Source organism: Fundulus heteroclitus, unplaced genomic scaffold, assembly GCF_011125445.2.
Source record: "Fundulus heteroclitus isolate FHET01 unplaced genomic scaffold, MU-UCD_Fhet_4.1 scaffold_62, whole genome shotgun sequence".
NCBI classification, from domain to species: domain Eukaryota; kingdom Metazoa; phylum Chordata; class Actinopteri; order Cyprinodontiformes; family Fundulidae; genus Fundulus; species Fundulus heteroclitus.
Window position 1 is genome coordinate 1,210,917 of NW_023397055.1, and position 72,089 is coordinate 1,283,005.

The following is a 72,089-nucleotide window of genomic DNA, read 5'->3' on the forward strand; positions in this document are numbered from 1 at the left end:
TTTATACATCTATCTCTTTCTCTATAAATCTCTATCTAAACATTTCTATCTACCTATACATCTCTATCTAGCTATATTACTATCTATATCTGTCTCTCTATGTATACATATCTATCTATACAAATATCTATCTATACCTCTATTTACAGTAAACATCTCTATTTTTCAACTTCTATGTCTATCTATCTATACATCTCTCTATATATTTGCATCCCTGTCTATCTAAATATCTTTCTATCTCTTTCTATCTCTATCGAGACATATATTTCTAAATATCTGTCTTTATCTCTATCTATAAACAGTGGAGACGTGAGATCGCTGGACAACTTTGGAGACGTGAGATCGCTGGACAACTTTGGAGACGTGAGATCGCTGGACAACTTTGGAGACGTGAGATCGCTGCACAACTCTGGAGACGTGAGATCGCTGCACAACTCTGGAGACGTGAGATCGCTGCACAACTCTGGAGACTCGAGATCGCTGCACAACTCTGGAGACTCGAGATCGCTGCACAACTCTGGAGACTCGAGATCGCTGCACAACTCTGGAGACTCGAGATCGCTGCACAACTCTGGAGACTCGAGATCGCTGCACAACTCTGGAGACTCGAGATCGCTGCACAACTCTGGAGACTCGAGATCGCTGGACAACTCTGGAGACTCGAGATCGCTGGACAACAGTGGAGACGCGAGATCGCTGGAAAACTGTGGAGACGCGAGATCGCTGGACAACAGTGGAGACGCGAGATCGCTGGACAACAGTGGAGACGCGAGATCGCTGGACAACAGTGGAGACGCGAGATCGCTGGACAACAGTGGAGACGCGAGATCGCTGGACAACTCTGGAGACTCGAGATCGCTGCACAACTCTGGAGACTCGAGATCGCTGCACAACTCTGGAGACTCGAGATCGCTGCACAACTCTGGAGACTCGAGATCGCTGCACAACTCTGGAGACTCGAGATCGCTGCACAACTCTGGAGACTCGAGATCGCTGCACAACTCTGGAGACTCGAGATCGCTGCACAACTCTGGAGACTCGAGATCGCTGCACAACTCTGGAGACTCGAGATCGCCTCACAACTCTGGAGACTCGAGATCGCTGCACAACTCTGGAGACTCGAGATCGCTGCACAACTCTGGAGACTCGAGATCGCTGCACAACTCTGGAGACTCGAGATCGCTGCACAACTCTGGAGACTCGAGATCGCTGCACAACTCTGGAGACTCGAGATCGCTGCACAACTCTGGAGACTCGAGATCGCTGCACAACTCTGGAGACTCGAGATCGCTGCACAACTCTGGAGACTCGAGATCGCTGCACAACTCTGGAGACGTCAGATCGCTGCACAACTCCGGAGACGTCAGATCGCTGCACAACTCCGGAGACGTCAGATCGCTGCACAACTCCGGAGACGTCAGATCGCTGCACAACTCCGGAGACGTGAGATCGCTGCACAACTCCGGAGATGTCAGATCGCTGGACAACTCCGGAGACTCGAGATCGCTGGACAACTCTGGAGACTCGAGATCGCTGGACAACTCTGGAAACTCGAGATCCATGGAGAACTCTGGAAACTCGCGATCGATGGAGAACTCTGGAAACTCACGATCGCTGGAAAACTCTGCAGATGTGAGATCGCTGGAGAACTCTGCAGACGTCAGATCGCTGGAGAACTTTTTCTATCTATACATCTATATCTACCTTTACATCCCTAACCATCTATCTATACATCTCTATTTATACATCTATCTCTTTCTCTATAAATCTCTATCTAAACATTTCTATCTACCTATACATCTCTATCTAGCTATATTACTATCTATCTGTCTCTCTATGTATACATATCTATCTATACAAATATCTATCTATACCTCTATTTACAGTAAACATCTCTATTTTTCAACTTCTATGTCTATCTATCTATACATCTCTCTATATATTTGCATCCCTGTCTATCTAAATATCTTTCTATCTCTTTCTATCTCTATCGAGACATATATTTCTAAATATCTGTCTTTATCTCTATCTATAAACAGTGGAGACGTGAGATCGCTGGACAACTTTGGAGACGTGAGATCGCTGGACAACTTTGGAGACGTGAGATCGCTGCACAACTCTGGAGACGTGAGATCGCTGCACAACTCTGGAGACGTGAGATCGCTGCACAACTCTGGAGACGTGAGATCGCTGCACAACTCTGGAGACTCGAGATCGCTGCACAACTCTGGAGACTCGAGATCGCTGCACAACTCTGGAGACTCGAGATCGCTGGACAACTCTGGAGACTTGAGATCGCTGGACAACTCTGGAGACTCGAGATCGCTGGACAACAGTGGAGACGCGAGATCGCTGGACAACTTTGGAGACGCGAGATCGCTGGACAACAGTGGAGACGTGAGATCGCTGCACAACTCTGGAGACGTGAGATCGCTGCACAACTCTGGAGACTCGAGATCGCTGCACAACTCTGGAGACTCGAGATCGCTGCACAACTCTGGAGACTCGAGATCGCTGCACAACTCTGGAGACTCGAGATCGCTGCACAACTCTGGAGACTCGAGATCGCTGCACAACTCTGGAGACTCGAGATCGCTGCACAACTCTGGAGACTCGAGATCGCTGCACAACTCTGGAGACTCGAGATCGCTGCACAACTCTGGAGACTCGAGATCGCTGCACAACTCTGGAGACTCGAGATCGCTGCACAACTCTGGAGACTCGAGATCGCTGCACAACTCTGGAGACGTCAGATCGCTGCACAACTCTGGAGACGTCAGATCGCTGCACAACTCTGGAGACGTCAGATCGCTGCACAACTCTGGAGACGTCAGATCGCTGCACAACTCTGGAGACTCGAGATCGCTGGACAACTCTGGAGACTCGAGATCGCTGGACAACTCTGGAGACTCGAGATCGCTGGACAACTCTGGAGACTCGAGATCGCTGGACAACTCTGGAGACTCGAGATCGCTGGACAACTCTGGAGACTCGAGATCGCTGGACAACTCTGGAGACTCGAGATCGCTGGACAACTCTGGAAACTCGAGATCGATGGAGAACTCTGGAAACTCACGATCGATGGAGAACTCTGGAAACTCACGATCGCTGGAAAACTCTGCAGATCTGAGATCGCTGGAGAACTCTGCAGACGTCAGATCGCTGGAGAACTTTTTCTATCTATACATCTCTATCTACCTTTACATCCCTAACATCTATCTATACATCTCTATTTATACATCTATCTCTTTCTCTATAAATCTCTATCTAAACATTTCTATCTACCTATACATCTCTATCTAGCTATATTACTATCTATATCTGTCTCTCTATGTATACATATCTATCTATACAAATATCTATCTATACCTCTATTTACAGTAAACATCTCTATTTTTCAACTTCTATGTCTATCTATCTATACATCTCTCTATATATTTGCATCCCTGTCTATCTAAATATCTTTCTATCTCTTTCTATCTCTATCGAGACATATATTTCTAAATATCTGTCTTTATCTCTATCTATAAACAGTGGAGACGTGAGATCGCTGGACAACTCTGGAGACGTGAGATCGCTGGACAACAGTGGAGACGTCAGATCGCTGCACAACTCTGGAGACGTCAGATCGCTGCACAACTCTGGCGACGTCAGATCGCTGCACAACTCTGGAGACGTGAGATCGCTGCACAACTCTGGAGACTCGAGATCGCTGGACAACTCTGGAAACTCGAGATCGATGGAGAACTCTGGAAACTCGCGATCGATGGAGAACTCTGGAAACTCACGATCGCTGGAGAACTCTGCAGATGTGAGATCGCTGGAGAACTCTGCAGACGTCAGATCGCAGGAGAACTTTTTCTATCTATACATCTCTATCTACCTTTACATCCCTAACATCTATCTATACATCTCTATTTATACATCTATCTCTTTCTCTATAAATCTCTATCTAAACATTTCTATCTACCTATACATCTCTATCTAGCTATATTACTATCTATATCTGTCTCTCTATGTATACATATCTATCTATACAAATATCTATCTATACCTCTATTTACAGTAAACATCTCTATTTTTCAACCTCTATGTCTATCTATCTATACATCTCTCTATATATTTGCATCCCTGTCTATCTAAATATCTTTCTATCTCTTTCTATCTCTATCGAGACATATATTTCTAAATATCTGTCTTTATCTCTATCTATAAACAGTGGAGACGTTGAGATCGCTGCACAAACTCTGGAGACTCGAGATCGCTGCACAACTCTGGAGACTCGAGATCGCTGCACAACTCTGGAGACTCGAGATCGCTGCACAACTCTGGAGACTCGAGATCGCTGCACAACTCTGGAGACTCGAGATCGCTGCACAACTCTGGAGACTCGAGATCGCTGCACAACTCTGGAGACTCGAGATCGCTGCACAACTCTGGAGACTCGAGATCGCTGCACAACTCTGGAGACTCGAGATCGCTGCACAACTCTGGAGACTCGAGATCGCTGCACAACTCTGGAGACTCGAGATCGCTGCACAACTCTGGAGACTCGAGATCGCTGCACAACTCTGGAGACTCGAGATCGCTGCACAACTCTGGAGACTCGAGATCGCTGCACAACTCTGGAGACTCGAGATCGCTGCACAACTCTGGAGACTCGAGATCGCTGCACAACTCTGGAGACTCGAGATCGCTGCACAACTCTGGAGACTCGAGATCGCTGCACAACTCTGGAGACGTCAGATCGCTGCACAACTCCGGAGACGTCAGATCGCTGCACAACTCCGGAGACGTCAGATCGCTGCACAACTCCGGAGACGTGAGATCGCTGCACAACTCCGGAGATGTCAGATCGCTGGACAACTCCGGAGACTCGAGATCGCTGGACAACTCTGGAGACTCGAGATCGCTGGACAACTCTGGAGACTTGAGATCGCTGGACAACTCTGGAGACTCGAGATCGCTGGACAACTCTGGAAACTCGAGATCGCTGGACAACTCTGGAAACTCGCGATCGATGGAGAACTCTGGAAACTCACGATCGCTGGAAAACTCTGCAGATGTGAGATCGCTGGAGAACTCTGCAGACGTCAGATCGCTGGAGAACTTTTTCTATCTATACATCTATATCTACCTTTACATCCCTAACCATCTATCTATACATCTCTATTTATACATCTATCTCTTTCTCTATAAATCTCTATCTAAACATTTCTATCTACCTATACATCTCTATCTAGCTATATTACTATCTATCTGTCTCTCTATGTATACATATCTATCTATACAAATATCTATCTATACCTCTATTTACAGTAAACATCTCTATTTTTCAACTTCTATGTCTATCTATCTATACATCTCTCTATATATTTGCATCCCTGTCTATCTAAATATCTTTCTATCTCTTTCTATCTCTATCGAGACATATATTTCTAAATATCTGTCTTTATCTCTATCTATAAACAGTGGAGACGTGAGATCGCTGGACAACTCTGGAGACGTGAGATCGCTGGACAACAGTGGAGACGTGAGATCGCTGCACAACTCTGGAGACGTGAGATCGCTGCACAACTCTGGAGACGTGAGATCGCTGCACAACTCTGGAGACTCGAGATCGCTGCACAACTCTGGAGACTCGAGATCGCTGGACAACTCTGGAGACTCGAGATCGCTGGACAACAGTGGAGACGCGAGATCGCTGGACAACTTTGGAGACGCGAGATCGCTGGACAACAGTGGAGACGTGAGATCGCTGCACAACTCTGGAGACGTGAGATCGCTGCACAACTCTGGAGACGTGAGATCGCTGCACAACTCTGGAGACTCGAGATCGCTGGACAACTCTGGAAACTCGAGATCGATGGAGAACTCTGGAAACTCGCGATCGATGGAGAACTCTGGAAACTCGCGATCGCTGGAGAACTCTGGAAACTCACGATCGCTGGAGAACTCTGCAGATGTGAGATCGCTGGAGAACTCTTCAGACGTCAGATCGCTGGAGAACTTTTTCTATCTATACATCTATATCTACCTTTACATCCCTAACCATCTATCTATACATCTCTATTTATACATCTATCTCTTTCTCTATCTAAACATTTCTATCTACCTATACATCTCTATCTAGGTATACTACTATCTATCTGTCTCTCTATGTATACATATCTATCTATACAAATATCTATCTATACCTCTATTTACAGTAAACATCTCTATTTTTCAACCTCTATGTCTATCTATCTATACATCTCTATATATTTGCATCCCTGTCTATCTAAATATCTTTCTATCTCTTTCTATCTCTATCGAGACATATATTTCTAAATATCTGTCTTTATCCCTATCTATAAACAGTGGAGACGTCACATCGCTGCACAACTCTGGAGACGTCACATCGCTGCACAACTCTGGAGACGTCACATCGCTGCACAACTCTGGAGACGTCACATCGCTGCACAACTCTGGAGACGTCACATCGCTGCACAACTCTGGAGACGTCACATCGCTGCACAACTCTGGAGACGTCACATCGCTGCACAACTCTGGAGACGTCACATCGCTGCACAACTCTGGAGACGTCACATCGCTGCACAACTCTGGAGACGTCACATCGCTGCACAACTCTGGAGACGTCACATCGCTGCACAACTCTGGAGACGTCACATCGCTGCACAACTCTGGAGACGTCACATCGCTGCACAACTCTGGAGACGTCACATCGCTGCACAACTCTGGAGACGTCACATCGCTGCACAACTCTGGAGACGTCACATCGCTGCACAACTCTGGAGACGTCACATCGCTGCACAACTCTGGAGACGTCACATCGCTGCACAACTCTGGAGACGTCACATCGCTGCACAACTCTGGAGACGTCACATCGCTGCACAACTCTGGAGACGTCACATCGCTGCACAACTCTGGAGACGTCACATCGCTGCACAACTCTGGAGACGTCACATCGCTGCACAACTCTGGAGACGTCACATCGCTGCACAACTCTGGAGACGTGAGATCGCTGCACAACTCTGGAGACTCGAGATCGCTGGAAAACTCTGGAGACTCGAGATCGCTGGAAAACTCTGGAGACTCGAGATCGCTGGAAAACTCTGGAGACGTGAGATCGCTGGACAACTCTGGAGACGTGAGATCGCTGGACAACTCTGGAGACGTGAGATCGCTGGACAACCCTGGAAACTCGAGATCGATGGAGAACTCTGGAAACTCGCGATCGCTGGAGAACTCTGGAAACTCGCGATCGCTGGAGAACTCTGGAAACTCGCGATCGCTGGAGAACTCTGGAAACTCACGATCGTTGGAGAACTCTACAGATGTGAGATCGCTGGAGAACTCTGCAGATGTGAGATCGCTGGAGAACTCTGCAGACGTCAGATCGCTGGAGAACTTTTTCTATCTATACATCTATATCTACCTTTACATCCCTAACCATCTATCTATACATCTCTATTTATACATCTATCTCTTTCTCTATAAATCTCTATCTAAACATTTCTATCTACCTATACATCTCTATCTAGCTATACTACTATCTATCTGTCTCTCTATGTATACATATCTATCTATACAAATATCTATCTATACCTCTATTTACAGTAAACATCTCTATTTTTCAACCTCTATGTCTATCTATCTATACATCTCTCTATATATTTGCATCCCTGTCTATCTAAATATCTTTCTATCTCTTTCTATCTCTATCGAGACATATATTTCTAAATATCTGTCTTTATCTCTATCTATAAACAGTCGAGACGTGAGATCGCTGGACAACTCTGGAGACGTGAGATCGCTGGACAACAGTGGAGACGTGAGATCGCTGCACAACTCTGGAGACGTGAGATCGCTGCACAACTCTGGAGACGTGAGATCGCTGCACAACTCTGGAGACGTGAGATCGCTGCACAACTCTGGAGACGTGAGATCGCTGCACAACTCTGGAGACGTGAGATCGCTGCACAACTCTGGAGACGTGAGATCGCTGCACAACTCTGGAGACTCGAGATCGCTGCACAACTGTGGAGACTCGAGATCGCTGCACAACTGTGGAGACTCGAGATCGCTGCACAACTCTGGAGACGTCACATCGCTGCACAACTCTGGAGACGTCGCATCGCTGCACAACTCTGGAGACGTCGCATCGCTGCACAACTCTGGAGACGTCACATCGCTGCACAACTCTGGAGACGTCGCATCGCTGCACAACTCTGGAGACGTCGCATCGCTGCACAACTCTGGAGACGTCGCATCGCTGCACAACTCTGGAGACGTCGCATCGCTGCACAACTCTGGAGACGTCGCATCGCTGCACAACTCTGGAGACGTCGCATCGCTGCACAACTCTGGAGACGTCGCATCGCTGCACAACTCTGGAGACGTCGCATCGCTGCGCTGCACCCAACTCTGGAGACGTCGCCATCGCTGCACCAACTCTGGAGACGTCACATCGCTGCACAACTCTGGAGACGTCACATCGCTGCACAACTCTGGAGACGTCACATCGCTGCACAACTCTGGAGACGTCACATCGCTGCACAACTCTGGAGACTCGAGATCGCTGCACAACTCTGGAGACGTCACATCGCTGCACAACTCTGGAGACTCGAGATCGCTGCACAACTCTGGAGACTCGAGATCGCTGCACAACTCTGGAGACTCGAGATCGCTGCACAACTCTGGAGACGTCACATCGCTGCACAACTCTGGAGACTCGAGATCGCTGCACAACTCTGGAGACGTCACATCGCTGCACAACTCTGGAGACTCGAGATCGCTGCACAACTCTGGAGACTCGAGATCGCTGCACAACTCTGGAGACTCGAGATCGCTGGACAACTCTAAAAAACTCGAGATCGCTGGACAACTCTGAAAACTCGAGATCGCTGGACAACTCTGAAAACTCGAGATCGCTGGACAACTCTGAAAACTCGAGATCGCTGGACAACTCTGAAAACTCGAGATCGCTGGACAACTCTGAAAACTCGAGATCGCTGGACAACTCTGAAAACTCGAGATCGCTGGACAACTCTGAAAACTCGAGATCGCTGGACAACTCTGAAAACTCGAGATCGCTGGACAACTCTGAAAACTCGAGATCGCTGGACAACTCTGAAAACTCGAGATCGCTGGACAACTCTGAAAACTCGAGATCGCTGGACAACTCTGAAAACTCGAGATCGCTGGACAACTCTGAAAACTCGAGATCGCTGGACAACTCTGAAAACTCGAGATCGCTGGACAACTCTGAAAACTCGAGATCGCTGGACAACTCTGAAAACTCGAGATCGCTGGACAACTCTGAAAACTCGAGATCGCTGGACAACTCTGAAAACTCGAGATCGCTGGAGAACTCTGAAGACTCGAGATCGATGGAGAACTATGGAGACTCGAGATCGCTGGAGAACTCTGGAGACTCGAGATCGCTGGAGAACTCTGGAGACTCGAGATCGCTGGAGAACTCTGGAGACTCGAGATCGCTGGAGAACTCTGGAGACTCGAGATCGCAGGAGAACTCTGGAGACTCGAGATCGCAGGAGAACTCTGGAGACTCGAGATCGCAGGAGAACTCTGGAGACTCGAGATCGCAGGAGAACTCTGGAGACTCGAGATCGCAGGAGAACTCTGGAGACTCGAGATCGCAGGAGAACTCTGGAGACTCGAGATCGCAGGAGAACTCTGGAGACTCGAGATCGCAGGAGAACTCTGGAGACTCGAGATCGCAGGAGAACTCTGGAGACTCGAGATCGCGAGGAGAACTCTGGAGACCTCGAGATCGCAGGAGAACTCTGGAGACTCGAGATCGCAGGAGAACTCTGGAGACTCGAGATCGCAGGAGAACTCTGGAGACTCGAGATCGCAGGAGAACTCTGGAGACTCGAGATCGCAGGAGAACTCTGGAGACTCGAGATCGCAGGAGAACTCTGGAGACTCGAGATCGCAGGAGAACTCTGGAGACTCGAGATCGCAGGAGAACTCTGGAGACTCGAGATCGCAGGAGAACTCTGGAGACTCGAGATCGCAGGAGAACTCTGGAGACTCGAGATCGCAGGAGAACTCTGGAGACTTGCAATCGATGGAGAGCTCCGGAGGCTCAAGAACGCTGGCGAGCTCCAGAGGGCCGAGAACTCCAGAGGGTAGAGAACGCCAGAGAACTCCAAAGGCCCAAGAATGCCGGAGAACTCAAGAGGCCCAAGAATGCTGAAGAACCCCAGAGGCTCGAGAACTCCAAAGAACCCCAGAGGCTCAAGATCACTGGTGAACTCATGAGGCTCGAGATCACTAGAGAATTTCGGTGGCTTAAGATCACTAGAGAACTCTGGAGGCTTAATAACAATAGAGAACTCCGGAGGCTTGGGAACACTGGAGAGAAGCAGAACTGAGACAGTTCCTTCGTCGGCCGGCAGAACAGGGATGGAGCTTTCGTCGGCCGGCGATGCTGGGATGGAGCGTTCATCGGGCGGCGGGGACTTTACTTTTGTCGGCCGGCAGGAAAGCTGTCTCAGCTCCAGCGGAGACAGCAGCGGAAGGGACAGCAGCAGCAGGAACAGCAGTAGCAGCTGTAGCGGAAGTATCAGCGGGAGCAGTGGATGCGGGTGCAGACATCCTGGTGAGTGGAGGTCTTGGTGGAGGCAGCTTGGGGACGATCTGCGCATAAACTGCCTGCTTTATCCATTCAACCTCCTCCGCAAGGCTGATTATTCCCAGTTGGGATAAGAGTGAGGACTTCTCCCTCCATAAGTCCCATAATCCCTCCACTACTGTCAGTCGAAACCAAGGCGGCTCAAGGGTGGCGCAAGAATCTAGCAGTCTTCTCAGCACCTTGAAAATGTGCTCCAGACTCAGTGTGGGTGTCGGGTTTATGCTGGCTGGATTGTACTGTCAGGATTTGTTCTGATGAACCTGGACACAACCACACACTAAGCTTTAGTTTTAAGAGTTTTATTGAAGGTAAGATGAGTTGTGGACAGAGAATGAACCAGTCTTGACTGTGCAGGCATAGGAGGATATAGATGGCAGGAGCTGGAGGAACCAGGGAGAATCCAGAGAAGTTCTCTTGTCTGGCTTGGTAACTCCAAGGGGGCTCGAGAGGAGATTCAGAGCAGGATCTGAACGGACAGAGTCCAGGGACTTGACTTGAGACGTCAGAACTTGAAGGACAAAAAAAAAAAAAAAAAAAAAAAAAAAAAAAAAAGAACTTGAAGGACCATCTGCAGAGAGATCCAGAGCACAATGCGATCACAATGGTTAAACACTCCAGCTAGTAGGCGTGGGAAGCTCAGACCAGCAGGCATGAAAAGCTCTGTCTGACAGACGTGGGGACATCTCTGATGTAGGTTTGCTTTCTCTAGATCAAGAAAAGGCCTTTGATCGAGTCAATCATAATTATTTGTTTAAAGCACCGAATGCATTTGGGTTTGTAAAACTTTTATTTTCTCCATATATTCAAGTTAATATATTCAAGAGCCACTATACTTTTAAGGGTAGGAGGGGGCACTTTGCAGACCATTATCTTTTCAGAGAGGAATCAGGCAGGGATGTCCCCTACCTGGGATGCTATATGCTTTTGCTGTCTAGCCTCTCTTGCGTAAGCTCAGGCAGAGTCTCTCAGGGTTAAATTTGGCACACAACACAAACAACGCAGTTAGGTTGTGAGCATATGCTATTGACATCAGTTTTTTCTAAGATGTCAAAACGAATGTCAGATTCTGGAACAGAAATTAAAATCATGTGAACAAGTTTCTTCTGCTACACTGCAAAAAGAGAACTAAAAATAAGTTTTCTTGAAATGTGTGTATTTTTCCTTTATTTGAGCAGGTAAATAACAGTATTTGCCAGTGGAATAAGATTTTTGCACTTAAAATAGGAACAATTCATTGCCATCATGTTATTCCAAGAGCAGAAATCCTAATTATCTTATTTTAGGGGTAAAAATACTCATTCCATTGGCAAATAGTCTTATTTAGCTGCTCAAATCAAGGAAATATACACCATTTTTAAGAAAATTTTATTTGCTTTTAGTTCCCTTTTTGCAGTGTAAGGTCAACTGGTCAAAATGTAAGGGACTTCTACTGAGAGAGTGGATCAATAAAAAGCAGCCAACCTTACCAGCTGGGCTGCAGTGGAGCACAGAGGGAATGAAGGAACTGAAATGAGAACTTTTAGTAAAAAAAAAAACTGGAAGGGTCTAGTTGAAAAAATAAGCGCCTGATTGTCTCTAGATAGAAATCTGTCCAGCCCCAGGTGTCCTACAGGGAGAGGACTTTGGTTGCAAACAGTCTGACTGCATCTATGCTCTGGCACCGTACCACAGTTGTAGTTCCTCCAGACAAATCATTAAAAAGAAGCTATCTGCAAAGAGGGAGTTTAGAGACTGTTGCGCTTTCATTGTGACGGAGACATGGCTTACATCATTGATACCGGACAACAATGTTAGCCTGGAGGGGCTCGCTACTTTCTGCACCAACACAAACAAATATATATATATCAGTGGTAAGAACCGGGGGGCAGACTCTGTGTTTACATCAACAACAACTGGTGTAAAAATGCTAGAATAGTCCCAAACTGTCGCTCTCCGGACATAGAGCTCCTGATTGTTAGCTGCAGACCCTTTTACCTGCTCAGGGAGTTTACTGTTGCTAACATCACAGCAGTTTACGTGCCTCACAGCGCTAATACAAAAGAAGCTATGAGTGTCCTCTATCGAACTCTATCTCTGAGCTGCAATCTGCACACACAGAAGGTATTTTCATCATTGCTGGGGATTCAGCGCTGGACTGAAACAGCATCCTTGTTACTGCCTAGAGTGAGGAACCTTGCTTATGATGAACACCTGTTTCTCTTGGAGCTGAACGGTAAATATTTGTCTGGTTGCTTTTTTTGTTTGGTCAGGCAGAGATGAGCATTTGGCTCAGAGGGAGAATTTAAGTGAAGGAGACAGGTTCTCTAGGTGTTGACCTGATGTTCAGAGGTTGAGTGGCTGCACATCTTAGGACAGGGTTTGCCTATTACAGGATGGTGTCAGACTTAAATTAGTTAATTTGTATTTGGGGAGGTATAGTTGTGTAATTGATGAATAGTTTACTTCTTCTGAGATGGATACCATTGGATTAAATCGGCAGCGCTGTTTTTACCTGGTAGAGTTGTGTAATTGATGAATTGCTTACTCTCGATTTTTTGTGGGGGTTTAGGCTGTAGGGATGTTGTGTATGAGTATGTATGCAATTTACTTATGAGTTGGTATTGTAAATGAAACATTGGACCAATGAAGAGAGTTTTCCCCACAATGGTCAACAAACAGAAAGTTAGAAATTGCTTTTTAACAAAGCTTCAACAGAAGGATAAAAAAACCTCTTAAAACAGGCCTGGACAAAAATGATGGTAACCCTTGAAAATACTAAAAAAATAAAAATAGGTTAAATCAAGGCTCTGATTAGGATCACATGTGCCTACAATCTAGTAATCAGTCAGTGGGCCTTGGTATAGGGCTGTGCTGTTTGATGATATACTGTGGACCACACTTGACATGGACCGGAGGAAGTTAAGGAAAGAGTTTCTAAAATACAACAATTAATTATTGTATTTGAAGGAGCAAGAAGCAAAATTAGTTTTTTTATACAAATGAAAGTCAAAAATAGTTTTGTGAAGAATTAAAGGTACATTTTTAGATGGACTCTGGTATAACGTGACACATTATCTTTCTTTGCTGTTCTCTAGTCCTGTTTATAATGCCAGGCCGGCCACGCATGCATGGATGTCCAGGTGAAAAACTGTGATTCAGGGCTTAGCCCTCCCTCCGCTTAAAATCCTACTACCGCTTTCACCTGCAGATGATCAGGATCCATTATTACCCCAAAAAACAACAGTCTTTGGCGAAGAAGTTGTTAGATAATAAAAAAAATTATGATTGACAATGGGCTTGGATTTACATAGTGGAGAGCATTCAGTGAGACTTGACATGATAACTATGAATTTAAGACTTCTTAAGGCCTTAAATATTGATTTTCAAATTTGCCTTTTTAAGACTGCACAGAAACCCTGTATATATTGCTGTCTACATATCCAAGCCATTATTTTGAAAAATTACTGCACATAATTTGTTGAAATCCTGCTTTTATGTCTAAAACTGTCTGTGTAACCCTCCTCAGGTTTAACAAGTGCCTCGCATTGAACTTCGAGTAAGTAATTGCTACTTGCTCAAAAGACATTGTGATGTCACCCATAAAAACGGATGTCTGTATTGAGCTTTGTGATCACTGTATCAATTTTCAGGTTAGTGAATTATTATCTTAACACTCAGTTTATTTGCCATTTATCTAACTTATTCTAGTAATTCAGACCATTGCCAGCCTTCAAACCCCACACGTTCCCAGTGCCGGGCACTGTCACCTCTCTGCACATTTTTCAATAACTGGATGTAGCAAAGTAAAGCTCCGATACGGGTGAGTTACACTTTAAAATGCTGGAGGGAAGCTTCAAAAGACCTGTAACGACTGAGATTTTAAGGTGATGTTTTTTTCTCTAATATGTAAATGTCAGCGTGCGGGTACCCTTTCATTATTGGTGGATCCCCAAGAATGCTGATGGCAGATATTTTACCTGGGGGAAGAGGATGTAACCTCACAAGCTACTGGGGGCTCAAGGAGTTTTTTTCTCTGAACCTGTACTAAAAAAATAACAAAAAATGTATTAAGTTTAAGTTACTTCAGGAACTAAAAAAATCCATCCAAACAGACATGTGTAGAACCCGCAGACAAATTGTTAGACTAATATTTGACAATTGTCGGAAGACAGACAGACTCGGTTTGACGTGTCTTGACCGCCCAGTCAGCTGACGGGCTGTTAGTGTAGTGGTCAAGCATTTTTAAACATTTTAAAAGTGATATGTTAATGAACCAAAGAGATGTTTCAAGATAACATACGGTAGCTAACTACTCCTCTGAAAGCAATAAACCCAACCCATCCTTCAAATCTCGAGAAAAAAGTCTGCTTTGCTGGGTCGCAGTTAAAGGAGCCTTTGTATTTGAACAGAACCCCCCCCCCCAACACTGTCACATAATCAGCCTTCAAATTTGGCCTTTGAAGAACACAGACCCTGAATTTGGACACAGCAAAAATGTGTCTGAATCTATTATTTCCAGACTTGTCTCCTGAAGCTGATAATCAAACCTGGACTAAAACCAACAAACTGAACTTAGACTCACCTTCAACCCTTTAATGGATGGTTTGTGTCATCTCGGTATGTTTTAGGAGCCTTACAGGGGAGGACAACATCTTCCTTGACCTTGAATGTAACTTCTACATAGGAGAACAGAGAAAGAAATTACTTTTCTCATTTAATTGGACAAATTACCAGAGAAAAATCCAGTTTCTTCCTGACTGGCTGCAGAGCGATGTAAACGAGGCATTTTCAAAATACTGTTATTTTGTAGTAAATTCTACAAATGACAACACCGAGCAAGTGGCCCAAACCAAGTCCTCAAAAGAGAGGGAGTAGGGCTGGGCGGTGTGGGAAAAAAAGCATATAGATAAAATAGAAATCATACTGACTGATATCGATCATTATGAACAGATTCAAAAACGTATATTTTAAGTGCAGCCTGTGCCATTTGATGCTGATGCTTAGCAACGTATTTTTTAGATACAAAACATACAAACACTGAATTCCGTTAAGAATGAGAGATTGAGGACCCAGTATTCAGCCAGATGCAAGAGTGAAAATAAGAAGGCTTTAATAAAGTTCAAAATTATAAAACAGGGATAAGCAGGCTCGGTGGTCAAACAGTTCAATTCAATTCAATGAAATTTTATTTATATAGCGTCAATTCATGAACCAAGTCATCTAAAGGCACTTTACAAAGTCAAATTCAATCAGATTATACACATTGGGTCAGATTATACAGATTGGTAAAAAAAAATCCTCTATAAGGGAACCAGTCGTCTGCATTAACCATGGCTTTATAATAATAATAATTGAACTTTATTGATCTCACAATGGAGAAATTCACTTCTGCATCTTAACCCATCCCCTTGGGGAGCAGTGGGCTGCCACTGTGCGGCACCTGTGGAGCAATTGGGGGTCAAAGGTCTTGCTCAGGGACCCAGAGTGGCAGATGGTGGTAGTTTATGAGGTAAGATCACTGTCAAAATAGACTTGTACATAAAAGGACAGTTGTGTGTATATTAGTCAGAAGTTGTGCATAACAAACATTTGTAAACTCATAATAATTGAAGTTGCATTCAAAAGATATAACATACAGTTTCAATAGTTACAACTTCAATAACTAATATATACAAATTTCAAGTTTAAATTTGTGCTTTATTCTTCATGAACAGAAACAGCAGTGGCTGCTTAAGAATACAGATTTTTTTCTTTGAGAATACGAATTCACAACAGTGGTCTGACGTCACGGTTTTTAAGGCCGATTAATGGAGCACAGACTGCAAAAATAGGAGCCGCGCATGCGTACTATACGAGTACGGTCTCAATTCAATTCAATTCAATTTTATTTATATAGCGCCAATTCATGAAACATATTATCTCGAGGCACTTTACAAAGTCAAATTCAATCATATTACACAGATTGTTTAAAAATTTCCTATATAAAGGAACAAGTAGATTGCTTTAAAGTCCCAACAAGCAGCATTCACTCCTGGAAAAGCGTAGAGCCACAGGGAGAGTCGTCTGCATTGTACATGGCTTTGCAGCAATCCTTCATACTGAGCAAGCATGAAGCGACAGTGGAAAGAAAAACTCCCCTTTAACGGGAAGGAAAAACCTCCGGCAGAACCGGGCTCAGTATGAACGGTCATCTGCCTCGACCGACTGGGGTTACAGAAGACAGAGCAGAGACACAACAAGAGAGACAAAAAAGCACAGAAGCACACATTGATCTAGTAATCTGTTCTACATTAGATGGTAGTAGCGGGTGAGCCGTCTTCTCTGGATGATGTCACAGTTAACAGAACACGAGACCAGGTGTACCTACTATGAAGAAAAAAGAGAGAGAGCAAAAAGTTAAAAGCTGAAATGACAACAGTCATTTCAATGCAATGCTAAACTAGAGAACAGTAGAAATCAGCAGAGTGAGAAATACACCCTGATGTCCTCCAACAGCCTAAGCCTATAGCAGCATAACTATAGAGGTAGCTCAGGGTAACATGAGCCACTCTAACTATAAGCTTTGTCAAAAAGGAAAGTTTTAAGATTAGTCTTAAAAGTAGACAGGGTGTCTGCCTCACGGACCAAAACTGGGAGTTGGTTCCACAGGAGAGGAGCCTGATAGCTAAAGGATCTGCCTCCCATTCTACTTTTAGAGACTCTAGGAACCACCAGCAGACCTGCGGTCTGAGAGCGAAGTGCTCTGTTAGGAACATACGGGGTAATCAGAGCTCTGATATATGATGGAGCTTGATTATTAAGGGCTTTATACGTTAGAAGGAGAATTTTAAATTCTATTCTTGATTTAACACGAAGCCAATGAAGGGAAGCTAAAATTGGAGAAATATGATCCCTCTTGTTGATTTTCATCAGAACTCTTGCCGCAGCATTTTGGATCAGCTGAAGACTTTGAACTGCATTTTGTGGACTTCCTGATAGTAAAGAATTACAATAGTCCAGCCTTGAAGTAACAAATGCATGGACCAGTTTTTCAGCATCACGTCACCTGCAGACATCTTCCATATGCACCCTACTTTCCCATCCTCCTTAGGTTCACTATCTGGTGTCTGGCAAGATGGTGTTTATGAGCGCCATATAAACGTATCTCCTGCAGCTACCCTGAGTACAGAGATACTGTTTCCAAAAGAACTTACTCCCCATTTCTCCCCTCACCACATGCATTCTCAAACACAGCAAATTATATGATTCCACAATTGCCCAACAGATTTTACCTTCATAAGTGAAGCATTACTGCTTTCACCATAGTGCTCCAGTTGATTAATATACACTAAACATAAAACTTTATTAGATTTTATGCTGGCACCATTTCATGTTCAATAGACACAAAACGGGAAGGTAGAAGGGTACAAAAAGAAGAGAAAAGGATGAGAGGAAATGCAAAAGGGGAAAAATACAGTGGAAAAGGAGAGAACATATGCAAAGAGACATAAAAAGAACATTAAAACCAACCGATAAATTATTACAGTTACAAACAAAAAACATATTGATACCATCACTGAAGCATATACAGCACTATTTGATACAAGATGTATAAAGCAACCCAAAGGATTTAATGGAACCAGTTTTAGTGCAATTATCACCTTAACTAGCCGGTTGTTGTTGCACTGCCGCAAGCTAACTATGCAGGACAGGTCTGGATGGCTTTAAATGAGTCTATTTCAGTAAGTCTAATTCATTTTTTTTTATATCTGGCGCTCTTTTAAATATCATCAAAGTATATAGTTTTCTATTTTTTGAGATGTCTGAGCTTAAAGTGAATTCCAGTGAGACTGAATGTTTGTGGAGCAGAGGCTCCACCTGACAGAGGCAGATTGATTCTTCTCTTTAATTATAATTCAAGTTACTAAACCAGCTCAATTAATAAAAACGTTCAGCTTTTTGTTCTGTGAGATGTAAATGGTTAATTTAGTTTGATTTATAGATAGATGGCAGCACACACGGGGGTATTAAGAGCACAGAAAACGCATTGGTAAGATTAGTCACTATTTAATATTTTTAATTTAAAGAACATGAGGCTGACTTCAAGGGAACTGCTGAAAGATGTTACACAGGATCACCAAGGTAACAAGATGCCATTTTCTGTCCTCCAAAATAAGAGTTGAACCATGATGTTTGACCACTTTAACACCACAACTTTCACAAGGTTGGTATTTACTGTGTGACAGGAAAGGCATTTTTAATATTATTTTAGCATTTATATAAAGCTGGTTATTTTTTTTTTGCACACCCTGACATGAAAGGGAGCCTGCTTTCTAACATGCTTCCTTCTTGCTCTAGATCAGGCATGTCCAAAGTGCGGCCCGGGGGCCATTTGTGGCCCCTGTGCTGATTTTGGGTGGCCCTCTAACTGCATTTCAAAAAAGATTTGGTCCACCAGCACAGGCTAATGCAGAAGGAAGATTTTAGTTTTTAATTAGGACAAAATTGTTCTAGAAAAGTCAGAATCCTACAATTGAAAATGTTAAAGTTTTCATCTTTTAATAAACACCCTTTTGTCATTCTCTTTAATTTCATAGAAACATCTGTTCAATGACATTTAATGACTCAAATTCAGACTTCGAACTAATTTAGTTCTAATTTAGTTCAAAATGTGCTTTGAACTAAATTATTAAAATTGGCTAATTACAGCAAGTGTTTGCAAAGAACAACCCACCCAAATACTGTTCTGATATTGCTTGACCAAAAAGAGTTCATTATTGTTAAAGAGTCAAAATTAATTATTCTAAATAATTTGCAAACTGGACGACCATCTTTTAATACGACAAATAAGCAAAACTCTTTTTTTTAAACTTTGGATATACAGTGATTTACACATTCATTTCCTACAACGGACTAATTTATGTATTTACAGGGTTCCTACAGCATAAGGCAAGTTAAATTCAAGACTTTTTAAGACTTTTTAATGCCACTTGAAATAAAAAGTTAAGACCAACTTCACGATAAACAAAATAAACCTGGTTGCGACAACTTCACCCAAATGTTTATTTTAACATAAACCATTACATTCTGGCTCAGTAGACATGTTAAAGATTTTGAAAAACATTCCATATAGGAAGAAAGCTAAAAAAACACACAAATTACATATATATTTTTAACAACTACTGAACTGAATTCACAAACTTTGTTTTGTTCCCTACTAAAATAAACTATAAATCAGTGCCAACTCTTTTTCACAGCTATAGTCCAGCTGCAACAGTTTTTATTGGTTCCGCTATCGGGACGGAACCAATAATGGTTACATTGAGCTGTTCAGTAAATTGAAAAAAATATAACTGTGTCAATTATTTTACTGTTTGGTAAGGATTACAAAAATAAAATCCTATTTATGACCTGGTAACAATTTTAAGACCTATGAAAGACTGATTTAAGACATTTTAATGCCAATTAAGGCCTTAGTTTTATATTACAGAATTCAATGCCTTTTAAGACTTTTTAAGGATCCGCAGGAACCCTGATTTAAAATTATCATATTTTGTAGCGCAAGCAAATTAACATATTTTTTGGTTTAAAAATGTTTTATTAATTTTTTGGCCCTTGAGTTCCTTTAACTTGACAATTTCGGCCCACTTACCGAAAAGTTTGGACACCCCTGCTCTAGACGCTTCTTTCTCCGTGCCATTTGAGAGCTTGCTTAAGGATGCAGCAGGCCTTGTTTAGAAAATGTTCTGTTTTTAGGCCTTGGTGGGTGTTGGATATATATTTTGTTGTGGCCCACTCCAAAAACCCACCACCCAGGTAGATTTGGACTGCCCATATTAGTGGTGATGTTTACCACAAAAAGTACTATAGAAGCTGATCTCTCAATTATAATAATTGGCTTGTAAATTTGCCCAATTAATGACTGAAATGATGAGCCATCACTTCAGTCAAAAAAAAAAGATCAAATGAAGGACCGATTACATTTTTTTTCTGTAAGTTTTCTTTCCATACTTTTTAATGTGGTCTTTTTTTCCTTTCTAACTCCTCAGTTTTTCGCCTCAGTTCCCTGCTTTGCATAATGAAATGTTTTGGTGTTGCACAATTGACACATACCTATTTTATGCCTTTATATGATTTAAACCAGAGTTATTTAAATTAGCCTTTTAATGAATTCATATTATACAATGATTGTAATGTTATATGCACAATCACGTACTGCTCCGTTCACATGAAAATTAAAAGATGAAATATACAATTATGTAAGTTATTCCGCAGAAAATAATTCATCCCATGTCATCAGTCAAAACTTTTAAAGCTCTATAATTTCCTCCCAAGTTTTTTCAAACTTAAAAAAATATATGTAATTTTGATCAGCTCTACCATTCAGCTCATTTTTCATCTGATACCAGCCAAACCAAAAGGGCTAAATCACATCTGGTTAACAAGTTTTTGTTTAGCAGATGGAAAATATAGGAGTAAGTCCTGAAAACATTGATATTGAAGCTTTGCTGAAGTAGGTAGAACTAAAGGTGAGCTGGAGGACAAGGTCTGGTATTCCAACCTTAGCATGCGGAGAACAACTGAAAGAGCTTTAAAACAGGTGACATTTCTACTGTTTGGTTTGCTTTATGTGTAAAACTTCCTTATAAACCATCGTAGACATTTTATTTTGACCAGTGTATTACATAAACACCTATTTTTCTCAATTATGATCTGTAGCCCCAATATTCTACAATGTGTGGGGAATAATAATAATAATAATAATAATAATAATAATAACTTTATGCAGTGCTTGCATACAAAGTGCTGAACAATTACAAGGTGATAAAAGACAAATAAAAACAGTACAGATGAAGAATAAAATTTCCATTGTAATATTTAGAAAACAGATAAATGTTCCTCGTGCTCCTAAAACAGTACTTTAAAAAGGAAAAGTCCGGTCAACAAGTAAAAAAAATCCATGGATCATTATCTATACCTAAAACTAATACATTTGTGGTGATTTAATGAATTAAACGTTTATCGGTAAAAAAATATATATGTATATAAATATAAATTGTCATCGCTATCACTGAGACTGGGAACGACCATTATTGCCCAAATATGGTAACACCTCACGCCTAACATCACTTCCTGGCGGTAAACTGAGGACCATTCTCCGCGCTTTACAAGCAAATTCAATAGGAACTATGCTACACAGCTGCGATCAACAATTATTTCGGATTTCGAGAGGACTTCACCGTTGAAATTTGCGAGAGCTGTTTATAAAGTGACAATGCCCACGTGCATAGCAGTTGGGTGTTGCAATACATCTGATAAAAGTGGAAAAAACATTACTTATTTCACCTTTCCGTTATTAGGCGGAGGGATATTTCAGCTGGTGTAGTGCGGCAGCGTCACTTATTTTAGAGCCCAAACAAGCAACGAAACGAGCCCAAAAAAACTGCAACCCGCAAATTAATGAAATTTACAAGCGACTTTAGAAAAAAGAAGCCCAAAGTCGCATAAAATAAGAGGGCTTCACAACAGTGAACACGGGTCTGTTATGCTATTCGCTAGCATTCTTGGAGCAACAGAAGGCGCGGAGGGTTAAAAAAAAAAAAAAAAAGGCGCCGTTATGGTTTGACAAAGTTAACAAGTTAAAACTGACAGCCCTAATTTTAATTGATATTGACACTGAGATATTTCATCGGCAAGAAGAACAAACTCAGAAGAATAACACAAAAATAAGGAGACGGCTGCCGCAGCAGACAGATTCAACTCACGTCGTCCCTTCTTTGGTCTCCTTGGCTCAAACTGGTACGGCTGGATTTCGTCAAAAGTCAGGTTGCTGTCAATAAAGTCTTCTATATATTCCAAATCGCTATCAGATGATGCTGATAAATCCAAAGAACTCTCATCGCTGTCGCTAATTCATCACTCTCGGCTTCGCATAGAGCACCGATTGTCGCCATCTTGGATAATAGCGCGTAGTGACACACAACAGATTATAGCCTTGGGACTTTTTTTTTTATTTTATTTTTTTTTTTTTTTAAATAAGCTTTATTAGAAAATGCTTTACAATACAGAAAGAAGTACAAAAAACAAATAAATAAATAAATAAAAATTAACTGAATAAAGTAAAAGTAGCAATAAATAAGTAATAAGCATGTAAAGGGATTACATAAATACTTTAAATTTAGAGCATAAAGATAAAGTTTTAACAGCCTTTTTGTTATTGGAGGAGGACAATGTAGAAAAATAAGTTGTTGCTTCCTTTAAAAAAGAGATACATGAGGGTTTAGTCATAATAATTTTACATTTGTGAATATAACATTTGGCCGATAGCCTTGGGACTTGCTCAGCAGCGTATCCTGCGGTGTGACGTCACAAACTGGGGGGTGGCAGACAAACATGACAGCCTCCAGTAAAGCACATTAAAATGAAAATTACTCCCAATAAAAAGTATTTTTTTGAACAGTATGTAATAATTTTATACTTAAAGTACGTTCAGAAGTTTGAATTCTGATAATGACCGGACTTTTCCTTTAAAGCAATGCAGTCAGTGAAGTAATCCGGCACATTACTGGTCAGTAATTGTGAGGGGGAAAGAGAAATTAGTTGTTTTTTTGCTGTCTGTCCAGCCAGCAGCCGCTCAGACTGACTGACAGCGCTGAGATGTTTGAAACTATTGAGGCTCCATGAACCACGTGACCGGGAGTCGGCGAGTTCAAAGTCTGTCGAAACTCTGGCGCTGGTTGTGACGCTGTTTCCAGTAATGCATTCAACCAGCAGGGGGCAGCAGAAACACTGCGTCAGTGGGACTAGTTGGAGTTACACAGGGTTGGTTTATGGGCGGCTTTATTTAGAAAAATATGCCAGATTACATGAAATGTTGATAGGATAAAAAGAGTGACCTGAGTGATGCGTTCAGTGAAACCGCCTTGAGAGACAATTGGTGAAGTTAAAAGCTTAATCTCTGACCCTGGACTGAAATAACATCCATTGTCTATACATGTTTATCCTTGCAGGGTCATGGTGTCTATCTCCAACAATCATTGGACGATCTTAGACAACCATATCTGATGGACCTTAGATTTTCCCTTAGATGTCCCATGATTGACAGGAGAAACCAGAAGGACAGGCTTCCACTCCGCAGGTCTTTGGTTCTTTGTTTTTTGCATATTTTAGGCCGGTCAATAAGCTCATTGTTGGTCGCTGAAAACAGTCCCCGTCTTGTTTTTAACCCTGCAGTAAATAATAATGATTTACTGGATGAACGTCAGAGAGAACCTCTGAAACATATTAACGGATCTTTGGCATCGTTGCAAGAACAAATTTTCCATGGAGAAAGAAATCCCTGAACACGGATGAAGGTAAATATCTCTCTGCTGGCTGGTGGCTTTAGAGAGGATGAAACATGTGTCTGATGCAGGAAGTCCTGTTAGAGGAGGACCGTGTTCCTGGTGCCGTTCATACCAGAACCAGCTCTGATTGTGTCTGATGGAGGCCTGCAGAACCTCCAGACACCACAGACCCTCTGTCTGGTTCTGGTAGAATAAAGACCTGACTCAGTCAACCCTGCATGCTGGTTATTAAAGTGTGATTAGAGATGCTGAGGAGATCCGCTCTGTAACGTCTGTGTTATTGAATAAAACACAATCGGTCCACTAGTTTTCTGGACCAATTTGGTTAAATACAGCTAACTGTAGTTAAATACAGTGTTTATCTGTATTTAACTACAGAGAAAGACTCCAATCAGAAACAATTAACTGTTTTTTAAAGTATTTAATTTGTATTATTTGATCTATTTTTAGTGCTTTCAGACTGAATTGGGTTTCTCTGCCTGACTCTGTGACTGATTTACTCATTAACAACATTTTTAGCTTAAAGCAGCAACAGCCGGGGTCAAAGTCTCGTCCTCTTGTTGCTTCAGAAGCGTTTCATCGCTGTAGTCAGAATCTCACCCCACAGTCACCGTGAGCGGCTGCAGCCCAGAAGACGACAGATTTACCGTCAGGGTGGACGTCTGAGGGAAGCTGTGGGGTAGGAATCATGGTGATTCCTCATCACGTCTCACCTGTGCATCTGCAGCAGAGAAACTGGGTCAGGTTTCATCACTTAGAGCTGATCCCTTTATTTTAAGAGATGGGGATGAATGAATGGATTAAAACCTGCTCCGTCATCCCATAAAGAGTGAAACTGGAACTAGAAACCAGCTCCAGTCTGGACCCAACAGGAGGAGCCTTGGTCCTCTCCACAGAGCTCCACCTCCATCTTATCTGATTAAACAGACCCAATCAGACACGTTCAGGCCTCCTCCCAGGGCTGCAGACAGAACCGCTACTGGCCGAGTTCACCAGAACCTTATCAGGTGCAGACGGCTCAGACTGTAGAGCGGGTCCTGATCCGATAATTAAGCTTTACGCGGTTCAGTCAGCAGAGCTTCTCACTGCTGTGGAGTAAAACCGCCTGAATGCTGTGATCCTAAACACTGGACATCAACCGCTGCTGCTGAGACCAGCTAAAGGTCAAAGGTCAAATTAGAACCAAAGAGAAAGTGTGAACACGACTTCGTCAGGGTTATCATATATATATATATATATATATATATATATATATATATATATATATATATATATATATATATATATATATATATATATAAAGACCATTTAGAGTCACCTAAAGATGCTCAATGACCCCAAAACACGCTCAGATGTCTGGAGTTAAATCCAACAACTGGAACTACGGATAAAAGAGATTAAATAAGAACATTTTACTGGATTCTGAGGGAAACTAGCTGTAGCTTGTTATCAGTGAAAACATTAGACTTTAGCTGCAGAAACCTGTTGAGCAGGATGAGTTCATGGAGCGTAAATGTGTGACCACGCCCAGATTAGATCAGATTAGCAGAACATGTTCTCTGAGAGGAAAGATCTCATCTAGTTTCTAGTGCAGTGCCTGTTGAGATACAAATTAAAGGAATTAAGCTCCTTTAATGCACATTGCTGCTAAACCTGCTCTTTATCACTCTGCTGTTTATAAATGAATTATGAAGCATCTTAAACTCATTTTGATGCAGTAGAGTGGTCCTAAAATGAGTCCAGGTGTTAGGAAGGTTTCCCTGAAGTTAACCCAACATAAGACACGACATCATCTCCACACATTCAGACTGTTTAATGGGACGATTATTTACAGGCAGATAACAACAGGAAGAGGCTCAGCATGAAGACATTAAAGCAGCTTCAGCTTCAGCGGCAGGAGGTCACCTTTAACGTCAGAGATGAATGTCCTGAGCAGATCCTGGATGGAGGAGAGGACCTGCAGGTTCTGGCTCCACATGGACCCATGATGCCAACACAGCAGCAGGGAAAGCTGTTACTGAGCAGATTTACCAGGAGCAGGAACTCAGGAGGTCAGTTTACCATTTAAACTGCTTTTAAATGGTGAAAAAAAGATGAACTATTTCATGAAATTATAGTTTTTTTCTGCTTTAGTTAAAGTGGAGCTGAGATTTCCTCTAAACTGACCCTGAGAGGAGAGAAGCAGATGTTTTCATGCTGCATTTCAAGGTTTCAACAGGAGAAGTGGCTTTTTCTAAATTCTTCTGCAAATGTTTCTGCAGCCCTTCAAAGATCTATCAATTAGCATTAATTAGAGACCCAGAGTAAACGGTGCAGGTGATCAATGGAGGGACCTGGTGAGAATAAACTTAGAGACGTATTTTCCTACTTTTCAGACATAGAGAGGTTATTGGGTTACATTTACTAAATGGTTGCTACAGATAAAGACTCCAATCAGAAACAATTAACTGTTTTTGAAAGTATTTAATTTGTATTATTTTATATATTTTAGTGCTTTCAGGCTGAATTGGGTTTCTCTGCCTGACTCTGTGACTGATTTACTCATTAACAACATTTTTAGCTTAAAGCAGCAGCAGCCGGGGTCAAAGTCTTGTCCTCTTGTTGTTTCAGAAGCGTTTTTATCGCTGTGGTCAGAATCTCACCCTACAGTCACTGAGAGCGGCTGAAGCCCAGAAGACGACAGATTTACCGTCAGGGTGGACGTCAGAGGGAAGCTGTGGGGCAGCAGCCTGTCCTGGGTGATCACATGAGGACGCTGCAGTCAGGGGGACACCTGATGCTTATAGAACGTTTCAGGAGAGCATTAACATAATCTAACAGAGACGTTTAGAAACTAAAACTGAGAGACTTCATGCAAACAGCAGCTGATCGGTTTCATTAAAACAATGCTGCTGAGATAAATAATTAAGCTGCTTTCCCTGCAGTAGCTGCACAGACTGCTCACTACCTGCTGTCTACACTTATATACATTAAGGCTTTAGATGTGATAACAGAGCATTAGAGCAGCAGAGCTAAGGAACCAGCATGTTTGGTTCCTGTGTGCAGCTCAAACATCTCTACATCCATAGAAGAAGAGACGGAGCTGCTCCAGTAAATGCTGCACAGCTGAGTCAGCTCTACAGAAAAGCTCAGTCTCTGCTTAAAGGAGAATTAAGGAACAGAACCGGGAGTTATGTCAGAATATTAAACACTTCTAAAAGATCACACTTAGCCATAAACAATAAAAGCACACAGATTTGAGCCCTAGCTGTGATATTATAAGAGGAAGAGTGAAGCATGCAGAATTAAGGTGATGCTGAATAATGTTCAGAGCGTGCTGCCATTCTTTTTTGCACGAACATAGAGAAATCCGCCGATAGCTGCTACAGCAGCAACAACCACCAGGCCCACTGGCAGACCCACCGCCAGCCCAAGGTTTGGAGGCTCTGCAGAGACAAAACGAGACAGAAGAGGGCATAAAAATCACTGGAAGAACCGAACAGGAGAGCTAAAAGGAAAGAAGCCTGAAGGAGAACTACTGATGAGAATAAAGAGTTTATATTTGTCTCTGCATGTCCACCAGGACGCCTGATGGTCTCTGGTCCTGTCAGACAGGAACAATTGTCCTCATGCCAGAAAAAAACAAACATTGATTGCATATTTTAGCTCTTTATTTCTGAAAGTGTAAAAGCCTGTTTTGGCATTTTCAATACACAATTTTGCAATAGATTAGTAAAAAAAACATGCTTGTAAAAAATATTATTATTTTGGACATAAAATGTCAAATGCTAAATCACTAATTATAACTCCCTGATGTTTACACAATGTGTAAACAAATGTGTAGAGAAATACCTGCTTTCATATGAAAATGTTTTTTTTTTTTTTTTTTTTTAGACATGGTATAAACACATTGACATTAACAAATACATTTTATATTGTAATAAAGTCCTACATTTTATTGTTCATTTTTCACTCTCGCATCTAATCCTGAGCTTTCACAACAGCAACCATAATTTCTCCATATATTTTAGCATGCTGTTTATATCCACACTCATACACAGATTGTTTTTAAAGCCTGGATAAAATTATTTTAAATGTCCAGGTCATTCCAGAGTTTTACACTTTGCTTGTTACTGGATCAGGAGCTTAATGGCCTTGATAGGGAAATGTTTAGCATAACTTCATGTGCTGATGCTGTAACTCCAGGTACTTCGTTTGGTGATGTGATTCAGCCTTAGTTTGTCAACTAATTAATAAGCATTAAAGTACGGTTTATCGGTTGGGTTTCTGCGACGTTGTCAGTGTGTAAAAACTCATCTTCAGAACCAATCTGAGCTCTAAATGCTGATCTGTAGATATACGCATAAATGGGCTGAACCCAGTGGCAGGTGCAGGGCAGATCGAGTCCTCTCTGATTGGACCATAAGACTCCAGCTTTTTTTAACTGCTGCAATACCGTGTCTGGCCTGTAGGCGGGGAAATCTAAAAGCTGACCCTAAAGAACTGGAAGACAACCTCAGTAATGAGAGAATGTTAGTGTTAGTGGATGTTAAACTGTCTGCCAGAACTCAGACTCACCTTCAACCCTCAGACGGACGGTTTGTGTCGTCTCTGTATCCGTGGCAACGTGACACGTGTACGTCCCTGCGTCACTGAGCGAGGGGTTGGACAGGACGATGGCCATGTTCCCGTCGGTCATCTGTGGATCCTGCAGCTTCACGCGACCCCGGTACATCACATTCTGAAAGCTTTCTAACGCGCTGTTGTCTCTGAAGTAGAAGACGTAGTCTGAGCCCAGGCCGTCTTTTTTCCACTCCAACACCCGCAGTCCAGATGTTTTAGGAACCTTACAGGGCAGGACAACATCTTCCTTCTCCCTGAATGTAACGTCTACACAGGAGAACACAGACAGAAATGACTTTTCTCACTTAATCGGACAAATTAACAGAGAAAACTCCAGTTTCTTCCTGACTGGCTGCAGAGCGATGTCAACCAGGTATTTTCAAAATGCTCTTATTTTGTAGTAAATTTTACAAATGACGACACAGAGCAAGTGGCTAAAACCAAGTCCTCCAAAGACTGGGAGTAGGACTGGATTATATAGAAAAAAGCATATAGATAAAATAGAAATCATACAGACTGAGATTGATAATTACTAATTGATTCAAAACGTATATTTTAAGTGCAGCCCTGGCCATTTGATGCTGTTGCTTAGCAACCTATTTTTAGAAAAAGAACATACAAACACTGAAATCAAACTCAACCCTTTATTCAACCAACTTTTACCAAAAATGCACGTTTTTTAAAAAGAAAAAAGAACATGTGCTCTCTCGGAGCTTGGTTCCTGAGTCTGTACTGTGATTGGTTGGGAGGATGTAATGACTAATTTTTTATTGGCCCTTTTTTATCTATCTATCGATCGATATATATAGTTATTAAATTAACGTCCCGCCCTAATAGGGAGCTTGTTACTCTTCACAAAATCAAAAAAAATAAGTAACGTGTTATATTTGACATGGCAGGAGAGCTCCACAGTTACACAGGACCTAAAACAACACGGAATCATTGATGAGGGTGAGGAGAGCTCCACAACAGGAAAGTCGTTTACAGTATCGGATGTTTGTTCCTTTTCAAACTGAGGAATCTCCAGCAGAGCTCTGATGGCTCGTCTAACGCCGCTCTTATCTGGTTAATTTCCAGCTGTTTACAGGGGCAATGTTCTCTGATCGGATTGAAATGTGGATTCTGAATAAACCGTTTCTATGAGGTGAAAACCAAATAATCCGATCATGACGTGCTTTTACTTGCACCAAGCTTTATTCAAGGTAGAAACTCTTTGAAATTAGTAGAGTTATTATATTTCCATAAAACAGGTGCAGAATTTTTGTTCTTCTTCATGCAGAAAAACCTCCAACAAACACAGAGCTGTGTTGGTTCTGACCGTTCTGAGCTCACAGAACGGACCTGCAGCAGGTTCTGAGATGGTGGAGAACTCCTGCTGCTGCTGTTTGGAGAACAGGAGGAAATTATGATCCTCACAAAATGTTCTGTGCTGCAGCGCTGCATGAGTTCATCAGAACAAGTGTTCAGATGGACGCTGATCGGATTATGAATCAGAAACCAGCGTTGCACCGATACGATACCAGTGAATCTATTGGCCTGCTCTAGACCAATGAGAGCGGGCCAGTAGCCGCTCTTAACCAATGCCAGGGCAGCTTTTTTCATGCGGTGGGAAAACAAACCAGGAGAAGATAAGTCAGCGGTCTGGAAGTATTTCGTTATAGAAACGCCGTCAATTGGCTAAATGCAAGATCTGCGACCTGAAAGTGTCGACAGGTGGAGTCAAACAGGACAGTTTCAACACCTCAGACCTGATTAAACATTTGAAGAGGAAACATGTGAACTAACACAAAGAGTTTGAGACTGCAGAGAGAAGCCGGGAAGGAGCGCAGCAACAAACCCTGGTCAGTTTGCTTTGTAGGAAAAAGAGCAGCGGGACGAGAAGAGAGAAGCAGCAAGACAGATGTGCGAGAAAATAACCCAGATGTTCTCTGTAACCTGCCCCTCTCCTTCGTTTAAAGCGTGGGCTTCAGGCTTTTTATGGCTCACGCAGTAGCTAAGTATAAAATACGTCACAGGGACGACTATCCCTTTACTGAAAACTAAAGTGACGGAGTATGTTTTAGGAAAGCTCAGGGAGACCATAAGCCTTTCAGCCGACCTGTGGAGCAGCCAAGTCTCCCCACTTTCCCTGCTTAGCTTGACAGCCTACTGGGTAGACGTGGAAACATTCACACTGGAAAGCGTCATTCTTCATGCCAATGAATTCAAGGGATCACACACGGGCAAAGCTATTGCAGGAGCAACAGAGAGCATGCTGCTCCTCTGGAGCATCCAGAAGTCAGAGGGAATGTAGGTTTTCTAGTCTAGACTTTGAAAGAAATGCCGCAGTAATTTGCGGCAATTATTTGAGCCGTAGAAGTAAAGGTGTGTGTGCCTTAGGGTTGCCTCCTTTCAGAAACCAAAATAAGGGATGCCACCACCCTGCCTTTTGTTAGTGGGAGGGAGAAAAGCTGGACGCGCCCACAGCATTTAAAGTTGACATCCGCGTGACTTGTCTATTTGTATAACCTGACCCTAGCCAGATTGATTTAGCTCCGCCTAGCTTCACTCACATACATCTGGGACACCGCCGGTAGAAAGTGATTTCTCCAACCAATTTTATTGTCTGGCCAATCAGGACGCAGGGCTGGAGTTTCATAGATGTGACGTAGTGGAGAAGCGACCGTGACGTGAGACTGTTTTGATAGCAATGGCGGCTCGTCGAGGAAGCAAGCGTTAACATTGATGCTGCTATTTCTTCCGTGTTGTCCAATCTACCAAATATTGTTTCATTAAAAGTACATCAGAGAACGCCTCTGAAGGCTTTTGTTGGTGGAAACCATGTTTTCGCCCTTCTCCTGACCCGCGTCACGGGTTAGCTTCGGTGTGAGTGGTTGAAATAGCACGTCAATAAAGATGACAGACAAGTGGCTTATCCAATCATATGCAAGAATTTTTGATAAGGCCCAGCCTTCAATAAAGGCAATTCCTATGGAGAGGTCCCAGATGTATGTGAGTGGAGCTAGGCAGAGCGACATACAGCTGGCTAGGGTCAGGTTACTATTTGTAGCCATTCATGAAAATACGGAATAAATCGCATCCCTTATCCGTTAAATACGGGACGCATGATTTAACTGCCAAATACGGGACGATTCTGTATTTCAAGGGATGGGTGGCAACCGTGTGTGTGAGAGAGAGAGACTCATGCGCTACTTGTATTTGTGGGTTGCTATGACGATGGAGTTGAGTGATGTTGCTGCTAGTGCACAGAGATAGGGAGGCTGATACAAAGACAGGATGTTGTGGTTAATTTTTATTATAATTACATTATTATTAATATTATTATTATTATTATTATTATTATTATTATTAAAGGTCCAAGCCATGCTTCGGGACAATGCAAGCAATGTGAAGAAGGCAATGAGGGACCTGGGAGTCTTCAGCCTAGGATCCAAGATGTTGCCAGCCTGCTGGAGCAAAAGAGTGCATCTCAGTCTATGCTGCAGACCACCAGCTCCCAGCAACACTGACAGCAAGTCACTGGACCGTGCTGGAGAAAACCAACACTGTTCTGGCTCTATTAGAAAAGATCACAGAACCGGTACTCTGTTGCTACCATGTTAGACCCACGTTACAAAGATAGGTATGTTGGTTTAATTGTGAGCTGTATAGTGTTAGTGTGTAATTAAATGCAGCGCTAAATAACAGCATATATGAGCTAACAGCTATGTTATGCCTTTGTGGACAGATCTGTCACTAAAGTGAAATTTATTATTTTACTTTGCTTGTTTTAGTTTGTTCATTGTGGATTTTGCAGTTGGAACTTGTTGTGAGGAAACTAGCATTTAAAATGGTCTTTTATTTATTTAATCAAATTCTGGCTGCACATAATGCACATCAGCCTAAACCTAATTTACAGGAAGACATTATTTCTTATGTCAGTTCTGATTAATCCTATTTGTTCTTACCTCAGATACTCCTTAATGCAGCTATCCCTCATATATACCTCATATGTATATTATTAATTATTTTAATAGAATTATACATTCTTACTGTTGCACTGGTATTATAAATGTTACAAATTTTATGAAAGTTGCACTATTTTGGCATTTGGGAGCCAAAACTCAGGGCTTTTAAGAGGTTATTGTATTATTAATTTAATTTTAACTTTGTTACTGTTGCACTACTATTATACATGTTATAATTTCAATTTCATGTTGCACTGTTTTGGCCAAAAGTTTATTCAACACCCGTTCCAGATAGGAAATAAAAGTTCTTCTGGATTCACTTTGTATTAGTTATTTTTTTCCTGCTTCACAAAGGTAGGCAGCAGCTTGACAAAGCCATGATGGCAATTATTTTACATCCAAGTAGTATGCAGTTCTTCATATACACACATTAATTTCAAGAGTCTTTATTGTTGTTATGTAACCATAATGAATCTTTGGTGAGACACTGATAAGAGGCCTAAATTAAAACCGTTTAGAGAAAAACGAGACATAAGCATCCCTATAGGACGCCCTTAAAAATGTAAAACCCTCAGAAGGAATAAAAAGGATCTAACAGCCTGTTTGACTCTTCAAAGAAAAAAATAGAAAAACTTAATGGTATAAACGTCTAGTATTTATATAAAATGAGGCTTGTGCTGAAACAGTCTATGAAATGGGCTGCTGGTTTATTTAATATTCAGTTGCATTTTATTCCCATTTTTCTCCCCTTAGCTTCACTAGAACAAAGGAGAGATTCAACCAAACTGCATTGACTAACCAGTTTTACAGCTTCACTATTGTTGTTGAATGTTCATTTAGACAACATTGACAATCAAATGATTAACTAACAATCTAGTCAACATAAACTTCTTTATTTGAAGCAAAAATATGTATAACCCAATATTATTGTAACAGAAAGCCTAAGTAGCAACTAGATTTTTGTGCGCTTATTTGCTCCATTAGTCAAAATTTTTTATTTTGGAAAACAGAAGTGTAAACTAACTTTTTTGTCCGATTCATCGATTAATCCTAAAAATATTCGACCAATTAACCGATTATTAAACTATTCATTAGTTTCAGTAATAATTTGAACCCAGATGTGCCTCTGATCACAGACACGCCTACAGCTGGTGACACGGCGGCTTTATGTCAGCTGTAATCGTCTCTGCTGCTTTATCCGTGGGTGTAGTGGTGAAAGTTAAAGCGCTAACATCAGTCATCGTCTTTAATACTATTCTAAATAAAACAGTGTGAAGACATAGGTGTTGTCCATGGTGCATCTATGGCAGGGGTTAAAGCAAAAATAATCAGGTTGACTGAAAAAGAAATTCTAGTCAGCCCATTTATTCTCAGAACCGTTGACATCATCAGTTACCTCACTTACTTATTGTGCAAAGTCAACTTTAACCAAATCTGGTAGGTCTACAATATCCATTGACCATTCCTGTATCTCTCCCACCTTTCAGCTTCAGAGCCTTGGTGTCATCCTGAACAGCCTCTCCATCCTCTCCTTCACTTTCCACATCATCACCTGGTTAACTTTCATCTCTGCAGCATCAAGTTCTTCCTTCACACTTTTACCAAACTGGTCCACTGTCCACTCACCTCTCCACTTTACAGTTTCAGCTCCCTTCTCTCCTCGTCCTCCAGAAAACCTCCATAAACTACAACTACTACAACTAGTACAACAGACAGCAGCTTCATCATTACATCATCTACTTCACTCCTGAACATGAACTCCACTGGCTCCCTGTATAAATCAATCCTATGAACAAACAAGGCCAACCACAACCTGGACAATGCAGGACACATAACCAACACTATGATGTCATACATTTTAGTTTAACACAGATCACACCTTACAATAATCACTCTCTGCTTTGCCTGTTATTGCACAGCAATTAATTATCACAGCTCCTGAGTTTATAAAAAGGCATCACTTAACTATTTTAAAGTGTAATAAAACTGCTAACTTTTAGCCCTGTGACTGTAAACCTGTCCAGGATAGATCCAGTGTCCCCGCCTCTCGCTCTCTGACTGCTGGAGAGTCAACAGACACCCCACGATCCTGTGTGACGTTGAGCGCGTTTCCCCCACTGAGCTCTATAATACACTGGAGTGCTGATTTTGCCAAAAAACTGAAGTCACTGGCCGCCATCTTGCTACTCCCTACTCTCACAGAATCCCATAGGATTTGGTTGCAACAACAAGCAGTTTTCTGGCTGAATGAAAACGTTTCACAGGTAATTCTACAGTCAGTGGATGTACTAACACTATCAACTACTAGGAAATTAGGTGCTGAAATATTTTACATAGGGCGTTACTCTGAGTTTTAAATAAAACATAACAGTGACTCATGGGGAGATTCCTGATTGGTCGCTGCGTTTATCAGCCAAGTTACAGGAAGGAAGGAGGGAATAAACTCTGACAGGTGACATGGCCACAGGTGGAAGTAACTCATTAATTAACTACAGGAGCAGACAGACACGCTTACTGAGGGAAGTTGTTGTCAGCGTTTCAATCGGCTTAACTTTCTGACCTGCTGGTTCATAAATCCAAAGAAAACCTTTGACCACTGATACTTTCATTCATAGCATCTGTGGTCAGTTTGAGATTTTCTTCCTAAAGATATGATTGAACACGATAAACCTCAAACTGGCAAATGTCCACTTTGCAAAGACATGCCCTACTCTCTTTCTGATTGGCGAATGCTCCGGCTCTGCCAGGTTTCATTGGTTGAGAGCAGCTTCAGTTTAAAACCTTGAAAAAAAAAAATGTTAGACGGAACATTTTGTGCTCATTTTTCAAATGACGGAAATCCGTCGCAGCGACGGAGAACTTTAACCCCTGATCTATGGAGATGATTTACCTGACTGTCCAGGGGAATTATAATAATAATATAATAATAATAATAGTAATATAGTATTATACCATCACTATAACCTGAGCTCAAGACTCTCACACTATCACCATGTGACACGCACATTTCCCTGACTTCACACGCAGCATTTCTCACACTAAAATAAAGCTCATCTGGTGATGCGTTCACAGCTCTGTCCATCAGAGCTCAGTCTAAACTCCGCCTTCTCCAGAGCTGGTTCAGCTTCTTTCACAGCTAATAACCATCAGTAATTCCTGCTGTAGTTCCTGTTAACAGAGCAGGAAGAGCGATCAGAGTTATGAATAATTTTAGTCTTAACCAGTGGTGACAGTAAGGCGGTGTGATCTGGTACTGCGTAGCAGGAGAGGAAGGGGGAGAGCAGCTGTCAGATAAAGCTTTCATTCAGAACCAGTCATGGCTGCAGCTGGATCATAAAACAGTTCTGCTAACCAGACCCAGTCTAAAACACCACTTAGTCTGTTTATAGGTTTAGTTTTTATTAATTCTGCATTTATTCACTAGATGCGGCGTGTTTCTGTGCCTCAGCGCTCTCACTGCTCCTCTCTCCTACCTTCCCTCAGAGCCAGGGGCTTTTATCAGCAGCCAGCCTTCAAAACCTGAATCACTACGTTTAATGTCCTTTCATTTAGTTAAAGTCAATAGGAGAGTCAGTAGCTGCGTTTCATTCTCTTTTGTCTTTAACGACACAGAACCAGCGGTGCTTCTGTGAGTTGCTGCCTTGCTCTTTAATCCAGGTTTGCAAAATTAAGTTAAAGGTAGTTTAGGTGCGCACTTTAAGGATCATTTTAAGAAACTTATAACATCGGGGGTTTCAGCTCAGACCCGTCATTCCTCCTGTTTCCTCTAAAGGAGTCCTTTACAGTCTACTTTATGCATTATTCTTGCTAGATGGTAGCAGTTAAAAGAAAAGCAGCAGCATTTTGGACCAGCTGCTGTCAAGTTATTTGAGCTTTATTAAGCCCAGAGTGAAGTGAAGTGCAGGAATCTAAGTGTTAATTAAAGCATAGATAAAAATCTTTAGTCAGCTGTCTCAGTTTGAAAAAGCTGAACTGGACCACAGATTTTATCTGCATCAAAGTTAAAATTATTCTCTAGTCTTACATTCAGGTCTGTAGCCGTCAGTGTCAGATACTGACTTTAAGGACCCATGTCAACACGGATGTTAGAGGCATTAATGTTTTTAATGTAATACAAGTCTGATTGTCTTCTGCCTAAAAACTAAGGCCAAACACTGGTTTCTTATATCTGACTCCAAAGGGACGAGGTAAAAAGAAAAGAGAGAAGAGGCCCAGCATGCAGGAACCCTGCAGGAGTGGAACTCTTTAATAAAATAAAATAAAAAAGCTGTTCTCAATTCTTAAGTGTAGTAATACCGGATTAAGAATTTAAATTAGTGATTATTTGTACATTTGGAGTATGTTTCATGTGATCGATCCATGCGGGTCTATCTAGAAACAAAATGTTTAACAAGAATAAAGCAGAAAGCTGGATGGACTCAGGAAGGAGGAGTTTTAGAGAGAATTTCTGGAGACAATCAGAACAAATTATATTTCCGTCAGAAATCTAGAAAATGACTACAGCCTTGTTTACTAGATTAGAAAGTGAAATATTGAGCTTAAACGTTGTGAATGGAGATTAAACAGAAGTGATTCTCCTCACATCAGGCAGTGTTGGTGTGTAGAAACTATAACAGGAGAACAGTGTTAACCACTAAGTGAATAATAATGTACTGACACTTCTCTTTCACCTGTTAACCAAAGTAAAACATGTCTGCTTCCTTGTTTAGCTGGTTAAAAATGAGACGCAGTTAACTGGACCTGCTCTCTCTTAACTCTCCATAAAAGTTGTAAGTCCTGCTATAACAGGAGGTGAAGTATTATCACCGCCAATTATAATAGTTATTTATTTATTAAAGGAAATAAATAACTTTATCGTTATGGAGGTGAACTGCTCCATATATTGTGATATTGACTTTAGGCCATAGAAAAGTTAGCTGCTTTAGCTAATAGCTAGTTTCTGTCACGAGATCTGGACCACTGGTTGCCAAGGTGATTAGCAAATGTTTAATGTGTGCCTGATCGTGGACCTGAGAGTTATGCTCACCTGTGGAGACACCTGCAGAGGTGAGACCCAGGACAGCCAGACCGAGCACGGCCCCATAGAGGCATGACGTCAGGACTTCCATGACGTCCCGCAGAGACAAATGGACAGGAGGACAGGTGGAGGACCTGCGGAGGACGAAGAGATGATGTCCGACAGCTGGAAAATGTTGGCTTTACCACATTCAGGAAATAAATAACTTTCGTTTGGGAATAAAATAAGAAAACGAAGTGAAATAAGGAGCGCGTCTAATACCAAACACCGCCCAACAAACAATCCGGAAGTAGCGTGGCTCGTAATCCGCGGTGTCTTCTCTCTCCTGTCTGGATCCACATTAACAGACAAAATAAAGATTATGGCGCCGTTATGAACAACTGGAGAGGAAAGCAGAGACACACCTTCGCCTTCTGTCCCGTTTATTCTGTTTTCTTCCGGTTAAACGGTCGCCACTACTCGGAAGCTGCGTCGCCCATAGAGTAGACCCCGCATCGACCGCTTTCGCCTATGGGCGCCTACGAGATCTGGGGGCGCCATCTTGGGGAGGTCGACAGCTCAGCTCAGTGTAATGTGCTGACCAGGCTCAGAATCGATTTTTATTTTTAATAAAATATAACTCGCTGAATATTGAACTAATTTTCACGTTTTTTTGTTTTTTTTTGCTTAAAACTTTAAAACTATAGCTATTATAACAAATGGTCCAGTGCGTTTAAATAATCATAGTGGGGTGGGGTTAAAAGTAATAGAATATTCTGACAAGATGTATGTATGTTGCAAAACACAGCCACTCGTACATTTTTATAATTCTTTTTTACTATATACACAAACACATTTGTACATGTATACACATATTATATATTTATTCAGCTTGAATCATCAGGATATATATATATATATATATATATATATATATATATATACATACATATCCTGATGATTCAAGCTGAATATATATATATATATATATATATATATATATATATATATATATATATATATATATATATATATATATATACCACAAAACCTTGGACTCTGTGTATAGCATTTACGTGTTAGAATTTTTTTTTTTTTTTAGAAAAATCACATTCTAATCAAAAATATAAACAATATCTGTTAATTTCACTTGTGAAAATTAACTGTCAATAGTCTGTCGATTTAAAAAACAAGCCGCACAGTGCTGAGGCATCATTAGTCTGTTCAGCTTGAATCAGCAGGATAGGGTAGCGGGTCGACCGCACCAAGATGGCGGCCGTAATTCCTGCGCCGCGACAGTAAATGCAGGGTCTACTCTAATATTATGTACGCACAGACATCATATACGTAGACGCGTTATTGTGAACGTGAATCACAGAAGATTACACAGAAGATTCACAGAAGATAAAATTAAAAATATGTGAAAAAAGTCCTAGTTCAATAAAGTAAAAAAAAAAAAAAAAAAAAAAAAAAAACACAAAAGTTATAATGTTATGAGAAAAACGTCATATTATGAGAATTAAGAGGGAACATTTCCAGAATAATCACAGTTTGCAGAATTATTTCACTCCTGGAGTAATAGGGCCAGGTTAGATTATTTTAATTTAATTATTTTTATTCTTTAGGAGAATAAATTAAGGAGAATGAAGCTTAAGGGATACGAAAATAAACTTGTAATATTACAAAAACAAAAATACTACGAATACAAAGTATATTCAGAGATTAAAGTTCCTCTGATGCTGTGACTGAGTAACTGCAGATTTGCCACATTTAAGATGGCGGACGCTCTGACGCATCGCAGCATAGGCAGAACCCGCCCAATAGACCCTTTTCACATGACGTCACTCAACTTCCGTTTTGAAGCGGAGCAGGGTATCTTTACTTCCGGCTACATGCTTTTACATAGAAAATTCAGGAGGTGAAGAGGTGTTTCACTGATAATCAGCGCGATTTCATAAGGTAAGACTGAGACCACGATGTGTCGCATTGACTATCTTTATTTTCCTTAGTATTTGTAGCGATCATTGCTGTTATATAGATGCTTTGATTGGGACAGTAACATGAAGATCAAAGCTAACATGCAGCAGCTTGTTAGCTTACCTTACCAAACTTTTACCTATCAGTAATCAGCGTGATTTCATTAGGTAAGACTGAGAGCACAATATTAAACGTGTCTTATTGACTATCTTTATTTTCCTTAGTATTGGTAGCGATCATTGCTGTTATAAAGATGCTTTGATTGGGACAGTAGCATGAAGATCAAAGCTAACATGCAGCAGCTTGTTGGCTTACTTTACCTGTCATTAATCTGATGTAGATGTTATAAAATGATTACTGCAGCTTTGCTATTATAGAAATAAATCTTGTTTACTGAGTGAAAAAAAGACATTTATCTGCTACATTGTTCCCCTTACTTGATTATGGTGACGTGTTACATATATTTGCAGTCACTGAATTAAAAAGATCTTATTCCATTTGAATCTTTTTGTTCATTCCCAAAAAAAATTACCGTGGGTCTATTGGACAGTACTTCTGTTTCTGAATTTTCTGTGTATTATAATGAATTTTCTTCATATTATTTGCACTTATATTAATGCACTTTTTTTTAGTTTTTTTGTGCAAAATACTGTATATTTTAAGTAGAAGCCTGAAATTGTTTGATTATACTGTATTAGTAATGACGTGCTGCTGACCTCTTAGTCAGATCAATCTTTAAAAAAAGAGATCTTAGTCTCAATGGGAGTTTATCTTGTTAAATAAAGGTTTTAAAAAGTATTATAATTAATCTATTTTTTCTCCCCTTGTGTCCATCTCTCAGCAGCATCATATCCACCAAGCATGGCACAATCACAGAGAAACCGCTACTGCAGTGTCCCACAGTGTTCGAACAACAAAAAAAACTTTCCATATCTCAGTGTTCATGACTTCCCGGCTGATGCTGAGACTGGAGCCCATTGGGTGACGGCAATAAGAAGAGACGAGGGGCCAAATTTTAAAATCCTTCGTGGCAGTACTTACGCCTGCAGTCAGCACTTCTCTTCCGAGGACACCTATGTTTCTGCAAGTGGTCTTTAACAAATTAAACTCCATCTTTCTTTCTTAAAGATAATTGAGTTATAAGTTTATTTAGCTATTCCCAAGATAATTTCAGTGGCTCACCACGTAAATTTTTATTAGAGCTGTCAAAAACAATTTGTTAATGAAAGGAAATTAATCTGAAAAATTAATTAATTTCTGCACATACAAATGGTTTTTAAAAATACTCACCTGTACACGGTGATCGCACATTGTCTCTTTCTCCTGCATTGTTTACATTTCAATTGTTTACTGTTAAATCACTGCTGCACTTTATCCTGTAATTTACTGTAATTCTCAAGTTGTATGCAAACGGAATTTCGTTCTGTACGCACTCTGTGCATACAAAATGACAAATAAAGTTGTCTAAGTCTAAGTCTAATTGTCACGATTTGTCCATGGATGAACCCAGAACCACACACAGGACTTAAAATGAAAGTCTTTATTGAAGGTTTGATGGGATGGAGGGTGATGTAACCAGCGAGGTAGAACTGCACGGGAACAGGGTGATGGTGTTGGCAGGAGCTGATGGCCCGGAGAGAGACTTCTTGGAACCAGGAACAGGCAGCAGGGTCCACACCTCGGCAGAGAATTGACAGTTCAGGGGAGAACCCACCAGAGCTCGGCAGCAGGCTCTTCTGTAAGGCAGAGGGGAACCGGAGCAAGGCAGCAGGATAAACAGGACAGGTAAAAGGTAAAATGGACAGAGCTGCTATGAAGTATCTATGTAATAAATAACTAAAATATATGAAGTGTGATGTCTGAAGTTTTTTAAAATCCAGGTTTTTTTGGTCAGTTCCTGAAAAATAACAGTATAGGACACAAGGGGTTTGCCCCGACAGCAGCATAATCCATAAATACTATAGTGAACTGATTATTAGTGTGCATGCAGTGTGCTTGCAACATTATTGACAGTGTCTTTCTCAGTCTATGATGTCCTAAACTATCACAGTTTTAACAGGAATGGGCAGAATTATTTTATTAATTGAGGCTCCAGATCTACTGACGAGACTGAGAAACACACTGAACCCACAGAGGAATTTTGTGGGATACTGCAAAGTCTGCAACCTCAGTAAAATACTACACAAAAAAAAAAACGGGAGGGAATGAGGCTCCTCATTTTTATTCATAGAGCTCTGACCAAGTGGCCAAAAGCATTGACACTGTTCCAAAACAAAGTATGAAAAGGCTCAACATTATACATCAACTATATCCCTGGTGTGACTCATTGACTAAAAGCTGTGAAACAGAATAGCTGATATAGCAATAAAGCTAGCGTAGCAATATAATGGAGAAATAGAAAACTAATAAATGACAAAAGTCCTGTTGGTAGCATAGCTATCATTATCCTAGCATCTATGCTAACAACAGAGCTAAAAAGACAAAGCTCTTACCTTCATAATCGAAAAGGTACTGTTCCACAAAGAACTTGTCATCTTTGTCGAGTTTGGAGGCTGGTGTGGCTGAAAGCTTTTGTACCAGTCTGTGCACGTCTCCCAAACGAAATTTGGGTAGATTGGTGAGGGACTGTGTGAATTCCCTATGTAAAAACACTGCTCACGGAGAAAGCGGAAGTAAAGATACCCTGCTTCACCGCAGAACGGAAGTTGCATGACGTCACTGTGAAAAGGGTCTATGACGCGTCTGTCGTATTGGCGTAGTCGCCCCGGCCAATGTCTATTGGCGCACAGACATATATACGTAGACGCGTCATAGGGCGCAATTTCGCACGTCAACGTCACCGCCATATTGTATGTGGCAGAAAAAAGTTTTGTGTGTGTTTGTGTTATGAATATAAGGAACAATTTGTTAAATCTAAACATTGTGGTCTTCATTATTTCATAAAACCGTGTCACATGTGAACCTTTAGGAACAGACTTTTTGGGGGAGTATTAAAGTGGTAAAATTAACAATATGTGGGAAAAAAAGCCCTAGGTCAATAAAGTAAAAAAAATAAATAAACTTGTAATATTACAAAAACAAAAATACTACGAATACAAAGTATATTCAGAGATTAAAGTCCCTCTGATACTGTTTAAGTGACTGAGTAACTGCAGATTTGCCACATTTAAGATGGCGGACGCTCTGACGCATCGCAGCATAGGCAGAACCCATCCAATGACGCGTCTACTCTTATATTATGTCTATGTATTTATGTTTATGTATTGGCGTCGTCGCCCCGCCCAATGAACGGCGGGAGCGAAGATTCTTCTTCTTCTGTTGAAGGCCGAGAAAAATACTTTAGTGCGCATTACTGCCACCAAGTGGTATAGAGTATAGTCCATGTTTTAATTCTGGTATGTGCCTGTATGCACAGTATAAGCAGATGCTATTCATTAGTTTTGTCTTCTTTGTTGAATTCTTAATAAATATTTTTATCCTTTTTCTTTTATATTCAGTTACATTCTGATGAATTTGATTATTCTGTGTTTTATTTCTTAATTTTACTATCCTACTTCACTACACCCACATGCCACCATCGTGCCACTGTATTATTATTCTCTCTCTCCTTTCTGTATGGATTTTTCAGCTGCTTCTATAATTTCCTTACAGACACACATGTTAATATCCTTTGTCATATAGATTTTTTTCTAAATTTGTTTGACTCAAATATCAAAATTCAGTCAAATCTGCCTCATGAAAGTTTAATTTCTTCACCTTTATATCCCTACTATTTAACATTAATCCTCTTAGATGGGATAATTATGACTGTCAACTGTTGTATTTTGTCAGCATCCGGATTATAAAAATTAATTATCCTACATTTGTCTTCTGTGCCACATATTTGAACTACAACATATTCCAGTTCTACAACTTTTCCTAATATCTGATATTGTATCCTTTAACTGCATTTCCTTCTTGTCAATCCCTTCTTATAATATTGTAACATTTAAAAACAAATCTATATTTGGTTTTAACCATGTATCCTATATACCTATAATCTCTGGTTCACTTTCTCTTCCTCCTAATTACGTTTTACTTGTCAAACATAATGTCAAACATTTATTGTCAAGCATCCTCCAATCGTCCATCTTTTCACGTCCTCTTCCGCTACCTACTGGTGTCCACTCATCAAAATCAGCATCCTCTTTATCTCCTACCCGTGTTTCCATTCTGAGCAGTTCACATACCGGTTTATGCAAATAAAAAATCATTCTGAATTACACACTATCACTCAGTGTTAGTCTCATTATGGAGAACAAAAACAGGACAAAGTCATAATAAATATATTATTGTCTTTTATTAATTGGTGCATTTTAACCCATCCATCCATTTTATGTCACGTTTATCCCTGTTGGGGTTGTGAGGGGTGCTGGTGTCTATCTCCAGCTGTCAATGGGCGAAAGGCGGAGAACACCCTGGACAGGTCACCAGTGTGTCGCAGGTGCATTTTAATTATCTTGGTTTATTAATTGTATTGGTTTATTTATTGCGGCCATTTATATATTTCTGCTTTTATTTTTAATAAAATGCTACCAGTTTTGGTCCTCCATAATCAAGTCGCTCATCTTTAAAATGGAGTTCACAAAGCCCCAGACTGCAAAAAATAAAGGAAATCTTTGTTGAAAAACATAAACACTGACAAGAAATATTACTAAAGCAATTATTTATCAAGTTATAAAAGAACATTGATGATACTATACTTGCATAGTTAATTAGAAAATTGTGAGGATTTGAAGTGTTTATTAAAGTGCAACAACCTTCCTTTGAAACAGTAGATGATGATTAAAAATCTTACATGACAAAAATAGATCCTTCCTTTAAAAGAAAAAAAAGAGTATATAGGAGTAAAAATTCAGCCATCAGAGCTAAATATCTATTTTCTCCAAATAAAGACATGTCAAAGAAATTGAAAAAAATCACAAAACAGATTTTATGGAGTAGTAGTGGGATCTTCACAGATGAACCCAAATCTATTTTAGAAAAAACAACAAGATGCAAGGCAGCTACTGAGGTTTGTTTCCTTACCTCCAGCAGCCACCAGAGGGCGCCATAAATCACTCTCTGGAAATAAATAGAACAAAATATAAAGAAATCTACTCAAACTCTTTGACCGAAATTTAGCTGACAAATTGAATAATTTGGTGTCCTATTTAGTAAAACTATGGAGTTTATGAAGGATTACAACAAGTTGTGAAAATAAGAACGTTGAACTGAAATAAGAACCTTATTCCACAAGCATCAGGGCAGACGTGATGGCTTTCATATGCTGGTATGTTCTGGTTGTTGTTCAGTATTTGCCTTTTAACTCCTTTGCATGTTCTTACATCTAAACACTGACCTCCCATTTGTTGAAGTCTTCATTACTGTGGCCATGCCCTCCTTAATAGTCAATTTAGGAAAACATTTCATCACGTCTCTTCAGCTTCAGTGCGTACTACTGCAGTGTTTTCATTGTGTTTATTATTTAAAGGCTATTTGAAGGTTCTGGCCTGTTGATGTATTACTTTATCTCCAGCACTCAAACACCTCTCTCTAAAGTGATTAGATTTCTAGAATCTTTCTAAAACTATCAGATTGCTCATATTGCATCGCTTCTGCTTTTTACAGAACCTTCTAAATATAGAACTACAGTCAGGGAATATTAAATATGTAGCAACTGTCAACCATCTTTTTAATCGCTTCTGGGTGCAGGGAATCCAGGTTCTAATGCGCTTACAGAATGATGTCCAGTTGTATATACTTTTTGTCATACTCTGTGGTGTAGGTGCAGGTCTGGTTTTCTCTCTCTCCTCTGCAGGGCTGGACGGTCAGGTGCATCAGAGCCAATCAGAACCCTTTATAAGGAGCTGGAACCAGCGTGGTACAGAACAACTCCTTGTTAGAACCCTGAAACCTTGGAAACCTGAACCTAACTAAGTTCCTTTGTTTAATTCCTCCTAGAATCGTGGATCCTGCCGGTGAGATACCTGGAACCATAGCCTCTGGACCCTTGTCAGCAAGACTCCAGCAAAACTGCCTAGAACCCGAGAAGAACCACGGATCTTTCTGTTCAGCCCTCCTGCCTGTCCACCCTCCTACAAACCAACACAGAGAAAGCAACCGGAGCTGTACCGACAACCCGGCCCTATGGACAGCACTTTTCCCCAGACTGAACTCAAGCCTCCTCCTCAGTGAGTTTATCCTCCCAACTTTATTTTCACAATCCAAACCCAAGTATTCACCAGCCTGTCAATCTTTCATTAAATGAAACACCTTGATCTTGTTCAGCTACATTCTGACAATAAACACTTTAACTAAACCGTCTGCCTCAGTAATTGCTCTCATTCAGAGTCTCACGTCCTTATCATGACACTTTTATTTATATTTATATATATATAATGTATGAAATCGGCATAGCAGTCCGAAGCTTCTTTAATCCCAGTGATAATGTTGGGAGTAAAGCACTATAGACTCTATGAAAGGTCAATGAACAGGAGCTAGCAGCTGTTATTAAGGGTATTCAGATGGAGCAGAAATTTACTCCAGAACTTACTCTGGATGTAAACCCTGCTTTCTGAAATGGGCCCTGGAGGTGTGTCGTTTAGTGTAACTGAATATCTATCTGATTGGAACCAGATTAACACAACAGATGATCTAATGCAGAGCGTCTTCAGTAAGACAGACCGCTACTGGACATCCTTCCTGCTTACAGCCATCACCATCAACAACAACCCACTGAAGAAACCCCTTTGAGTTACACCAGTAATTCATTTGTCTTTGGGATTAATAAAGTATTATTGAATTGAATTGAATCTAATCTGTTTAAAAATGTAAACATTTAAACGGTGGAACTATAAATCTTTAATACATTTGTTTACATTTGATCCATTTCCACTTTTGTTCTGGAAAATGTGTCTTCTTAATCTAGATTAAAGGTTGTGTCTGGATTCTTCTAGTTTGGTGTGAAATAAAATGTTAAGCTTCAGGCCAGACATATACAGGCTTGGTGAAGGTGTTTCCAGGAGCGTTCCTCTGATGGTTTCTAGAAAGATGTCTAAACTAAGAAGTCTAAACTACGGGATGTGGACAGGAAACTAGAGCTCAGTGACTAAGGAGGAGGGGGCGGGGCTTCACTCCATATAAACTGGTCAGAGTTGCTCTCACATCACCAGCAGCAGGATGGAGGAAGCAGCTCCACTCTGGCCACTCTGTAAGTCACACTGTTATTTATGCAAACTGTTATTATTTTGTATGACTTTAAATTTCCATTTTAAGATCCTACAGCAGTCTCTTTATTATGCTTTAGTAGCGATAGATATTTCTGTTGTTTTTATACCTAAACACTTAATTTTGTATTTCAGTTGGAGTGCTGCTGCTGTGCTCCACAACATCTCAGGGTGAGTCAAAGTTCATCCTTACAGTTTCTAAGATGTTACCATCTCAAACTGGTGAGAAGTAATGATGCTAATTAATAGATTAGGGTTCACAGAGGGGTCAGGAGACATGGTAATTGGTTTTAGCTCATATCTGTCAGTTGTGACAGATTGTGAGGAACTGTTTAGGTGAATAAATGAACATTGAGTTTTCTTATTCTCTTCAGCTGGTGTGACTGTGAGTCCCAGCAGATCTCAGTTCTTTAGAGGAGAATCTGTGTCTCTGAGCTGTGAGGAGGACAGCAGCTCTGCTGGATGGACTGTGAGGAGAAACACAACCAGAGGAACCAGGACTCAGTGTGGAGATGGATGGGGGATACCAGCTGGTTCTACCTGCACCATTGGCTACCTGGACCCATTGGACAGTGGAGTTTACTGGTGTGAGTCCAGAGAGGGAGCAGCCAGCAGCAGCATCCAGCTCAATATCACTGGTAAGATCAGACACACAATCTATGTATTCACACAACGCAACCTTTAGAGTTTATTACAATTTTACATTTTGTAACTTTTGAGGGATTTCATACTCAGGCTGGAAGCTGGAAAACAGATAATAAATGTTTTATTTATTTATTTATGTGATTATGTTATTTATTTATTTATTTAAACATTTATTATCTCTCAGCTATCACATTACACATATCAGATTAAATAATACATATAATTCAGCAATAATATCAAGGTGTTACTCTATTGTATCTGTTGCTTTATGTCTGTTGGTTGTGCTGTTCTTTTTGCGTCTCTTTCCAGGTGATGAAGCAGACGGAGAAGGTTTTATCATTCTCTCCCTTTTATCTCTACTTTCTTTCACCTCTTCTCTTTCTTTTCTTATCTTGTTCTTCCTTTACTCTCCTACTTTCCCATTGTCCACATAATGTGATTACCTCCCACATGAATCACAATAAAGCTATTTGCTTGCATAAATCAAGCGGGGCACTATGTCAAAAGCTGTTTGCTCCACTTGTGAAAGTAAAATCTGTCGAGCTCTATCTGGCATTAAGACATCAATTCTTATTGCCACATTGCTGGACAGGACACTGGGAAAATAAATAAATGTGTCAAAAAATGTCCTGCAAAAATGTTGTCTAGTATTTGTTGTGTCTAATAGCTTTATAACCTGTTATGCTGATATTCAATAAGTAGAACTGTATAATATTTTAAGATAATTGTATTGTAATCAGTGCATTGATTTGAGATTTGGTAGTTTTTAGTTTTAGAATCATTATTCTCATTGAAAATTGCTTTAAACATCCTGTAACTTAGAAGTTTACATGTTTTGTCTAAGGAAGTAGAAAAAACAATATAGATGAACTCTCAGCTCAAACTGTACATATAAGTAGTTTTATCTTTGAAATCCAAGGTTAAATAGGTTGGCAGTACAAACGGTTAAGTGTTTTTGAAACATGTTGCTTCTGTTTTAACTATTAATGATGCAATCATTGTTGCTTTATTGCACAAATAGACATTTCTGGTGCATGACTGAGCTAAAACTATGTCTGCCTCTGTGTTGAGGTGGATCAGTGATCCTGCAGAGTCCTGTCCTCCCTGTGATGGAGGGAGATGACGTCACTCTGAGCTGTCAGGCAAAGACCGCTCCCTCCAACCTCCCAGCTGCTTTCTATAAAGATGGCTCCCTCATCAGGACTGAGCCTGCAGGTCACATGACCCTCCACCATGTGACCAGCTCTGATGAAGGCCTCTACAGGTGTAGCATCAGCGCTCATGGAGAGTCTCCATCCAGCAGGATCTCTGTCTCAGGTCAGCAGCTTCACTAAATGTGGAGAATATCTGAACACCCATGAAAAACCATCCAGTGTGACATTAAAATCACATTTTTATTATAGAGAAACCTCCAACCACCACCACGGCGTCTACCACAGGTGAGGAGATTAAAACGCTAACTTACCTTTCTGAGTGTTGCAGTCAGATTGATTTAGTACTCGTCTTTTTTCTAGAGCAACCCACCAACATGTCTGTCTCTACAGCAACACCACGTCCTGATTCTCCTGACAATCTCTTCTCAGTGCTGGTTCCCATTGCATGTGTCTGTGTTTTGCTTCTCCTGGTGTTGCTGGTTGTCCTGGTGAGACACTTTCACAGCAAACCTAAAGGTCAGACAAACCTCTTGGTCGTGTCACATGACTGCATTTAAAGATTGTTTTCAGATATTCCTGAAGCATCTTTGTGTTTATATTGGGTTCATTTCAGGTAATAAAGAAAGAGGAGAAGAGGATGAAATCATGTACAGTGATGTGAAAACATCCCAAAGAAATCAGGAAACCAAACCAAGCAAAGGTAATTATGATTGTGTCCATGTGTTAATGTTTTTAGGCATAATCAAAAATCCTGACACTTGTGCTGCTTTTCATAGGTTGTTTTTCAGATTAGATAGATTTATTTAATGTCTACCATGAGCTTTGAGTGTTGCAGCTTTTGTTCACACAACTCTGCATGTCATGTGAATCTTGACAGCTATTTTGTATACATTTAATGTCTGTGAGCCCTGTAAAGTATGCTCAAGATGAGCTGAAGTAACTTTTTAACAAAATTCTAGACACATCTTCCTAAAATGAGCTTGATTTTTATTGAGCTAAACTTGCTGGCTAAGAAACAAGAGTTTTTCACTTTCTCAAAAATCGTTTTGCTCAAAGATCAGAGATCGTATCATAGTTTTTATGTCAGCATTGGATATGTACAGGACATAGGCAGCTACCCAAAGTTGCAACCATGAATATAAACCATAAATGTACTAAATGCAACTAAAATAAGTAAAAAGTTTCATAAGCATTAAGTGTAGAATAAACAATGCCAAGACATTCCTTACAGTAGGTCCTTGATTTAAAAACACAAGTAAAACAAAGAGACTAAAGGCAATAAAAAGACAAAGTGACAGTTTAGAGTCAGTCCCGGTTTTTCTCTGCCATCACAGACACAGTCTGGATGTTCATGGGAGATAAAAGCTGTTATGGAGGTGGTAGTAAAGCAATAGTTCAAACATAAATGCTTAGAGACAGATTAAACATACTTGTATGTGAGTACATGCCGGTTCTTCAAAAGTCCCAGTGGGTAGAGGTGAGTGAAACTTGTTGTTCAGTATCTAGATTATTGTTGGTAGCTGCAGAGACCACAAAAATCACCTGTGGTGTTCCCCAAGGGTCCATCCTGGGTTCCTCCTGTTCCATATCTACATGCTCCTCTAGCTTAGATCATAAAAACAGCATCAGCTATCATCACTATGCAGACGACACACAGCTCTACATCACCATGTCACCAGGTGACTATAAACCCAATAAAGCACTGAGTAAATGTTTAATAATATTTGGACCAATAGAGGAAAGATCAAAAGTTAGCACACAGCTTCAGCTGCTTCAGCTACAAAACTATAAAAAAAAATCTGCGACAGACTGGTGACCTGTCCAGGGTGTACCCCGCCTGTCGCCCATTGAACACTGGAGATAGGCACCAGCAACTCCCATGACCCCATGAGGGATAAGCAAAGAAGAACATGGATGGATGGATTAGACTAAGACTAAGAAAGCAGAGAACATCACCCCAGTTCTAAAGTCTCCACACTGGCTCCCTGTATCTCAGAGAATAGATGAATGGCTCAGCACCTAAGTACATCACAGACTTGGCTTTGTAGCATGTGGGGCCACATCCTGACTCGGTGAGGTGTTGTAGATGCATCTCTGCAGACAGATCTGCAGGTTCTGCTATGCTTCAGCTCATTACCAGGTAGGTTGGGTGGACTAGGAACGCTTTATGATAACCTTTAGGTGTGTAATAAAGTCACTTTAAGGTTAGAGTTGAGGAAACCATTTAGTGCCTTGCAAAAGTATTTATGTCCTTTGGCATTTTTTAGGTTTTCTTGCCTCACTGCCTGGAATTAAAATGGATTGCTTGAGAGTTTGGACCATTTCATTTACATGACATGTCTACAACTTTGAAGATGGATTATTTTGTTGTGAATCAACAACAAATATGACTGCATGTCAGAAAACTCTGGTGTATGTGAAGTCAATAGCTTGTAGAGACTTCAGCAGCAATTCCAGCTGCCAGTGAAACTGCACAATTCTGGTGCAGCTTTAGCAGACTGCTTCAGGTAGTTGTCCTGCTGGAAGGTGAAGCTCCATCCCAGACTCAGATCACAGGCAGACTGAGAGCTTCTGCTCCACAACATCCCTGTTTTTAGCACCAGTGTTCTGATCTCTGCAGCTGAAAAGCATCCCACAGCATGATGCTGCCTCCACCGTGTTTCACTGTGAGGATGGTGTTCTTGGAATGATGGGATGTGTTGGGTTTGGTTCAGACAGCATTTTCCTTGCAGGCCAGAAAGTTCAAAATGTATCTTATCTGACCAGAGTTCCTTCCTTCATACATTTGGGGAGTTGCCCATGTGCCTTTCAGCAAACTCAAAAGCTGCCGCCTTCTTTTTACCAACAAGTAATGTATTTTTTCTGCTGCTCTTCCATGAGGCCCAGCTCTGTGGATCTTACGGCTTATTATGGTCCTGTGGTCAGATCCTCCAGTCTCTGTGAACCTCTGCAAAGGTCACCTGTTCAGGATGACCTTTGGTCTCTGTGCTGCCTCTGATGAATGCCTTCCTGGTGCGGTCTGGGAGCTCTGGTGGTCAGACCACTAGTTTGTTGTGGTTTATAACCCCACCCTGACTTGTTATTCTCAACAACTCTGTCCCTGACTTGTCTGAGGAGCTTTATTATACAGATACACGTCACCTGATGTGCTCAGATCCAACTAGCTTCAAGTTCACACTGGTAGCGGTTGAAAACACATTAAAATAAAGATATAATCTAAATACTGACTGTACACACAGTGTGAACAGAAGTCAGTTTAATGTCCTGATGGGTCAATCGTTAACTTTAACACCCTCTGTTTTCTGAGCAGACAGTTTTCCCAGTGACAGACGACCTTAGAAGCATGAATAATTTAAACAGTAGGAACTATTTTACGTGGTGTCAGCAGTTTCTCTGTCAACACCGAGCAAAAATAGATCTCTGGTGCAAACATTAGAGGAACTGAAAGGAATATTGAATATGTGCAATATAGAAAATTATGAACACAGGTATTTCTGGAAACTACGTTCCTGTCTGGAAACTGAATTTTTTAGATAATTTAAAACATTTGTAACAAGGATAAAATATATTCAGAAAAAACATAATAAAGAAGAAAATGTTCCAGCGTGACTCTGTTTTAAGCAGCTGACCAAATGTTTTAATGAGAAAGGCTTTTCTGTCCAAACTGACCATAATAATCTGTACTGCAACAATTAATAGAATACATATCTACTTTTTTATTTTGCTGCTGCCTTCATTCCAGGTTTCAGATTAGAACCAGCAGATAAAAACTAAGTGGATCTCTGGCTGGTTTGGTTTCCAGCAGATCACTGAATATTTAGCTCTTCTTGCTGGACTCTGCAGCAGTTTGGGCTTTTTCTCATCGTTCTGCAGTCGACCAGTTTCCTCTTTCTGTACTTCAGCTGTAATCTGAGCTACAAATGTTTGACTACTTTTCCTTTTTAAAAAAAACAACAAAAAAAAACATTTTTTTATTTCTCCAATGATTGATGTTTTCTTCAGTTGCAGGCAGCTTTATCTGATGAAGTGAATGTGATGTTTTCACAGGCAGCGATCCGGCATCAGTTTACTCAGCGGTGAGGACAGGAGATGTGACTTATGGAGAAGTTGTCATCAAGAAAAAGAAGAAGAGGCAGAAGTCACACATAGGAGGTAATAAGTTCTCTCATGCAGACGGGTTGCTTAATGTTGGACACTTCCTCTTTTCTGGAACCGCTTGCTCAGTTTTTACTCTTTCTTTGAGTAAAAAAGAAGAGATGAAGCAGGTGCTTCCTGCATTCAACATGACCAGAGTGACTAGCTTTCTACGGCTGTTCAGAGTTTAGAAGAATATGATAACAGCTTTACCAGGTATAAAGGTCAAAGGTTAGCTCACATTTAAAGAAAGACGTCCTTAAATGGTCAGTAAGTAACATCAGTGTCCCATTTGAACAATTTCTTCAGCTTGTTTAAAAGGGTCAGGATATAAAAGTAAAGATGGTCAACAAAACTATACGGATCAGAAGTTTGTTAGAGAACTACCAGCATCATGGAGACCAAGGAAGCCAGCAGACGGGTCAGGGAGAAGGTTCTGGTTCGGTTTAAAGCAGAACTTTTTTTTAAATACAGACATAACACCAAATCAAGGTTTTAGAAGTCTTTATTGAATAATTACATTTGCATTTACTCAACAGAATACACTAAAAGTACCAATACATTCTTTTTATCTGTTTTTCTTGGCATTGGGTTGTAGAATTTGTGATTTTTTTTTCATACTTAATTTTAGACAAATAACAGAAAAAAATGGATCCATCTTCTTATTTCAAAAGTTGTATGTTTTTTAAAAAAAAATAGTTTTTCAAAATCGAATGATAAAATTGAAATTCTGTGTTTTCTTTTAAATGAAAACAGATATTTATCAAAAATTATAAGTCCTTGTCTTTTAAAAGGTGACGTATCGTTAGCAGCTTTATGTTTTATTTAACTGGACTGAGGAGAAAACTTTCTCTGTGGATTGTTAAGGTTGCAGAACCCTGGCACAGAGGTCAGGCAGTTTGTCCTGTGATCAACAGTTGGCCGGTTCAATTCCCTGCTCTGATAGTCTCAGTTTTTGTGTCCTTGTGCAAGACACTTCACCTTAATGTCAGACTAGTTAAAAGCACTATAGAAGTACAAGCCATGGTCTAGTCAAAGAACTGTTTCTGTCTGTGGAAAGTTCCACAGAGACACACTGGGCTCAGTTTTTGTGGAACTTTATGAAACCTATCACTGTTTAAACGTTATTTTTAGACCAGCTTTACGTTCAACGCGTGCATTAAAAGGCCCAGATGCAGAAGTCCAGACCTGAGCAGACAGAAGCAGAAGCAGAAGTGGTTGTCTACGTCTGCTTCATGGCTTTGGGTCGGCACACAAAGCTCTCTGCAGCACGAGAAGATGCTTTGGTGGAGCCGACATGATCGTGTTTTTAAATCGGTTGTTGTGAGCAAAACTTTTTTGTCTGAAAACGAGAAGCTTTGGGCTGTCAAACATTTCCTCAGGAAAGATGAAGCAAGAACTGCAACAGCAACCAGAAATGAGGCAACCTTTGTTTTTTGTTTTTTTTACATAATTTCCCTCAGATTGTCTAAGAGAGTAACAACAGTTTTTTGCAGGTTTTGCAGCAGATCATTAAGAGAAGGTTGAACACTCTTATAGTTTGGGGCAAAGAGTAAAACTCTGTCTCAGAGCAGCTGTTAACGTTTCTGAATCAGATCAGGGGCTAGAGGACCTAACAGCGAAGCCGGCCTCCCTGCCTGGAGTTCAGAGGATCTGGTTGGTCAATATTGTGGCATTGGGGTTATTGCTCTATAGTTTAGTCACTCTTTGGTTTTGTGCTAGAGAAGAGCTATTAAACATCGTACTTTCAACATTATTCCACCACTGCTGATCAAACTTCGAACTTTCCTGGTGTTATTAGTCAGAGGAAGCAGCAGCCCTGCATTAATTCTAGCAGAGACGTCGCCGCTGTAGAAGACAGCGGGTCAGTCTTCTGGTTAAGATGAGACGGCGAGATCTTTGCACTGCACTGCCTCATGTCCACCTGGTGCATGTTCGCACTCTGGCCAGTAAAACAGATGAACTTCTTCCCCACAACAGAACCAACCTGGACTTTAGCTGATCTGCTGTCCTCTGTCTCACCGAGCTCTACAGAGCTCTAGTACTGGACACCAGGACACCAGGACACCAGCCCCAGGGAGTCGAACCCAAGACCGCTGCCCTAAAAATGACATTTCCTTACCAGAAAAAGTAAATGTACAGCTTCCTCCTTCAGATGCCGGCTGGCTATCTGACAACATCTGTGCTTCTCTTTAGTGGTCATCGCTTCCATAATTTTAGAAGTGGACTGTAGTTGAACTGGAGCCGGTAGACGTGTGAAGCTGCAGTTTTAACTTCTCACTTCTTTGTACACATTTCCATGATTTATATTTATTGAGGAGCTGAGACGGTGTTTAACATAAACCGATACGGTGCATCCTGTTTTGGGTTGTGGTGCCGTCCTCTGTCTGGTGTAGGACTCAACCCAGCACCCTGACCTTCAGAGGGGCTGAGATGGAGACGGGGCACAGCTTCACAATTACTGTGCACTCGCTATACTTTAAGATTCAGAAAAACCTTTTTATCCTGGTCTTTCACACAGTAACTTGGACAATGAAATGTAATATTAGATGTCCTCCCTTGACGCAACTGAGATAAAATCACGTCCCCCAACCTCAAAATCTACAGCCGGGAACAAAACCATGGCTGTTTTTAGTGTTTTATTGCATGGAAAACATGGATTCTTTATTTCCAAATTGATGGCATCAATGCGGCCTCCACTGTGTGGCAGCCATGTTCGTGTTGAGATCAGCCCAGCATAGCCAGGGCTCCCCACAGACCATCGGACCAGCTGTACCTGCTGTACCTGCTGTACCTGGACCTTCACACTGCATATGCTGAGCTGAGTGAGGAACATCACCAGCTGCATGTGGGCGAATAATGAACAGACAGCAGACAGGCCCAGCATGTGCATCCTTTCTGTTATATCTGTGAAGACTTGAGCATCAGAAGATGGAGATACCAAAAAAAAAACTGTGCCTAGAACAACCAATCACAGACAGCCATGTTGAAAGCTGTTTCCTGGGTCGTACCACCTCATTGCTGTAGTTGGATGTTTCTCTGGACTGAGTGAGAAAGACAGGAAAAAACACGAGACTCACACCAGATGCATGATGGTCAGACATGATGCCTCCTAGACTAGGATGACATTTCAAGAGTGTTGCATTATAGGTCTGTATGAGGGCCTGCTGTGGTGTGTCCAGTGTGCTGGTTCCTGGGTCCACCAAGATGGCAGAAATGATCAGATGTTTATCTACTATTAATAGTTATTTTTTGGGGTTTGTAAAAGGATCTACTAAAGGTAACGAGTAGCTGTTACTGTCTTGGCGTCAATAACCCTCCTAGCATCTTCATTAGTAAAAGCTTTTTAATCCCCGGGAGGTTGAATCTAATAGTCCAAACCAAGGCAGAGACCAAAGTGAGTTTAAATCTTCTTAAAATAACTAATTTCCTGAGTTGATCATGATGAGATCATCAGATGGAGAGTCAGTGTGTATTAATAGAGAATTAGCAGCTAAATTTTTGGTGAGCAACATCTGCAGGATGTTCTCCACAGGGTCATTTCAATACACAACCGCTCAGCCTCAGGCAAACCCACAACTTCACCCCTGTCAGGTTTCATCAAGTACTTAAAGTTACTTAAGGCCTCTAATTCTATTGATGTACGACTTTTAAAGACCCCATGAAAACCATGATGACATACAGTTCATGCATGCAGCGCCTCAGGAGCCTGGAGATGATGCCATCCAGACCTGCAGCTTCCTTACTTTGGTCTTTGCAGAATGTTCCTCACCTGGAGCGTTGAGAGGGACAGGGTGGTGGAGGGGGGGGGGTCATTAGTGGAGTCATCTGAAGCAGAGGGGGTGGATGACAGCAGACGACGCTGTCAACCTGGCCCTTCACCACATTCTCCAGCACCTGGACACTGCAGGAACCTATGCCTACTTTGGTGACAAATAGTGAATTTTAGTGTTGTATTTAATACTGTTCCTTTCCAAAATAAGACCTAATATAGCTGTAAATAGTTGAATGTATCTGTAAGCTGCTGATTCTGAGAAGGGAATTAAATGCTTATTGTGGAATCGTAGTAATTTTCCGACTTTTAATTTGATGGCATGTACTGGGTTAGGCAGGGAAATCTATTGGCCAGCCCCACCAAGATTTTTTTCCACAAGGCGCCACTGCTCCAGGACCTGTACGCCTCCAGGACTCTGAGGCTGCAGGAAGATTGTGGCTGATCCCTTCACCCCAGTCACAGACTATTTCAGTCACTTCCCTCTGGCAGGAGGCTGCAGTCCATCGGGACCACAACCTCACGCCACAAGAACAGGACTTACATTTTGTTCTGTCTGCACCATCAACACCAAGTCAAATTCCTTGTAAGTCCAAACTTACTTGGCGATTAAACTTGATTCTGATTCTGAACGATGTGCAGTTCTGGGTAGACAAACAGGCAGGTGAGGGTTTCTGCAGCATGGCTGGGTCGGGGGTGGGGTGGGGGGGGGCTTGCTGGTCAAACCTGAGGAAGTGCAGGTTTAGCTCACCCATCTCAGGTCACCATGTCATCCAGACATCATGATGTTATTGTCTTGCAGCTGCACCTCCATTTTCTTCCTTTAACTGTTTTCCTTCTCTGATCTTCCTCCTCAGTCTTTTCTGTACATCTTTCATTTTGTATTTATTTCCTGAACTGAAAGCCCTTTCCTTCTCTCACAGCAGTGATTTTTTTTTTTTTTTTTTTTTTTATCTCCGGGTTCATTGCTTTGTAGATGCACCTCACCTTCATCAGGGATACAGTGAAGTCCAGTCCACACAGAAGTTGATGTAGTCTGTGATGCATTTTGTTATTTGATCCAAGTCTTCCCAGTGAGGATCACACAGTTCATCTCACATACTCTGTCAGGGCTTCTTCTGCCTCCCCTGTCCATTTCCTCACACAACTGGTTGAAGGGAAGGTTACAACTGGTTCTCTGTTGTACACAGGCAATTTAAAGCAAATTGTGGTTGGATGAGCGCAGGGGAGGGAGAAATCAAGCATTATATGCCTCTTTACGATTAATAGACAATAAGTCCACATTTGTATTGTCCATAGTTTTTCAGGTAACATGCTGTTAAAAGGCAGGGAGGGTGGAGGACAAGAATACATAGTTAAAATCCCCCAAAATTAGAAAAAGACCCTGGTGGTGTTTTGCTTGCATTCGTCTCACAACAGTGTGGATGACATCACAGGCTGCCTCGTTGTTTGCAGACAGGGTTCATGCTCTGTTATTGCGATCATATGTAAAAACTCTACAGGAAGCATGCAGCACGGGTATATAAACAGTTTCCGGTCTTTTAATAAAGCATCAAATTCCTCCCCTACATTTAATATAGACTTTACATCTCCCACGATAATGGGTGGAAACACGGGTCTACATGTTTTCCTCCAGTTATGCCGGCTTCTCCTCACCCGCCTCCCACAACACTTCCTCCTCATCTCCCTGGGATTTTCTGGCCAAGCTGCTGCCTCTGTGGCTGGGTTGGGTTAGATAAGTTATAATTTTCTTGAAATGAGTGAATTCGTACTTTATTTGAGTAGGTAAATGAGATAATCTGCCAATGCAATAAGATTTATGCACTTAAAATAGGAAGAACTCATCTCCATCAACTTACTTCTAGGGCATTATATCTAATTATCTTATTTTAGGGGTAAAATTACTCATTTCATTGGCAGATAATCTTATTTACCTGCTCAAATCAAGGACAAATACACTAGTGTAGTAAGGGCTAGCAACTGATCCCTGGTATAAACAATGGCCTCACGCTGCCCTCTATTGTCCCCGAAAACCAATTACATGTAAAGTAGGATGAGCAGTAAAATTGACCACAGAACAGTTAGATCAATATTGAATTGCACAACCAGAGTAATAGAAAAAGGAGAAAAATATAGAAAACTTAGTAGAGATACGGAGCCACTCTCAAAAGCTGCCAGCTCACCCAGTGCTCAGAAAGAAATTATAAGGCATATGCAGATAAATCATTCTCTGCACACTCTACCAGATTTGTATGTGGATCTGGTGTTAACGTAGAAATCATTTAACAGAATCTGTGTTGGTCGTTTTCTGCTTGCAGAGAGTCAACCAGACCCAGACGTGGTCTACTCCTCAGTGAAGGGCCGCAGAGTCAACCACTGATCTGCAGCAGGTCTTCAACTGATCTTCAGGAACCAACGCTCACAAAGACTTTTTTAAATCTACCTCACTGGGACCAGATGATGACATCACTTCTGACTCACCTGGTTTCAGTGGCAGGTCAGGAAGCCAGAGGCCTGCCCTGAGTGTTGGACCCAGCGACCGGGCTAGCTGCCAGGAGCAATCTAAACTCACAACAAGCTAATGCTTTGCTTTCTGTGCATCTAAACCCTAAGCCTGTTCTCCAGCAGAGGTTGGATTGTTTTCCGTTTGTGGCGAATTTAGTGAAATACAAACCTTGGGAAGTAGAAATAACTCAGAAACAAAGCTGTCACTATATACGTGCAGCAGCCAAGTTGAAAATGTTGTACTTATGAAGGTAATTTAATGTTTAGCTCAATGAAAAGCCCTAAACGCCTGCGATAGGGAGAAATAATAAAATACACAACTGGCTGTAAATAGGACAGAGAAGATGTACTGATGCAGGAAATCTTTGATGTGTAAAATGAGCCATAAAATCCAATCCTCTCATCATGAGCATGAAAACCATTTTAACGTTGGGATTTAAGAATTTACATAACCTTTTCTGTTTTTCTGGGTGGACTACTGATGAAATATTTAACTTGAATGATTTTTAAAAACAACATTTAAGTGACCAAGTTTGCACATTTCCGCACACCGTGGGAAAACTAGTGTGATGTGAATGTAGACCCTAACTCCAGGAAAGAGGGCCCTCTGGTGGTTGAAAGCTGTAAACACAGTACCAATGACTCAGGCTCCATCAGAATATGGAGCACATTATTCTAGTCAAACCCGGGCCTACACAGCCTTCAGAAAATTAACTACAAATTTCCCTCCTTCTTCTCTCCGAAACATTTTTGTTAATTTCCGTGAGGTGGGCTGTGGCTATACGTCATGCAACACAAAGGATTGTGGGGCTCCTTATAGCTCCTTAGCACCAGTAAGGGACATTGCAAGGTTGCGATGCTAAAGGAGTTGTGAGAGGGAGCATACAGGCTCCTTGTCCTACCTCCTTCCTTACTGACTGCACTATTTGGACAGAACTTATCAGGGCGAGCGCTGACGCATTTCCGCTTTGGTTCAAGAGTCCCTACCGAAAAGACATTTTTAGATGAAGCCTTATATTTTTAACCATAAAGGACTTCCTCCTTTACTTCTCACTGAGGAGTCATAGGACACAGGAAGTCCCAGACTGAGAAGACGGTTCTAGAGTTTAACCGCACAGCTTTAAATGTTAAAAGTAAAGTGCTAATTAAATGTGTCACTGATACAATAGAACTAGTAAATCTACCTTAAACTCTCTTCCTCTGAAATGCTGCAGTTGTCAGAAAGAGGCAGATTTGATTCTAGTCTCCAGGACATCAACCGGCTGTAAATAGAAGACATATTGATGCAGGAGGAATTTGACATGTAAAATGTGCCATAAAGTTAGGATCTGTCCTCTCATCACTGGCATGAAAACCATTTTAATTTGGGGCTTTTAATAATTTATTTGACCTGTTCTTTTCTCTGGGTTGAAAACTATAAAGTTATCTTTAATGATTTTTCAAAACCCTTTAATAAGGGCTGTCAGGTCTCTGTACGACCGGTGTCAGAGTCTTGTCCGCATTGCCGGCAGTAAGTCGGACTCGTTTCCGGTGAGAGTTGGACTCTGCCAAGGTTGCCCTTTGTCACGAATTCTGTTCATAACTTTTATGGACAGAATTTCTAGGCGCAGCCAAGGTGTTGAGGGGATCCGTTTTGGTGGCCTTAGGATTGTGTCTCTGCTGTTCGCGGAGTACGTGGTCCTATTGGCTTCATCAGGGCGTAATCTACAGCTCTCACTGGAGCGGTTCGCAGCCGAGTGTGAAGCGGTTGGGATGAGAGTCAGTGCCTCCAAATCTGAGACCATGGTCTTGAACCGGAAAAGGGTAGAGTGCCTTCTCCGGGTTGGGGAGGATGTGCTACCCCTAGTGGAGGAGTTCAAGTATCTTGGGGTCTTGTTCACGAATGAGGGGAAGATGGAGCGGGAGATCGACAGGCGGATTGGTGCGGCGTCTGCTGTGAAGCGGGCGCTGTACCGATCCGTTGTGGTGAAGAGAGAGCTGAGCCAAAAGGCGAAGCTCTCGATTTACCGGTCGATCTACGTTCCTCATCTATGGTCACGAGCTTTGGGTCGTGACCGAAAGAACGAGATCCCGGATACAAGCGGCTGAAATGAGTTTTCTCCGTAGTGTGTCTGGGCTCTCCCTTAGAGATAGGGTGAGGAGCTCAGTCATCCGGGGAGGACTCAGAGTAGAGCCGCTGCTCCTCCACGTCGAGAGGAGCCAGTTGAGGTGGCTCGGGCATCTGGTCAGGATGCCTCCTGGACGTCTCCCTGGTGAGGTGTTCCGGGCACGTCCCACCGGGAGGAGGCCCAGGGGAAGACCCAGGACACGCTGGAGGGACTATGTCTCCCGGCTGGCCTGGGAACGCCTTGGGGTTCCTCCTGAGGAGCTGGCCCAAGTGGCTGGGGAGAACCCGACCCGACCCAGGATAAGCGGAAGAAGACGGACGGACGGACGGATTTTTCAAAACAAGAATAAAGTGTCAAGTCAAGGTCAAACTTGTACATAAAGGCTCAGATATATACATAAACATCCACTACTACCTTATATAAAAATGATTTTGCTTTATAAACCCATAGAGGGTAAAATGCATTTCTGCCTTTAACCCTCTCCCTTAGGCTGTAGTGTGCTGTCACACTGAGTGACACATGGAGCTTGATGGTTCTTTGAATATTATGAAGCTTCCAGAAATACTTCTCATCGTTGCAGCCAGTTGGCTCAGTCTTCTGATCGTAAAACTTTTCTCCTGAAAGCATCTGGCTTGTCCATGTGGATGGCAGCATGTTTCAGTCCAGGGGTGTGAGCTCTAGAACTGGGTAGTTTAACTGATTGGCACCCACTAGAACAGCTGAACCGGCTCACTGTGGATGATGACACAGCCGATGATGGTTGTTACTGAGCTGATCGCTGGGGTCAGATGGGTGATACCTGGACACAGCTGGAAAATATTCAAAACACGGATAATGCAGGCTGACATAAACCTGCTGACATGGCCTCAACCTGATGGAAAATCTGGATAAATCCAACAGTTCCTGCAGTTTTGGACTTGATAAAAGCTGTTTTTTCTTTCTGTTCCCTTGTTCACCTTTAAGGTTCATTTTTTATCCACCTGGGTGATGAGAATGTAAATTGCTGGCAGCATCATGTTGTGGGCCTGCTTTTCTTCAGCAGCAACATGGAATCTGTTCAGGGTTTATTGGAAGAATAATGGCGCTAAATATGAATATGATTTTTAATGGCGGGAAAATGAGCGGAAAAAGCTTCAATCAGCTACAGGACTTCAAGCGTTTCTCTGCACTGAGATGAATAATTAAACCAGAATGTACTTTGGATTCATTTATTAAACATTTTCTGTCTTCATTCTCATGTGTCAGTCAGTCTTGCACATCTACATTCATACACTTTAATAGTCAACACATTGTGATGGTGACAGGGAAACTTATGTGATGTGGAACCAAACTCCAGGAAAGAGCGCCCTCTACTGGTCTAAACTGTCAACACAACACTAATTCAGGAGTTCAGGTGGACTGTTGTCAAGGACTTCCTCCTTTTTTTCTCACTGCGGATTCAGAGGAAACAGGAAGTTTCAGGCTGATATGACGGTCCAAGCGTTAACAGAACATGTCACTGAGACATTAGTAACAGAAAACTTCCCTTCAGCTCTTTTCCTTTCCTATGAAGTGCTGCAGTTCTCAGGAACAGGCAGGTTTTATCTTATTCATCAGGATATTTTCTAAACTACCATCACCTCTAGAAGCTTTGTGTATTAATCCCCGGTCTTTTTAGACAATGTTTACTGATGTTTTAAATGTCTGGTATTTAATTAATAAATCAAAAGTAGATTATGCCATGGTGATGGAGAGAAACCGTCTTCACTCCACTGGCAGCAATAGACCAAGAGGCGAGAGGAAAAGTTTAGCTCTGAGTTTTAATGAAGGTTTTATTTTTTCAGCCCCTGTAGATGCTGAGAGCTTCAGTGATGAAGCAGTCAAGCTGATGAAGAGGAGGCTGAGCTCCACCTCTTTCACTATGTGCAATCCATTGGCCACATTTGAAGGGGATATATATATATATATATATATATATATATATATATATATATATATATATATATATATATATATATATATATATTAGATAGATATGAATAAATCACTTTCAGTCTATCAGTCCCTCCGTGTCTCTGCACCATCTGCTAATTTGGTTTGGTGGTAACTTCGCTACATAAATGGCCGTTAGCAAATAGAAACACATCAACATGGCTTTACTTTATGCTGTGGCTTTAAATGGAAAAGGGGCTATTTCCTGTTCATTATCCAGTTTGGGCCAAGCTTCAGATTACCTCATATTTGACTCCAGGTAACTTTTGCTTCAAATGGCCTATCCATCCATACATCCTTCCATCCATGCATTGTCTCCCTCTTATCCAAGATCATAACCAGGCCAGTCAGATTGATAATGTGTAGCACTTGCCATTCTGCACATAATTTTTATAGGTCTGCTCCCGTTAAAACCGTTTTGGGAAAGCAGGGACATTCAGAAGAACTCTCTAAGCTGATTGGGCAAAGCGACACTTAGTGCCTGCCTATCAAAGATTAGTTTTAGTCAATCATGGTATCAATTAAAATGTAAACAGCCGACGACATTATAAACCACAACAAGGAAAGCTAGTCAAGGCACTTCTTGCTCCTTTCCAAGATGAAGTTGTAGATTCTGATATAGCAGATGTGATAGAAGCAGCTATAGGTGGGTTGGGTAACTCTGGCTTTCATCACAGCAGTATGTCCCCCCTAAAACCACAATACTGCAATGTGATTGGCCTGAAATTACGGCAGAGTGGTAAAAGATGGATTCTCATGTGTTTGTGAACATACAAATACCACAAGAATTCACCTTGCAGGTAAGGTTACCAAGTCGAGTCGTAGGGGTAACAGGTCCAGGAGGGAAACCCAGACATCCCTCCCCCCAGCTACATCCTCCATCTCATTCTTGGGGAGCCCAAGAAGTTCCCAGGCCAGATGGGATTCATGGTCCCTCCAGAAGGTTCTGGGTCTTCCCTGGGGTCTCCTACCAGCTGGACACACCCTGAAGGGAGGAACCTGGGGGGGGGGGGATACTGACGAGATGTCCAAACCAACTCACCACCTGCCTGTTTTCGATGAAGAGAAGCAGCAGCTCTACCTCAAGCTCCCTCCTAATAACAAAGCTCTTCAACCTTGCTCTCTAAGGCTAAGCCTGGCTACCCTCTGACCGAAACTTATTTCAGCCACTTGAGCCCAGGATCTCATTCTTTTGGTCATGATCCTGAATGTTTTCCGCATGTGAATTTCATTGTTATCATTGTTTTATTTAACCAGAACCAGGGCTTACGTCTAGGAAACATTGAAACAATACAGTGAGTCAGTAGCATTACATCTCAGTAACCTAGAACTGGAGAGGTTTCCTACTAATGGAGGGAGCAGGGGAAAACAAAACAAAACCTTATTGTACGCCTTGATGTCCATCAGCAACAATGAATGCTTTGTGACAAAGAAAAACACATTTAGATTCTGGCTCAGGATTTATTCAGTCAGCTCCATAAATGTATGGTCCAGAGATTAGCATCAAATTTCCTCTGCTACACCATAAACATTTCTAAATGCGCTGGTTGACTACACTGCTCAGGAAAATATAGGGAACACTTTGAAAACATGTCAGATCTGAACTAGAGGATAAAATCATGTTGTTGAGCCACAGCGATGTGAAATGGGACAAATATGTTAGAAGCCAAAGCACACCGCATCATTTGATGAAAATGATGAACTCACACACGGCTTAATCCGTGGCAGGGCTGCACGATATAGAAAAAAAGGCATATTGATAAAATGGAAATCATATTAACTGATATTGATAATTATCCAATCATATATTTTAAGTGCAGCCCTGGCAGTTTAATGTTGTTGTTTAATATTAGATGAAGAACATAAACACTGAATTCAAACTCAGCCCTTTATTCAACCAACTTTTTACCAAAACAGCAAGTTTGAAAAAAAGAAAAAAGAAGTCTGATCTCTTTTGAGGGGTGGAGCTTGTTGAGAGAGCGTTCCTGGGTCTGCGTTTCTGATTGGTTGGGAGGATGTAATGACTGTAATATTAACCTACACGATAGGTGTAGGTTAATATTAACCTAAAGGTGCAAAAGGAAGGAAAACTGTTATTCTATTGAACTTTCTATTGACTCTGTTTTCTATCACATATTTTCCTCGGTGGGACTGTAAATGTTTGAATTTGAGGAGTTGGTGTTACATCTGCTTATTCAGCCAGTAGAGGGCGGTGTGAGGAGGAGGGGCTGGCCTCAGATTAGGTGGAGACCAGCGCTGGGAGCAGAAAAGGGAGCAGGCTGCAGCCTAGGCACGGGTGTGATTACTTTATCTCTGCTCTGGTTTTTAATAGAATGCTGGGACTTGATTGAATCACTGTTTACTTTTATTTAATGAGTAAGTGAGGGATCAGTTATTAATCCACAGCAAACCTTCTGCCAGTGGCATATATTGATGTACCAGTAGTGAATCTGAGCCAACTGGCAGCTCTTCCTTGGAGTAAGGACACAGAATCCATCCACTAACATTTTATTTATTTTCTTATTTGGTTATGAACGGAAGGGTACTTAATATTTAGCTTTCATTACTGCTGCATTCACAACCAGATTTAAAGAATAAATAAACAGTCTGTTTTCTGTGTAGCTTTGCCTTACAGAAAGTGGAATGTAGTGAAATCAGTAATTATTACTCCCACCATTAGACGGCAGACATATATGTGCTATGATGAATAAGCATTGAGTAGTCGTTATGCCGTAGGTTATACAACACAAATCTGCTTATTCATTGGAAACATTACAGGTTGATTACATAACAGGAAGAGACTATAAACCCAGTGAGAAGCTTCCTTAAAGATGAGAGATCAGAGATTAGAAAATTTCTGAAGAAATTTAGCAAGGCGCCTGCCTCGTGGTGCATACCGTACTGTTAAAAATAGTGACAGGAAGTAATACTGCGAATTTCAGGTTCCTACGGTCTTCACGGCCCCCGCAGCGACCATCGAAAGGTGCCATGTTAAGCCAATGGAGCATGTCCGTGACCTCCTAGGAGCCTCTTGGTAGCAACATTGTCATGGAGACTCACTGAAAGCTGCAGCCCTGTGTTACTCATCATTACCTTTATCATGTGCGGTACTGAGTGGAATGTGTGATTTTAGTGTCTTTGAAGCATTTCTGCAGCATGTAGCAGAGGCAAAAAGGGGTCAAAAATGAATGTTTGACACCTCATAAAATAGACATGCTTTATCTGACATGGCCCAGAATTGTTGTGGAGCTTTCTCTCTAAAGGAAGTACAGACTCTGTTAAGCAGATGTTTGTATGAGCTTCCTAGAGCTACTTCCGGTTAGCAACATGCTAACCATTAGCTGCAAACATGGTTGTGTTCAGTATCACCGGGTGATGGTACAAATCCTGTACTGGAAATAGAAAGGAAGACTTTGCCTCGAACAACACTCGATATTTCGTGAACCGTAAATGGTAGAGACGTAATTTTTTCTGCGTTTATTTCGTAACCGATGGGGGAACAAGAAAAACTATTGGTTTTTGCTGGAAATATTATAATAAAGGCGCAAACAATTATGATATAAAGGGGAGTTTTAATGAAAATGTAACAATCCTTTAAAAAGGCTCCCGAACATACTGAAAAAGTATAAGAGATATCAAAATAATTATTTCACCGTGAGTATCAGCAGGCTTTTGAGGACTATGGTGCTTATTTTTATGTTTGTACAAAAATCGGTGTAGGCACAGCGACAATGTGAAAAAGTGGATGATGTGGAAGTATGCAGGTCCACAGCGTTTTCAGGATTTTGCACATTCGCTACTCCCGAACAAATTGTTCCTGCGGCAAAACCGTAACAGTTATCCACAAAATTCCTTTTTTGTGAGTGCCAGAAGGGTCAGAACATTCATGTGTGAAAGTATCATGCCTGTACATAAAACGGTTTAGGACTAGCGGCGATGCGAAAACATGTGTTGTTTTTGAATTTTCAGATGTCATTTTTCACAACGGCTCCATAGGACATGAATGAGGAGGGTTTTGAGTTTGTTGTGGTCTGAGGGGATTTGTGAAAAATCTATAAATCCTACTCCAATGAGGGTTACATTTCCCGAATCCAGACAAAAATACCTACGTTTTGATGTATAATTAGTGTACGTAGAGTGAAAATTGAGCGAGTAGGCGGAAGTTGTTCGTAGTTGTGAAATCTTTGAAAACGGCGGAGTGGGCCACTCTGGCAGTTGAAGAATTCCATCATTGACTTTCATTATAAATGATGATTCCGCTGATTTTTGGACATGAGCTTTGATGAGTAACTTTGAGGCTTTCTCTGTACCTGACGCCATTCATTCCTATGGAAGTTTTTTTTTTTTTTTGCTAATTGTGTTGCCATGGTAACTGGAAACCCCAATAAAAGTAATAGCACACCATGCCCGACCAAGCCGGACGTTTTGATACCTATATTGTTGGGGTGCACGCTACGGTTTGGGCCACATTCATTTCCGAAAACATTTTGAGATGCATAGTAATAGGTGCCTCCATGCAAATGCAGGGGGCGGTGGTGCTTTGCTTTGCTCCCCTTGCATTTGCTATGGCAGGTGCCTAATAATCTACTGGAATGAATAATGCAGCAGAAATTAAACACGCAAAGAACAGAAAATGAAAAGATCTCAAAACTGAACACAGCTGATCATGAGAGGGACTGAAATATGACGACAAAATGGAGACAGAGTAAACCTGGGAGGAGGGGGAGGGTAAAGAGGACAGAGAGCAGAAAGGACTAGTCTAGATATCATGACTGGATTTTAATGGGTCATCCACAATGATGAATGGTTGTTGGCTGCAACACAAATGACCTGGGATCAAATCTCAGCCTGAGGTCTTTCAGCATGGAGTTTGCATATTTTCCCTGTACATCCTCTCTGGGTACTCTGGCTCTCTCCCACAATCCAAAAACATGAGACCTGGGTTTAACCCCTCCTTTGACCCAGTGACTGCTGGTGATATGCACCAGTTCGACCCTACAAAGATCAATCAATCAATCAATCTTTATTGTCAACTACAAGTTGCATCGTAATGGAAATTACAGTTCCAGTATGAGAGAGTTAGACCACGGATGGAAGGATGCAGACGCTCGTACTAAACTTTTCTGTCTTGCTTTTCTAGCCTGGTGTCATGTGATATTATCTCCCGTTCTCCTTTAAAATTGCATTTTAGAATAATTCTCTGAAGGCATATAAGAATTCACATTTTAATCCCCACTACATTTAATGTATACATCTTATTATAACCTTAATCTTTTAGTATAACTTAAAAAAGGCTTTAGTTCGGAAACACTAACTCAATTCTCTATCTATTTGGAAAAATAGAATGTATTCTGTTATTGGGAACATTTATGGAGAAAAGAAATGCTAAAAGTGTAAAATATATAAATAAATAAAGGAAGAGGGCAAGCCCTACTTCTCCTTCAAACACACCACATATAAGCTAGTCAGTGATAGCAGCAGTAATGGAAACTTCTCCTCAACGTCTGCTCTGTAAGTAGAGAACTATTCCCTGTTTTTGTTTTGTTTTTTATAACTAAATCAGCTATGAGTAGAAACCATATTCTGAATGTTCAGTATATTTAAAGTCAGATATTAAAATCAATTGATTTTTTTATTTTTTACATATAAACTAAACAGTATGATGATGTCATGATACACTCAGGATAGTGAAGCCCTCATCCAAAGTTATCAAGTTAAAAGCAAAAATCTATTGAGCAATAACAAGGATGGAACCCATAAGTCATGTAATACATGGTGGGAATGCTTTATAATATTTCAAAATAAAAGATGGAAGCTTAAATATCCAAAGACAAATCTTAAATATTAAATACTTATTGCAGTAATTTTGTTAAATACTAAATTAATTAATCACATCTCTATAGAGAATTATTTTCTAAAATGACAAAAACTTTGGGTGCATTTCCTTCAGTTCTGACCTCCCTCCTGTGCTTGACACCAGCTCCAGGTTTGTAGTTTGGCATTAATATAAAATATTTTAGAAGTCTAAAGTTTTTCTACATTAGGAACAGATTCATTCTTCCTCTTTTCCTCCTTATTAAGTCCTCTCAGCTGGTCTGACTGTGAGTCCCAGGAGATCTCAGTTTTTTGAAGGAGACTCTGTGTCTCTGAGCTGTGAGGAGGACAACAGCTCTGCTGGATGGACTGTGAGGAGGAACACAACCAGAGGAACCAGGACTCAGTGTGGAGATGACTGGGGATTATATTTTGGTTCTTTGTGTAACATCAGCTCGTTAAGCTCAAGCAGCAGTGGAGAGTACTGGTGTGAGTGGAGAGAGGGAGCAGCCAGCAGCAGCAGCATCCAGCTCACTGTCACTGGTAAGATCAGACTGTGGAGTTAGTGTTGATGAAGCTGTGTGGAAATGGATGAAATGCTGTAGTTTGTCTCTGTGTTGAGGTGGATCAGTGATCCTGCAGAGTCCTGTCCTCCCTGTGATGGAGGGAGATGACGTCACTCTGAGCTGTCACACAAAGACCGCTCCCTCCAACCTCCCAGCTGCTTTCTATAAAGATGGCTCCCTCATCAGGACTGAGCCTGCAGGTCATATGACCCTCCACCATGTGACCAGCTCTGATGAAGGCCTCTACAGGTGTAGCATCAGCGGTCATGGAGAGTCTCCATCCAGCAGGATCTCTGTCTCAGGTCAGCAGTTCCCCTAAATGTGCAGAATATCTTAACATCCATGCAAAAGAATCCTGAGTGACATTAATGTTGCATCTTTATTATAAAGAAATCTTCCATTTAGACGTCTCTCGCAGGAGGAGATTTTAAACCAGTCCTTCAGCTCACCTAGTGTTGATATGCACAGACAAATACATACCCAGCCATCACTGCATCTCAAGATGCCTTAAGATGTGTCTCAAGACACATTTGTTGAGATGTCTTGGTAAGTCAAGACGTGTCTATAAGACGTGTCTGTAGACATGGGTCTTAAGATGTCTTGAGATGTCTCAAGATGTCTTGGAAATATGAAGATGTCTTAGAAATAAAATTTAGTAAAATATCACTATCCACTATTCCTTGGTAATAATTTATATATTTTTTGTTTATAGAAAAGAATGACAAACCCTATATGGCACACCGAGTATTTAATAAAACATAGGAAAATACAGTGCAATGTATTGCAATTATTGCACATAGTATGTACATGTTAAGAGGATTAGGTTTACAAAATGGACATCAAGTTACCTGTGTGTGTCTGTTTGGTAAGGTTACTCTATATAAGAGTGTAGATATGCGTTTCTAATATGCGATTTGTTCCTTGGACTGTGAATTATTTTTTTTTTCAACTAATTGACAGTACTGTCCATTGGTGGCAGCAGACTTTGTCCCGATTCCTAGGTTTTCAATTGGCTCCCAGAAGCATTTGTGGTGGAGGAACAGGAGGGTTTCAGTGATGGCTGATGTTGGGAAAAAATGTTTTCCCCCCTTCTTGATACTGTTAGCAGCCTGTCAGTGGGTCTTCTGTGCGTTGCAGAAAGTGGTACCCTCAAACAGGACAAGTGGAATATCTGGGGAGAAACATTGTGCATGTAGCCATGGGATACAAAAATTATCTCTAGTAAAACTGTAACTTGACCTAGTGTTATGCATTATGCTATGAGGTTTACATTTCCCATTTTCTCTATAATCCTGCTTACACATTATATTCAAGATGTAACTTTACCAGAGATTGTAGCCCATATGGTTGTGATTTTCACTGGTTGCCTGTCACTGTCATTCACATGGGTTGGGTTGAAGGGGGCTATCTCCACGGGGGCTATCTCCACAAATGAGCCAACTCTGAGAGTCTTTACATCACATCTGTGAATGAGATTAAATATTTTTAAAACACTTGCATTCATTAAAAAGGTATATTATAAAAGGCGTATTCCATTAATTTAGATAAATATCCCAGGGTCTAATACACAAAATGATGCACAGCTTCTGGGAAATGCTATGCAGTATGTTTTGTTCCTGGTACTATTGTTGCTCTGCGCTATCCTTTTATGAATTTGGCTGAAAAAATATTCTGAATTCAGTACATTACTACTATAGGTACCTATCTTTTTTCTAGAGGAACCCACCAACATGTCTCTCTCTAAAACGTACCAGGTCCTGGCTCTCCTAACATTCTCCACCTGGTGTTGGTTCCCATTGCATGTGTCTGTCTTCTGGTTCTCCTGGTTATGCTGGTTGTCCTGGTGAGACATGTTCACCGCAAACCTAAAGGTGAGAAAAACTTCTTTGTTAAATTACATGACTGCATTTCATAGATAGATTGTTTTCAGATACGGTGGGGGAACAAATAGTCGATGTCTGTTTCCTGTTATTGTTTTGGTCTGACTGGCTGTTTTCCTCATTCTGCACTGGGCCCCGTTCTTTGTACGTCACTTAAAACATCCGAGATTGAATGAGACATCCAAGATGATTTCATCCGGCTAATCATGATCCAGCTAATTGGGTTCTTCGAACACACCTGTTGTTTACTATTAGTATGGCTGGATTGAGTTATCTGAGATAACTGCGCGTTCATGCGTTTGTTTAAAAGGGGAAATTTATTGATAGTAGAAACATTGATCATCAGCACTGCTATTGGCTGTTCAGCATGGTCAAAGAACTCCCACAGTTTTTCTCCCAAGCAGAACAAGACCTTTTAATGGAAGGTTATGACGAATTTGAGTCATTTATTAAAACGACAGGGGATTTACACAGTAGACACAAAAAAGTTACTGGAATATTACAAGCAATAGTGAATTAAAGAGTTTTAAACAACTTCAAGATTACTACAACCTGGAAAACGTGATTTCTTTAGATACCTTCTGCTAAGATACCATTACAATAAAAATATAACATTTTTGGAGGAGGGTGAGACAGGTATACTTAAAATATTATTAGATTCCAGAAACGGAAGACCTCGCAAAAAAACCAATATACAAACTAAACTTATGACTACAAACAGTGAGAACATGTAATACAACATATCTTAAGGCTAAATGGGAAAAAGAAGCTAAAATAACAATAACTGATGATGTTTGGTTAAAT

At 41.2% G+C, this 72,089-nt stretch overlaps 3 protein-coding genes and 1 long non-coding RNA gene across 5 annotated transcripts; 3 read left to right on the plus strand and 1 right to left on the minus strand.

The window, feature by feature from the left end:
- Positions 1 to 25,761: 25,761 nt before the first annotated feature.
- Positions 25,762 to 38,052, minus strand: LOC110368252 (V-set domain-containing T-cell activation inhibitor 1). Of its 2 annotated transcripts, none has more exons than XM_036133403.1 (4): positions 37,938 to 38,052; positions 37,543 to 37,667; positions 28,525 to 28,836; positions 25,762 to 27,392 (listed from the first exon to the last, which is right to left on the minus strand). In XM_036133403.1, exons 2-4 carry the CDS (start codon positions 37,622 to 37,624, stop codon positions 27,274 to 27,276), a joined length of 513 nt encoding a protein of 170 aa, XP_035989296.1. In that variant the 5' UTR covers positions 37,625 to 37,667; positions 37,938 to 38,052; the 3' UTR covers positions 25,762 to 27,273. The 2 variants fall into 2 exon arrangements, with proteins under 2 accessions (XP_035989296.1, XP_035989295.1); XM_036133402.1 differs by having other exon boundaries at positions 37,795 to 38,002.
- An 8,887-nt stretch (positions 38,053 to 46,939) lies between these two features.
- On the plus strand, positions 46,940 to 48,670 carry LOC118561368 (Fc receptor-like protein 5; the record flags this gene model as incomplete). Its single annotated transcript, XM_036133424.1, has 3 exons — positions 46,940 to 46,958; positions 47,111 to 47,374; positions 48,453 to 48,670. Coding segments are annotated over exons 1-3 (501 nt in total), but the record flags the coding sequence as incomplete, so codon positions are not given.
- A 16-nt stretch (positions 48,671 to 48,686) lies between these two features.
- On the plus strand, positions 48,687 to 59,350 carry LOC105922364. The gene is made up of 5 exons (XM_036133404.1): positions 48,687 to 48,820; positions 48,896 to 49,051; positions 49,149 to 49,235; positions 52,583 to 52,687; positions 58,760 to 59,350. The coding sequence occupies exons 2-5, from the start codon at positions 48,910 to 48,912 to the stop codon at positions 58,819 to 58,821; spliced, it is 396 nt and encodes a 131-aa protein (XP_035989297.1). The 5' UTR covers positions 48,687 to 48,820; positions 48,896 to 48,909; the 3' UTR covers positions 58,822 to 59,350.
- Positions 59,351 to 68,405: 9,055 nt separating this feature from the next.
- On the plus strand, positions 68,406 to 69,374 carry LOC118561356. The gene is made up of 3 exons (XR_004929986.1): positions 68,406 to 68,536; positions 68,976 to 69,011; positions 69,107 to 69,374. It is a non-coding gene; the product is annotated as an uncharacterized LOC118561356 (long non-coding RNA).
- Positions 69,375 to 72,089: the final 2,715 nt, after the last annotated feature.

Bases quoted from the DNA above. Each gene is read 5' to 3' on its own strand.
- LOC110368252 (XM_036133402.1), bottom strand. From the start codon at position 37,874: ATGTGGATCCAGACAGGAGAGAGAAGACACCGCGGATTACGAGCCACG. The intron at 37,668-37,794 runs GTATTAGACGCG...CGTCCTCCGCAG, and splicing joins TGTTTGTTGGGCGGTGTTTG to GTCCTCCACCTGTCCTCCTG. The intron at 28,837-37,542 runs GTGAGCATAACT...TCTCCTGTGTAG, and splicing joins CTCTGCAGGTGTCTCCACAG to ACGTTACATTCAGGGAGAAG.
- LOC105922364 (XM_036133404.1), top strand. From the start codon at position 48,910: ATGTCTGTCTCTACAGCAACACCACGTCCTGATTCTCCTGACAATCTC. The intron at 49,236-52,582 runs GTAATTATGATT...ATGTTTTCACAG, and splicing joins GGAAACCAAACCAAGCAAAG to GCAGCGATCCGGCATCAGTT. The intron at 52,688-58,759 runs GTAATAAGTTCT...TTCTGCTTGCAG, and splicing joins GCAGAAGTCACACATAGGAG to AGAGTCAACCAGACCCAGAC.